Source organism: Toxorhynchites rutilus, chromosome 3 (assembly GCF_029784135.1).
Source record: "Toxorhynchites rutilus septentrionalis strain SRP chromosome 3, ASM2978413v1, whole genome shotgun sequence".
Lineage (NCBI taxonomy): Eukaryota > Metazoa > Arthropoda > Insecta > Diptera > Culicidae > Toxorhynchites > Toxorhynchites rutilus.
The window spans coordinates 162,983,366-163,055,454 of NC_073746.1; positions in this window are offsets into that span (position 1 = coordinate 162,983,366).

Sequence of the window (72,089 nt, forward strand, 5' to 3'; positions counted from 1 at the left end):
GCATCCCAACCTCCCCCCGGTGGCAAAACAATCCTGGTTTGGTGCGAACGACTGGAGGTTCCCAACTGTTCTCGTCGAGAACGGTATTCGGGACAACTTTCGAGCCGGGACGTGCTCGATCGGTCTGCTAGAATATTTCAAGGCCATCATAGCGGAAAAATACCGTCTCCACGAGATCAGATACTCGGACGGCTCAAAAGGACCATCGGGAGTTGGATTTGGGGTGAGCGATAATAAGAATAGTCTGATTTCCAGCAAGAAACTCGCGGACATCTGCCAGGTCTTCTCGTCCGAAGTGGTCGGCATCATCGAGGCAACTACAACTTCATCTTCCAAGCCGTTGTTGGTCGTCTCCGATTCAGCAAGCGCCATTGATGCCATCGGTGCGACCACGTCCAAACATCCATGGGTACAGGCCATCAGGAAGTATATATTGCCCGACACTGTGCTCATGTGGGTCCCCGGACACAACGGCATCGCAGGGAATGAAGCGGCTGACCGGTTTGCCGGAATCGGTCACACAAGACCGTTCTTCATTCGGGATGTGCCGCTTGACGATGTGAAGTTGTGGATCTCCAACTCTTTCCGCACCTTTTGGACCGAAAGGTGGTTCGCAGAGAGGAGGCAGTTCCTCAGAAAAGTCAAGGGCACTATTATCAGGTTTGACGATGTTAAAGGAACGAATCCTGTCCAGACTGAGGACCGGTCACTGCTCGGTCTCACACGGATTCAATAGAGGACCCTCCCATCTACTCTGCGACCTCTACCAAATCCACAACTCCGCGAACACTTCTTGTGTGGTTGCCCGAAATTTGATGATCTGCGAAACCTTCATGGAATCAGCGGGAGTGTAAGAGACATCTTAAGGGACGATCCAGCAAGAGTAGCACCGCTTGTCTGCTACCTAAAAGATGCAGAACTATTTTTTAAGATCTAGCGTCTGAACAATGGATCAGACAAGAAGATCCTTGTTCCTTCCCCTCCACGATGAAGGAGAATAAGAACGCTTCGGCATCTTCAACGGCACGGATTCCTCTCCACTGGCCTGGAGCCATGGGTCGAGGACATCCTTGCCATCTGGTCCAACAATCAAACAGCAAGTTCTTCGTTAAGTTATGTTTCGCAAAAGGATTTTTATGTGTTTAATTTTTACGTCCAATTTTTATGTGATAATTTTATGTGCAATCTGTTCCCAACGAAACCTTGCGGCAATGCCGTCGATAAAGAGGCGAACCAGCCCAGGAGGCTGAAAACCTCTCAAAAAAATCCTATTCGTTCGAAAATCAGAATAAGGGTGATAAACGAGCGACTTAAAAAAATAACAACGTAGTTCTACGTCAACAATGCGGTCGTATCTTGGACATAACCTCCTATAACTTTTTTCTTTCTATTATACCATCGTTCAATCATAAAACTATTGCATAGCATGGAGAAACGATATGGATAAATGGGAAAAAATTTAATGAAACAGTATAAATTACATATTAAAGAAGTTTATTTCAAATTAACAATTCATTTATTGAACAACAAAAGTTAGAAACAAAATTTCAAAAAAGTGTCATTGTCCAAAAATACACGCTCTGTAGGATTCGCCTGGATCATCTATCATCTATCATTGGAAAGGAAATCGCTCGCTTGGTCCATCATCTGTGAGAAATAAATAATAATGTTACAAATTTGTAAATCATATAACTTTGAAATAAATACTCATGTCACATATCCTGTCTGTCATTTGTTGATAGCTGAGTCATCCGAAAAGGGCAACCCTAGCCAATAAGGCTCTCAGAAACTCAGAAAGAAACAAGAGAAAGAAATATTAGTAATATTTTAAACGGAAAAACGAAAAAATAAATAAATAAAATATGAACTGGTAATAATAAATCAAATCCGCAACAGTATATAGAAAGATATAAAAAATAAATGCATGTGGAATAAAACAAAACTACAGAAAATGTAGTACGACAATAACAATAAATAAATAGAATGAAATCATCCAAAGATCAAATGTTCCTTATGGAAAAAATAATAAACTGGTAACAATAAAATAAATCCGCTACAGTATATAGAAAGATATAAAAAAATGAATGCAACAAAAAACGAAACCAATATGTACAATAGAACTCGCAACAACAACAAAAAATCAAACAATAAATATTCAACAACTAATAACTCTGTCATCCGATCCATATATGCTTTAAGGGAAAAGCGACTGCGCCACCTCGCCTACCATAAGGATTATAAATTTAAAACAACATCGCTTTAGAAACTTTACCTCTTTCTCAGCTTTCAGTCGTCGATTTTCCTGCCGCAATTTTATATTTTCCGCTTCCATCCTCCGAAGTTCTCCTATAAGATTCCTGTTCTGGACAATCATATATTCCAACTCCGTTGCATCTACTGGTTCCCAGTAGTACAAATCTTCATCATCATCGACAAAAATTGTTTCACTGGGCACCAGTGGCGGAGGAACTTCATCCTCGATCATCACTTCGTTTTGATGCATCTGGATCCGAATTGGCTGTAAATAAAAGTTTTGTTAACACTGTACACACTCAGAAATATTTTTTCCTACCTTGATATCTTCATTCTGTGGTTTTCCACTACGTCTTTCATAACTTCCTGGTTCGCGGTTGGCCCAAGAACGCGTTGGAACCCTCAAGCTGACTGGAATCCTCGATGTAACGGTACCTCGCTTCATTTTGTGTGGTGATGGGATTATAACTGCTTCTCTCTTGATAATTATAATCCTCAGTGGAGAAAATGTTTGCATCAACACAATGCTTGCTTCGATTGAATCAAAACTTGGAAAATGGCACTAGCCTGCTTTGCACTGTTTTTTTTATCTCGTTATTGTATCTTACATTATGTGAAAAATGACTTTGGTGTGATTTTGAAGTTGATGAAACATAAAATTAATAGTTACTTAATTAGTTTTTAGATACTAAAAATGAGATGTTATTTTTCAACAATCAACAAATAGGATCGGAGTTTAACAATTGTTTCTTGTTACGATCAAGCAAAAGCTATAAATAATTAATTTATTGGATAATCATGGATTTTCTTTTCGGTCGTTCTGTTACCATATCGCATATTTAACATAGTAATCTATTGCTTTGTTTGCAAACTGCGGTAACGAAATATTTTATGTATTTTCCTAGAATTTGAAAAAGTATGTGACTACAAAATGGTCTGTAACGAAAATGAAATCTGACATCCCTACCAACAACCGAAGGAACGAACCGTACAGAATACCAATCCCAAAATACCAATACACCTTCTTGAAACCACATCACTTTTGCAAGTGTCAAAACAGTGCCGAAATTATTGACGTGTAAGTTTCTTATCCCACTAACAATTGGCAGCGAAAACTGTCTGTTTCTATGAAAAAATATTTAATTTCCTCCTGACAGTAGTAAATATTCGCTGATGAACTTTATAAAAAGTGGTTTGCAGTCAGTGCTGGGTTCTCAGGAACCTGGGGCGCTGCAAAGTGGTGCCAAAACTGTATGAAACAACGAAATTTGGGTCAGAAACTCATTCTAAACCTTTTAAATTATTATGCCCCTCTGGAACAGGTAGAACAAGTGAGTGCTTCGACACTACTCGAGGATCGCCGCGATGCTTGCAGAGCGCTCAGGGCTCTTTCGAAAAAAATATCGCGTGGAAGTGGGAGCCCAAGGTATGCACGCTCTTCTCCAAGTCATGGAAATGGATAGAGCCGATCCGGAGATAATTGGGTACTGCTTGGACACCCTCTGTCATATCACTTCTCAGGAACAGTTCGAAGAAGACAACCCGGACAACCCAAGCGTGACGGTCAACATAGGAGAACAATTTACGGAGATGTTCCTCAAGTCGAACGAGAATGTGAGCTTGATTTTGAATTGTCTGGAAGAGTACGATTTTTGGGTTCGCTGGTCGGCTATTAAGTTGTTGACCAGTTTGTTAGCGAACAAAACGAAGGACATACAGGAAATCGTTCTTGTTAGCCCAATGGACGTTTCCAAGTTGATGGATTTGCTGGTTGACAGCCGAGAAGTTATTAGAAATGATGTATTGCTACTGTTGATACAGCTTACCAAAGGAAACGCAAACATCCAAAAAATTGTAGCTTTTGAAAATGCTTTTGATCGATTGTTTGATGTTATCAAGGAGGAAGGATGCGCAGATGGTGGAATTGTCGTGGAGGATTGTTTATTTCTGATGATGAACTTGCTTAAAAACATTCCCAGTAATCAGCAGTTCTTCAAAGAAGGATCCTACATCCAGCGGTTGGCGCCAATGTTTGTTATTTCACAGGTTTCGTCACTAACTTCCGGTCAACTTTTGTGCGGGGGACTGTTCAGCAACCATCCGCTCTCCAATTGGTTCTCGGCTGTTTCTTTAGCGCATGCCCTCATTGTTAGTTAAGCGAGAAGGTAATCATGTTGAGTTCAATGGCCGAGTATTGGCTAACTTCAATTCAACCGTACGATAGTATGATAAGGATTTGCGACATGAATGTAGCCATTGTAATATCGTGTTGGCATTATATTGTAGAACCAATGGTAAACTAGATTAATGTTCTTTTTCGAACAGGCGACTTCATTTTGGTGGGTGATTTGATGCGATCTATCACGCTGTTGCATTACAAGCAAATGGGAGTAGTTGTGAGGAGATCGATTTCAACAAAATTTCTCAAAACTATTGATACAGCAGTAACAATATTGGATGACGATGCGTTCCTTGGGTGGACAACAGCAAGTATCTATTTGTTTGCCTAAAAGATGGGTAAGTAGGATTTCCGTAGCTCTGTTTATCATAAGAACACTTTTTGTATTTTTTTTAAGGACCACAACAACGGGCGACGAACGATAGCAAATGCCAGAGGTTCCTCAATTCATGCCATGGTTCGCTCGTGATGCAAAACATTGGTGAGCGAACGACGCCGACAACGGGCTGTGTGCTATTTGGCACGGTCTGATCACAAATAACACTCGATTATTATGAATTTCTTCGAAAGTTACGGAAAAGTTTGAATCTGTTGGTAAGACTGATTATTCGTATTGGCGTAGTTTCCATACCGAAATGGAAACGGAACGTTGCGAGGGATTTATTGATGGAGGATGGATAGTGGATAGTGGATAGTTTTCTGGATTTAACTCGGGAAATATATACGATGCATTGGGATTGCAGATCGACGGGGATGGAACTAAGAAGGAAGCGGCCGTAGATGATAAAATCAAGATTGTAGAAGACCTAACATGGACACATCAGGATGTCCAGTGTTGGTCATGATTATTGAATGAATGCTATCAGTTGTTGCTATAGTTGCGAAAAATAATTTCATGTTTGTAGGATAATAAAGAAATTCCAGTAAACGTATTGTTTACTACACATTATTTGAACTCGAATAGTCATGAACGACGGATTTCTCAAAATTATCTATGAGTTTTATCAAAACTTTATTATTTTTGGGAAGAAACGTGGAACATTCAGGGCAAGAGCGGGGATGTTGATCGAATCGTGATGCGTGTTTGGATTTGATGCTCTTTGAGTCGGTAGATATCAACCTGATTGCACTGCTGACGCTCCCTTGTATTCACTGTAAGAAGAATATTGAAATATGTTATGAGATACAATTTGAATGAAATATAGTGATCAGGTATACCTATAAGGTTGGATATTTCCTAGCGTTTGTAACTTCTCATCGGACTTGACACTATCAAGTGTCAAATCATATTCTGGAGAAATGTCGACCTTACGAATTAATAAATAGGTTAGTTGATCTTGGAATGCGATCATATTACTTATTCTTATTCGACAGCTTCTTTCGCTCAAGCTGATCCTGCAGCGCGATGCCTTTCTTGAACTCAACCGTGAACTGAAAGACCATTTGTAATGTCGAGGAATACTAGCTGCAGCACGGTAAGATCACGAGGCAGACGTACCGGTCATCGGGTAGGGGTCGAGCCTCCCTCGCAGTGCGTGATGATAAAAAAACATTTTAGTGGTGTCTGGCAGTGATTGAGTAGCCGCTGGGCCGCCGCCATGGTGGACGTCCCCAGCTCCGCACCTACGGTGTGGGGCCATAAAGGCGGTGCGAACTACCGTAATATTCAAGGCAGTTATTCAGGAGCAACGTTACCAGAACATATGGATCCGGCTGGTGAACACGGTGAGCTTATTGTACTGCGCATTACTGGTGTTGGCGATGACGGTAAAGATAAGAATCTCCCCCCGCCCCTTTTCTCATTCGCAAATCTATTGAGAGCTGTGTTAAAGAAATCGAGGGCTTATGCCCTTAAAGTTCGTAATAAAAAAAGCGGAGGCTCTGTCACAGCTGACACAATTATCTGATGGTACAAACGTCAAGGTCACCTACCAAAAACACTTGAACAGCACCAAGTGTGTTGTTAGTTGCGCACAAACAATTAATATGTCGGAGAAGGACATTGTGGACTGCCTCAAAGACCAAAAAGTGGCAGCGACTAGCAGACTCAAACGACGGACCGGTCCAGACGCGATAGAAAACACTCCTGCGTTAATCCTGACAGTTAATGGTACATGTACACCTGAATTAATCTATTTTGGCTATCTGCGAGTAAGAACGAGGCCGTATTACCCGTCGCCCATGCAATGCTTTAATTGCTGGGCATTTGGTCACACAAAAACAAAGTGTAGACAAAACACGCCAACCTGTGGGAATTGTTCCGTAACCCATGTGATTCCAGCGGAAGGAGGCAGTCCTGGATCGAAGAATAAATGACCTGGTGAAAAAAATAGAAGAAAAAGATCTTACCATCGCGAACATGGCCGCTTCAATGGAGTTACAACGCATCGAGGCGTTAAAAAACACGGAGATGATCAAGTCTCTGGTGGATAAAATCGATCAGATGGCCAACACACTAGCGGCCATGGAGTAACGATTGACCCAGAAGGACAAAATCATCACTCTGCAACAGAAGAAGATATCTAGAGCCAGGTCATTATTGCCCCAAACAAAAAGTGCCGAAACATCCGGGGTAACAAAAGACACCCATTCCAGACCTTCCTCCTTGTTCAACACCCCTACATCCTCCCGACCGGCCAAATCCACAAGTATAATACCACAAAACTCCAGCTTGGTCATCTACTCCGACTCCGACATAGAATCCATCGAACTAGATGACACGCTTATGAAAACACAATCTCCGTCTACACCAGTACTTCTTACCAGCTTACCAGCCTGGAGATCGAACTACAAATGCAACACCCTCGAATAAAAGAAAACCCGAATCCCCGCTTATACAACCACCGAAGAACATTCGTCAGAGATCGTCAACAGTAGGCAAGCAACCCGCCTTGCCTCCAGATAACACTCGACCCAATCAGCGATCAGACTCTCAATATCCACCGCCGACTAGTGGTAAGGACCGTCAGCCCAAATAGTGTTTCGTCCAACTCTTACCTCACCTGTCGCCAACCACTACTCCACCAATCAGCTCTCCGGTAAGGGTGGCAACACCTATTCCCCGACGAACTACGTGGGAATTGTACCTGAACTCGGGACGCACAAGGGTGGCAACACCTGTTCCCTGAAGGACCACGTGGGACCAGCACCACAAATTGGGACGCACAAGGGCGGTAACGTCTATTCCCCGAAGGACTGCGTGGGAACTGCTTCAGATCTCGGGACGCACAAGAGTGGAATCAGTGGAATCTCGTTCCACGATCGATTTCACTGGAGTTTCTTCTTCCGACATTGTGCAACTTCCGTTACCCTGTGTCATTACCACCGAAGTATCCATCGCCAAATCACAAAGTAGCGCAGAGGATTGCAGTGACGCCGAACCGTTTTTTTCCGCCGTCGGGTCAAGTGAACAAACGCTGGTTTAGAATTCTACTCCCAGTTCCCGAGCACCGCTGTCTCGTTCGACAATACCACATATCGTTGCCATTGCGATCCTTCCAGCTGCCGACACAACACCATCCACAGTTGATGTCCCAATCCGCCGAAGATCCGCTCGTCTCGCCGCCAGGGCTAAGCCGGCCGCCACAACCACTCCACTTGAAGCTCATGCCAGGCCTGTCTCGCCTATGCCAGCCGAAGCGAGGTCCGATGCCAATATCTATAAGCTCCCCAAATGAACCTCACCATCTTTCCTCGGTTGCTTCCGAGTGGAATGGCTGCCCAACCTGTTATCGTCGGTGGAGTTCCACCGGGAATCATCACATCCAGTACCACTACATATCTGATTCCCCACCACACCGCCCATCACCAGGAAAGTATGTCCACCAACACATCCACCAACCTCGCTCTGCAATGGAACATCAATGGACTGTACAACAACTTGGGAGAACTGGAGACCCTTGACCGAGAGTTATGTCCGTCCATCATCGCACTCCAAGAGATAAATCGAGTTTCCCCAACAAACATACAGAAAATTGTCGGGGTTAAATTCCACTGGCACACTAAGCGGGGCTCCGTTTTGCAACACTCTGTTGCTTTGGGTGTCCGGAGAAACATTCTCCATTTGCGAAAAACAAATATCCACTGACCTGCCAATAATAGCCGTCCAAATCGAGGCCCCGATTCCGGTGACCATCATTTGTATATACCTGCCATGAGGCATAATCCCGGAACTACGACGGAAGCTGCTTGAGGCGTTAGCAAGCTTGGAGGACCCAAAAATCATCTTGGGGGACTTCAATGCTCATCACCGCAACTGGGGAATTCAAACACCAAATGTCAGAGGGAATATCATCGCCTACCTCTTGGAGGTGATGGAGCTCTCGGTCTTAAATGACAGCACTGACACTTTCCGTAGAGGTACGAGCAACACAGCCTTTGATATTTCAGCAGCTAATCTCAACGTGGTGGATAGGTTAGGGTGGAACAAAGCCGACGACATTCATGGCAGTGACCATCACCCGATAACCATCAGCTTCAACGGCCCGCCGCCGCTCGCAACTCGCAGACCAAGATGGATCTTCGAAAGAGCTGACTGGACAGCTTTTCAAACATCTTCCGACTTCTTGATATATAGAGACAACCCAACCACCTTTGCCACTTTCAACAAAATCATTATGGAGGCGGCCGAAGCCTTCATCCCAAGAACGAAAACCACTCCGGGGAAGAAAGCGCTGCATTGATGGTCCGAGGACATCAAAGGGGAGGTCAAGAAGCGGAGAAAGTTTCTGCGTACGGCCAAACGACTACCAGCAGGAGACCCAATGAAGGAAGTTGCCATGAACAGGTATCGAGCGCAACATATCAGAGTACGGCGGTTAATCCGGAAGGTGAAGTTAGACAGTTGGACTGGTTTTCTAGAGTCTATCAACGAAAACCAGTCCTCTGCGGATCTTTGGCGCAAAGTAAACGCACTAAATGGGAAGAGAAGGTCACACAACCCCATTCGTCAAGGTATTACTAGGCTGTGTCTCCAACCTGCAGCGATCCGGTTGATACTTCGAACACGCTCGGTGAATATTTCGCGGGATTGTCCTCGATCTCCGAATATGAGCCCGATTTCATCCGTCGACAGGGTGCGGGTATCACTTCGGTCAGCAACTTTGTGGTCCCTGTGAGTCATCCTAATAATCCTCTAAATCGGAACTTCATCATCGAGGAACTTTCTGTCGCCCTATGTTCCGCAAAAAGTCAACTGGCCCTGACGGTATCGGCTACAAGATGCTGAAACATGGAATACACACGAATTTCCCGAGGGTTGGAGACACAGCCTAGAAATACCTATACCTAAGGTCGGTCAAAGCAGCAACAACGTGAAAGGCTACTGTCCAATTTCCTTAACCTCCTGTTCATCCAAGATCCTGGAAAGAATGACGAATAGACGCCTGGTCACCTTTCTAACGGAAAATAGAAAATTGCACTATCAACAGTTCGCCTTCCGACCAGGTATGGGCACCAACAACAACTTCGCGACCCTCGGAGACGTGATAGCCGAAGCCAACAGGAACCGTCAGCACATGGAGATGGTAGCACTGGATCTGGAAAAGGCATACAACAGAACATGGATCCCGTTAGTGCTGAAAACTCTGGCAGATTGGGGCGTTGACGGGAAATTACTGCACTTCATCAGGAACTTCGCCACACGCCGAACCTTTGAAGTCAAAATTGGTAACATCAGCTCCCGAGCTTTCCAAAAGGAAACAGGAGTACCTCAAGGTTCTGTCCTTGTCGTCACCCTCTTTCTCGTCTCCATGAGTAGCCTGTTCCAGGTCCTGCCTGGGAGAGTCTTCGTGTTTGTCTACACACTCTTTTGATGGCAGTGAGTGACACCCATAGGATTCTACGCATCAGAATACAGGCAGCTACCAATGCCATCGGCCGGTGGGCGGCCGAGAGAGGATTTAGACTTTCAGCGCAGAAGAGCGACCATATGGTGATTTGCAGCGACAGACATCAGGGTCCCAACTCCAGGGTCAAGCTATACAAAAACAACATTCCCCGCCGGAAAACGCTAAAGATCCTTGGAGTGTTTGTTGACCACAAACGTAACTTCCTCCGCCATTTCGAGGAAGTTAAGAACAGCTGTGCCACCCGGTTGAATCTAATGAAAACCATTTTCAAACCGCACCGAAGCAACAACAGAAATATCCGGCTACAGGTGGCCAAAGCCATCATCAGCAGCCGCCTCACCTATGGCCTTGAACTGACGTGTTTGGCTGGAGACAAGCTCCCAAAATCTCTGGCACCGATTTACAACAAAGCACTACTGACTGTCTCCGGTCTCCTGCCATCAACACCAGCTGCCTCTGTCTGCGCTAAAATTGGAGAACCTCCTTTCGATCTAATCACAGACTCGGCGATCGTAGTCAGGACTGCCAGTTTCTTGTCAAAAACTAGCGGTAGAGGGGAGACCCACCTAACCGCCCTTAGCAACACGATCCTGCAGCGTTTGGCGCATCCCAACCTCCCCCCGGTGGCAAAACAATCCTGGTTTGGTGCGAACGACTGGAGGTTCCCAACTGTTCTCGTCGAGAACGGTATTCGGGACAACTTTCGAGCCGGGGCGTGCTCGATCGGTCTGCTAGAATATTTCAAGGCCATCATAGCGGAAAAATACCGTCTCCACGAGATCAGATACTCGGACGGCTCAAAAGGACCATCGGGAGTTGGATTTGGGGTGAGCGATAATAAGAATAGTCTGATTTCCAGCAAGAAACTCGCGGACATCTGCCAGGTCTTCTCGGCCGAAGTGGTCGGCATCATCGAGGCAACTACAACTTCATCTTCCAAGCCGTTGTTGGTCGTCTCCGATTCGGCAAGCGCCATTGATGCCATCGGTGCGACCAGGTCCAAACATCCATGGGTACAGGCCATCAGGAAGTATATATTGCCCGACACTGTGCTCATGTGGGTCCCCGGACACAACGGCATCGCAGGGAATGAAGCGGCCGACCGGTTTGCCGGAATCGGTCACACAAGACCGTTCTTCATTCGGGATGTGCCGCTTGACGATGTGAAGTTGTGGATCTCCAACTCTTTCCGCACCTTTTGGACCGAAAGGTGGTTCGCAGAGAGGAGGCAGTTCCTCAGAAAAGTCAAGGGCACTATTATCAGGTTTGACGATGTTAAAGGAATGAGAGAACAACGAATCCTGTCCAGACTGAGGACCGGTCACTGCTCGGTCTCACACGGATTCAATAGAGGACCCTCCCATCTACTCTGCGACCTCTACCAAATCCACAACTCCGCGAACACTTCTTGTGTGGTTGCCCGAAATTTGATGATCTGCGAAACCTTCATGGAATCAGCGGGAGTGTAAGAGACATCTTAAGGGACGATCCAGCAAGAGTAGCACCGCTTGTCTGCTACCTAAAAGATGCAGAACTATTTTTTAAGATCTAGCGTCTGAACAATGGATCAGACAAGAAGATCCTTGTTCCTTCCCCTCCACGATGAAGGGGAATAAGAACGCTTCGGCATCTTCAACGGCACGGATTCCTCTCCACTGGCCTGGAGCCATGGGTCGAGGACATCCTTGCCATCTGGTCCAACAAGCAAACAGCAAGTTCTTCGTTAAGTTATGTTTCGCAAAAGGATTTTTATGTTCAATTTTTACGTCCAATTTTTATGTGATAATTTTATGTGCAATCTGTTCCCAACGAAACCTTGCGGCAATGCCGTCGATAAAGAGGCGAACCAGCCCAGGAGGCTGAAAACCTCTCAAATAAAGAATAACAAAAAAAATCCTATTCGTTCGAAAATCAGAATAAGGGTGATAAACGAGCGACTTAAAAAAATAACAACGTAGTTCTACGTCAACAATGCGGTCGTATCTTGGACATAACCTCCTATAACTTTTTTCTTTCTATTATACAAGCGTTCAATCATAAAACTATTGCATAGCATGGAGAAACGATATGGATAAATGGGAAAAAATTTAATGAAACAGTATAAATTACATATTAAAGAAGTTTATTTCAAATTAACAATTCATTTATTGAACAACAAAAGTTAGAAACAAAATTTCAAAAAAGTGTCATTGTCCAAAAATACACGCTCTGTAGGATTCGCCTGGATCATCTATCATCTATCATTGGAAAGGAAATCGCTCGCTCGGTCCATCATCTGTGAGAAATAAATAATAATGTTACAAATTTGTAAATCATATAACTTTGAAATAAATACTCATGTCACATATCCTGTCTGTCATATGTTGATAGCTGAGTCATCCGAAAAGGGCATCCCTAGCCAATAAGGCTCTCAGAAACTCAGAAAGAAACAAGAGAAAGAAATATTAGTAATATTTTAAACGAAAAAACGAAAAAATAAATAAATAAAATATGAACTGGTAATAATAAATCAAATCCGCAACAGTATATAGAAAGATATAAAAAATAAATGCATGTGGAATAAAACAAAACTACAGAAAATGTAATACGACAATAACAATAAATAAATAGAATGAATTCATCCAAAGATCAAATGTTCCTTATGGAAAAAATAATAAACTGGTAACAATAAAATAAATCCGCTACAGTATATAGAAAGATATAAAAAAATGAATGCAACAAAAAACGAAACCAATATGTACAATAGAACTCGCAACAACAACAAAAAATCACACAATAAATATTTAACAACTAATAACTCTGTCATCCGATCCATATATGCTTTAAGGGAAAAGCGACTGCGCCACCTCGCCTACCATAAGGATTATAAATTTAAAACAACATCTCTTTAGAAACCTTACCTCTTTCTCAGCTTTCAGTCGTCGATTTTCCTGCCGCAATTTTATATTTTCCGCTTCCATCCTCCGAAGTTCTCCTATAAGATTCCTGTTCTGGACAATCATATATTCCAACTCCGTTGCATCTACTGGTTCCCAGTAGTACAAATCTTCATCATCATCGACAAAAATTGTTTCACTGGGCACCAGTGGCGGAGGAACTTCATCCTCGATCATCACTTCGTTTTGATGCATCTGGATCCGAATTGGCTGTAAATAAAAGTTTTGTTAACACTGTACACACTCAGAAATATTTTTTCCTACCTTGATATCTTCATTCTGTGGTTTTCCACTACGTCTTTCATAACTTCCTGGTTCGCGGTTGGCCCAAGAACGCGTTGGAACCCTCAAGCTGACTGGAATCCTCGATGTAACGGTACCTCGCTTCATTTTGTGTGGTGATGGGATTATAACTGCTTCTCTCTTGATAATTATAATCCTCAGTGGAGAAAATGTTTGCATCAACACAATGCTTGCTTCGATTGAATCAAAACTTGGAAAATGGCACTAGCCTGCTTTGCACTGTTTTTTTTATCTCGTTATTGTATCTTACATTATGTGAAAAATGACTTTGGTGTGATTTTGAAGTTGATGAAACATAAAATTAATAGTTACTTAATTAGTTTTTAGATACTAAAAATGAGATGTTATTTTTCAACAATATAGGATCGGAGTTTAACAATTGTTTCTTGTTACGATCAAGCAAAAGCTATAAATAATTAATTTATTGGATAATCATGGATTTTCTTTTCGGTCGTTCTGTTACCATATCGCATATTTAACATAGTAATCTATTGCTTTGTTTGCAAACTGCGGTAACGAAATATTTTATGTATTTTCCTAGAATTTGAAAAAGTATGTGACTACAAAATGGTCTGTAACGAAAATGAAATCTGACATCCCTACCAACAACCGAAGGAACGAACCGTACAGAATACCAATCCCAAAATACCAATACACCTTCTTGAAACCACATCACTTTTGCAAGTGTCAAAACAGTGCCGAAATTATTGACGTGTAAGTTTCTTATCACATCAACAATTGGCAGCGAAAACTGTCTGTTTCTATGAAAAAATATTTAATTTCCTCCTGACAGTAGTAAATATTCGCTGATGAACTTTATAAAAAGTGGTTTGCAGTCAGTGCTGGGTTCTCAGGAACCTGGGACGCTGCAAAGTGGTGCCAAAACTGTATGAAACAACGAAATTTGGGTCAGAAACTCATTCTAAACCTTTTAAATTATTATGCCCCTCTGGAACAGGTAGAACAAGTGAGTGCTTCGACACTACTCGAGGATCGCCGCGATGCTTGCAGAGCGCTCAGGGCTCTTTCGAAAAAAATATCGCGTGGAAGTGGGAGCCCAAGGTATGCACGCTCTTCTCCAAGTCATGGAAATGGATAGAGCCGATCCGGAGATAATTGGGTACTGCTTGGACACCCTCTGTCATATCACTTCTCAGGAACAGTTCGAAGAAGACAACCCGGACAACCCAAGCGTGACGGTCAACATAGGAGAACAATTTACGGAGATGTTCCTCAAGTCGAACGAGAATGTGAGCTTGATTTTGAATTGTCTGGAAGAGTACGATTTTTGGGTTCGCTGGTCGGCTATTAAGTTGTTGACCAGTTTGTTAGCGAACAAAACGAAGGACATACAGGAAATCGTTCTTGTTAGCCCAATGGACGTTTCCAAGTTGATGGATTTGCTGGTTGACAGCCGAGAAGTTATTAGAAATGATGTATTGCTACTGTTGATACAGCTTACCAAAGGAAACGCAAACATCCAAAAAATTGTAGCTTTTGAAAATGCTTTTGATCGATTGTTTGATGTTATCAAGGAGGAAGGATGCGCAGATGGTGGAATTGTCGTGGAGGATTGTTTATTTCTGATGATGAACTTGCTTAAAAACATTCCCAGTAATCAGCAGTTCTTCAAAGAAGGATCCTACATCCAGCGGTTGGCGCCAATGTTTGTTATTTCACAGGTTTCGTCACTAACTTCCGGTCAACTTTTGTGCGGGGGACTGTTCAGCAACCATCCGCTCTCCAATTGGTTCTCGGCTGTTTCTTTAGCGCATGCCCTCATTGTTAGTTAAGCGAGAAGGTAATCATGTTGAGTTCAATGGCCGAGTATTGGCTAACATCAATTCAACCGTACGATAGTATGATAAGGATTTGCGACATGAATGTAGCCATTGTAATATCGTGTTGGCATTATATTGTAGAACCAATGGTAAACTAGATTAATGTTCTTTTTCGAACAGGCGACTTCATTTTGGTGGGTGATTTGATGCGATCTATCACGCTGTTGCATTACAAGCAAATGGGAGTAGTTGTGAGGAGATCGATTTCAACCAAATTTCTCAAAACTATTGATACAGCAGTAACAATATTGGATGACGATGCGTTCCTTGGGTGGACAACAGCAAGTATCTATTTGTTTGCCTAAAAGATGGGTAAGTAGGATTTCCGTAGCTCTGTTTATCATAAGAACACTTTTTGTATTTTTTTTAAGGACCACAACAACGGGCGACGAACGATAGCAAATGCCAGAGGTTCCTCAATTCATGCCATGGTTCGCTCGTGATGCAAAACATTGGTGAGCGAACGACGCCGACAACGGGCTGTGTGCTATTTGGCACGGTCTGATCACAAATAACACTCGATTATTATGAATTTCTTCGAAAGTTACGGGAAAGTTTGATACAATCAAATCTGTTGGTAAGACTGATTATTCGTATTGGCGTAGTTTCCATACCGAAATGGAAACGGAACGTTGCGAGGGATTTATTGATGGAGGATGGATAGTGGATAGTGGATAGTTTTCTGGATTCAACTCGGGAAATATATACGATGCATTGGGATTGCAGATCGACGGGGATGGAACTAAGAAGGAAGCGGCCGTAGATGATAAAATCAAGATTGTAGAAGACCTAACATGGACACATCAGGATGTCCAGTGTTGGTCATGATTATTGAATGAATGCTATCAGTTGTTGCTATAGTTGCGAAAAATAATTTCATGTTTGTAGGATAATAAAGAAATTCCAGTAAACGTATTGTTTACTACACATTATTTGAACTCGAATAGTCATGAACGACGGATTTCTCAAAATTATCTATGAGTTTTATCAAAACTTTATTATTTTTGGGAAGAAACGTGGAACATTCAGGGCAAGAGCGGGGATGTTGATCGAATCGTGATTCGTGTTTGGATTTGATGCTCTTAGAGTCGGTAGATATCAACCTGATTGCACTGCTGACGCTCCCTTGTATTCACTGTAAGAAGAATATTGAAATATGTTATGAGATACAATTTGAATGAAATATAGTGATCAGGTATACCTATAAGGTTGGATATTTCCTAGCGTTTGTAACTTCTCATCGGACTTGACACTATCAAGTGTCAAATCATATTCTGGAGAAATGTCGACCTTACGAATTAATAAATAGGTTAGTTGATCTTGGAATGCGATCATATTACTTATTCTTATTCGACAGCTTCTTTCGCTCAAGCTGATCCTGCAGCGCGATGCCTTTCTTGAACTCAACCGTGAACTGAAAGACCATTTGTAATGTCGAGGAATACTAGCTGCAGCACGGTAAGATCACGAGGCAGACGTACCGGTCATCGGGTAGGGGTCGAGCCTCCCTCGCAGTGCGTGATGATAAAAAACATTTTAGTGGTGTCTGGCAGTGATTGAGTAGCCGCTGGGCCGCCGCTATGGTGGACGTCCCCGGCTCCGCACCTACGGTGTGGGGCCATAAAGGCGGTGCGAACTACCGTAATATTCAAGGCAGTTATTCAGGAGCAACGTTACCAGAACATATGGATCCGGCTGGTGAACACGGTGAGCTTATTGTACTGCGCATTACTGGTGTTGGCGATGACGGTAAAGATAAGAATCTCCCCCGCCCCTTTTCTCATTCGCAAATCTATTGAGAGCTGTGTTAAAGAAATCGAGGGCTTATGCCCTTAAAGTTCGTAATAAAAAAAGCGGAGGCTCTGTCACAGCTGACACAATTATCTGATGGTACAAACGTCAAGGTCACCTACCAAAAACACTTGAACAGCACCAAGTGTGTTGTTAGTTGCGCACAAACAATTAATATGTCGGAGGAGGACATTGTGGACTGCCTCAAAGACCAAAAAGTGACAGCGACTAGAAGACTCAAACGACGGACCGGTCCAGACGCGATAGAAAACACTCCTGCGTTAATCCTGACAGTTAATGGTACATGTACACCTGAATTAATCTATTTTGGCTATCTGCGAGTAAGAACGAGGCCGTATTACCCGTCGCCCATGCAATGCTTTAATTGCTGGGCATTTGGTCACACAAAAACAAAGTGTAGACAAAACACGCCAACCTGTGGGAATTGTTCCGTAACCCATGTGATTCCAGCGGAAGGAGGCAGTCCTGGATCGAAGAATAAATGACCTGGTGAAAAAAATAGAAGAAAAAGATCTTACCATCGCGAACATGGCCGCTTCAATGGAGTTACAACGCATCGAGGCGTTAAAAAACACGGAGATGATCAAGTCTCTGGTGGATAAAATCGATCAGATGGCCAACACACTAGCGGCCATGGAGTAACGATTGACCCAGAAGGACAAAATCATCACTCTGCAACAGAAGAAGATATCTAGAGCCAGGTCATTATTGCCCCAAACAAAAAGTGCCGAAACATCCGGGGTAACAAAAGACACCCATTCCAGACCTTCCTCCTTGTTCAACACCCCTACATCCTCCCGACCGGCCAAATCCACAAGTATAATACCACAAAACTCCAGCTTGGTCATCTACTCCGACTCCGACATAGAATCCATCGAACTAGATGACACGCTTATGAAAACACAATCTCCGTCTACACCAGTACTTCTTACCAGCTTACCAGCCTGGAGATCGAACTACAAATGCAACACCCTCGAATAAAAGAAAACCCGAATCCCCGCTTATACAACCACCGAAGAACATTCGTCAGAGATCGTCAACAGTAGGCAAGCAACCCGCCTTGCCTCCAGATAACACTCGACCCAATCAGCGATCAGACTCTCAATACCCACCGCCGACTAGTGGTAAGGACCGTCAGCCCAAATAGTGTTTCGTCCAACTCTTACCTCACCTGTCGCCAACCACTACTCCACCAATCAGCTCTCCGGTAAGGGTGGCAACACCTATTCCCCGACGAACTACGTGGGAATTGTACCTGAACTCGGGACGCACAAGGGTGGCAACACCTGTTCCCTGAAGGACCACGTGGGACCAGCACCACAAATTGGGACGCACAAGGGCGGTAACGTCTATTCCCCGAAGGACTGCGTGGGAACTGCTTCAGATCTCGGGACGCACAAGAGTGGAATCAGTGGAATCTCGTTCCACGATCGATTTCACTGGAGTTTCTTCTTCCGACATTGTGCAACTTCCGTTACCCTGTGTCATTACCACCGAAGTATCCATCGCCAAATCACAAAGTAGCGCAGAGGATTGCAGTGACGCCGAACCGTTTTTTTCCGCCGTCGGGTCAAGTGAACGAACGCTGGTTTAGAATTCTACTCCCAGTTCCCGAGCACCGCTGTCTCGTTCGACAATACCACATATCGTTGCCATTGCGATTCTTCCAGCTGCCGACACAACACCATCCACAGTTGATGTCCCAATCCGCCGAAGATCCGCTCGTCTCGCCGCCAGGGCTAAGCCGGCCGCCACAACCACTCCACTTGAAGCTCATGCCATGCCTGTCTCGCCTATGCCAGCCGAAGCGAGGTCCGATGCCAATATCTATGATGCATGGAGACGTAGCCGAGGAGATCCCACGCAAGCTATGGCCGGGAGTTTAAGCTCCCCAAATGAACCTCACCATCTTTCCTCGGCTGCTTCCGAGTGGAATGGCTGCCCAACCTGTTATCGTCGGTGGAGTTCCACCGGGAATCATCACATCCAGTACCACTACATATCTGATTCCCCATCACACCGCCCATCACCAGGAAAGTATGTCCACCAACACATCCACCAACCTCGCTCTGCAATGGAACATCAATGGACTGTACAACAACTTGGGAGAACTGGAGACCCTTGACCGAGAGTTATGTCCGTCCATCATCGCACTCCAAGAGATAAATCGAGTTTCCCCAACAAACATACAGAAAATTGTCGGGGTTAAATTCCACTGGCACACTAAGCGGGGCTCCGTTTTGCAACACTCTGTTGCTTTGGGTGTCCGGAGAAACATTCTCCATTTGCGAAAAACAAATATCCACTGACCTGCCAATAATAGCCGTCCAAATCGAGGCCCCGATTCCGGTGACCATCATTTGTATATACCTGCCATGAGGCATAATCCCGGAACTACGACGGAAGCTGCTTGAGGCGTTAGCAAGCTTGGAGGACCCAAAAATCATCTTGGGGGACTTCAATGCTCATCACCGCAACTGGGGAATTCAAACACCAAATGTCAGAGGGAATATCATCGCCTACCTCTTGGAGGTGATGGAGCTCTCGGTCTTAAATGACGGCACTGACACTTTCCGTAGAGGTACGAGCAACACAGCCTTTGATATTTCAGCAGCTAATCTCAACTTGGTGGATAGGTTAGGGTGGAACAAAGCCGACGACATTCATGGCAGTGACCATCACCCGATAACCATCAGCTTCAACGGCCCGCCGCCGCTCGCAACTCGCAGACCAAGATGGATCTTCGAAAGAGCTGACTGGACATCTTCCGACTTCTTGATATATAGAGACAACCCAACCACCTTTGCCACTTTCAACAAAATCATTATGGAGGCGGCCGAAGCCTTCATCCCAAGAACGAAAACCACTCCGGGGAAGAAAGCGCTGCATTGATGGTCTGCGTACGGCCAAACGACTACCAGCAGGAGACCCAATGAAGGAAGTTGCCATGAACAGGTATCGAGCGCAACATATCAGAGTACGGCGGTTAATCCGGAAGGTGAAGTTAGACAGTTGGACTGGTTTTCTAGAGTCTATCAACGAAAACCAGTCCTCTGCGGATCTTTGGCGCAAAGTAAACGCACTAAATGGGAAGAGAAGGTCACACAACCCCATTCGTCAAGGTATTACTAGGCTGTGTCTCCAACCTGCAGCGATCCGGTTGATACTTCGAACACGCTCGGTGAATATTTCGCGGGATTGTCCTCGATCTCCGAATATGAGCCCGATTTCATCCGTCGACAGGGAGCGGGTATCACTTCGGTCAGCAACTTTGTGGTCCCTGTGAGTCATCCTAATAATCCTCTAAATCGGAACTTCATCATCGAGGAACTTTCTGTCGCCCTATGTTCCGCAAAAAGTCAACTGGCCCTGACGGTATCGGCTACAAGATGCTGAAACATGGAATACACACGAATTTCCCGAGGGTTGGAGACACAGCCTAGAAATACCTATACCTAAGGTCGGTCAAAGCAGCAACAACGTGAAAGGCTACTGTCCAATTTCCTTAACCTCCTGTTCATCCAAGATCCTGGAAAGAATGGCGAATAGGCGCCTGGTCACCTTTCTAACGGAAAATAGAAAATTGCACTATCAACAGTTCGCCTTCCGACCAGGTATGGGCACCAACAACAACTTCGCGACCCTCGGAGACGTGATAGCCGAAGCCAACAGGAACCGTCAGCACATGTAGAGAACCTTTGAGGTCAAAATTGGTAACATCAGCTCCCGAGCTTTCCAAAAGGAAACAGGAGTACCTCAAGGTTCTGTCCTTGTCGTCACCCTCTTTCTCGTCGCCATGAGTAGCCTGTTCCAGGTCCTGCCTGGGAGAGTCTTCGTGTTTGTCTACGCGGACGACACTCTTTTGATGGCAGTGAGTGACACCCATAGGATTCCAAGCATCAGAATACAGGCAGCTACCAATGCCATCGGCCGGTGGGCGGCCGAGAGAGGATTTAGACTTAGAGCGACCATATGGTGATTTGCAGCGACAGACATCAGGGTCCCAACTCCAGGGTCAAGCTATACAAAAACAACATTCCCCGCCGGAAAACGCTAAAGATCCTTGGAGTGTTTGTTGACCACAAACGTAACTTCCTCCGCCATTTCGAGGAAGTTAAGAACAGCTGTGCCACCCGGTTGAATCTATTGAAAACCATTTTCAAACCGCACCGAAGCAACAACAGAAATATCCGGCTACAGGTGGCCAAAGCCATCATCAGCAGCCGCCTCACTTATGGCCTTGAACTGACGTGTTTGGCTGGAGACAAGCTCCCAAAATCTCTGGCACCGATTTACAACAAAGCACTACTGACTGTCTCCGGTCTCCTGCCAACACCAGCTGCCTCTGTCTGCGCTAAAATTGGAGAACCTCCTTTCGATCTAATCACAGACTCGGCGATCGTAGTCAGGACTGCCAGTTTCTTGTCAAAAACTAGCGGTAGAGGGGAGACCCACCTAACCGCCCTTAGCAACACGATCCTGCAGCGTTTGGCGCATCCCAACCTCCCCCCGGTGGCAAAACAATCCTGGTTTGGTGCGAACGACTGGAGGTTCCCAACTGTTCTCGTCGAGAACGGTATTCGGGACAACTTTCGAGCCGGGACGTGCTCGATCGGTCTGCTAGAATATTTCAAGGCCATCATAGCGGAAAAATACCGTCTCCACGAGATCAGATACTCGGACGGCTCAAAAGGACCATCGGGAGTTGGATTTGGGGTGAGCGATAATAAGAATAGTCTGATTTCCAGCAAGAAACTCGCGGACATCTGCCAGGTCTTCTCGTCCGAAGTGGTCGGCATCATCGAGGCAACTACAACTTCATCTTCCAAGCCGTTGTTGGTCGTCTCCGATTCGGCAAGCGCCATTGATGCCATCGGTGCGACCAGGTCCAAACATCCATGGGTACAGGACACAACGGCATCGCAGGGAATGAAGCGGCCGACCGGTTTGCCGGAATCGGTCACACAAGACCGTTCTTCATTCGGGATGTGCCGCTTGACGATGTGAAGTTGTGAATCTCCAACTCTTTCCGCACCTTTTGGACCGAAAGGTGGTTCGCAGAGAGGAGGCAGTTCCTCAGAAAAGTCAAGGGCACTATTATCAGGTTTGACGATGTTAAAGGAATGAGAGAACAACGAATCCTGTCCAGACTGAGGACCGGTCACTGCTCGGTCTCACACGGATTCAATAGAGAACCCTCCCATCTACTCTGCGACCTCTACCAAATCCACAACTCCGCGAACACTTCTTGTGTGGTTGCTCGAAATTTGATGATCTGCGAAACCTTCATGGAATCAGCGGGAGTGTAAGAGACATCTTAAGGGACGATCCAGCAAGAGTAGCACCGCTTGTCTGCTACCTAAAAGATGCAGAACTATTTTTTAAGATCTAGCGTCTGAACAATGGATCAGACAAGAAGATCCTTGTTCCTTCCCCTCCACGATGAAGGGGAATAAGAACGCTTCGGCATCTTCAACGGCACGGATTCCTCTCCACTGGCCTGGAGCCATGGGTCGAGGACATCCTTGCCATCTGGTCCAACAATCAAACAGCAAGTTCTTCGTTAAGTTATGTTTCGCAAAAGGATTTTTGTGTTTAATTTTTACGTCCAATTTTTATGTGATAATTTTATGTGCAATCTGTTCCCAACGAAACCTTGCGGCAATGCCGTCGATAAAGAGGCGAACCAGCCCAGGAGGCTGAAAACCTCTCAAATAAAGAATAACAAAAAAATCCTATTCGTTCGAAAATCAGAATAAGGGTGATAAACGAGCGACTTAAAAAAATAACAACGTAGTTCTACGTCAACAATGCGGTCGTATCTTGGACATAACCTCCTATAACTTTTTTCTTTCTATTATACAAGCGTTCAATCATAAAACTATTGCATAGCATGGAGAAACGATATGGATAAATGGGAAAAAATTTAATGAAACAGTATAAATTACATATTAAAGAAGTTTATTTCAAATTAACAATTCATTTATTGAACAACAAAAGTTAGAAACAAAATTTCAAAAAAGTGTCATTGTCCAAAAATACACGCTCTGTAGGATTCGCCTGGATCATCTATCATCTATCATTGGAAAGGAAATCGCTCGCTTGGTCCATCATCTGTGAGAAATAAATAATAATGTTACAAATTTGTAAATCATATAACTTTGAAATAAATACTCATGTCACATATCCTGTCTGTCATTTGTTGATAGCTGAGTCATCCGAAAAGGGCAACCCTAGCCAATAAGGCTCTCAGAAACTCAGAAAGAAACAAGAGAAAGAAATATTAGTAATATTTTAAACGAAAAAACGAAAAAATAAATAAATAAAATATGAACTGGTAATAATAAATCAAATCCGCAACAGTATATAGAAAGATATAAAAAATAAATGCATGTGGAATAAAACAAAACTACAGAAAATGTAATACGACAATAACAATAAATAAATAGAATGAAATCATCCAAAGATCAAATGTTCCTTATGGAAAAAATAATAAACTGGTAACAATAAAATAAATCCGCTACAGTATATAGAAAGATATAAAAAAATGAATGCAACAAAAAACGAAACCAATATGTACAATAGAACTCGCAACAACAACAAAAAATCAAACAATAAATATTTAACAACTAATAACTCTGTCATCCGATCCATATATGCTTTAAGGGAAAAGCGACTGCGCCACCTCGCCTACCATAAGGATTATAAATTTAAAACAACATCGCTTTAGAAACTTTACCTCTTTCTCAGCTTTCAGTCGTCGATTTTCCTGCCGCAATTTTATATTTTCCGCTTCCATCCTCCGAAGTTCTCCTATAAGATTCCTGTTCTGGACAATCATATATTCCAACTCCGTTGCATCTACTGGTTCCCAGTAGTACAAATCTTCATCATCATCGACAAAAATTGTTTCACTGGGCACCAGTGGCGGAGGAACTTCATCCTCGATCATCACTTCGTTTTGATGCATCTGGATCCGAATTGGCTGTAAATAAAAATTTTGTTAACACTGTACACACTCAGAAATATTTTTTCCTACCTTGATATCTTCATTCTGTGGTTTTCCACTACGTCTTTCATAACTTCCTGGTTCGCGGTTGGCCCAAGAACGCGTTGGAACCCTCAAGCTGACTGGAATCCTCGATGTAACGGTACCTCGCTTCATTTTGTGTGGTGATGGGATTATAACTGCTTCTCTCTTGATAATTATAATCCTCAGTGGAGAAAATGTTTGCATCAACACAATGCTTGCTTCGATTGAATCAAAACTTGGAAAATGGCACTAGCCTGCTTTGCACTGTTTTTTTTATCTCGTTATTGTATCTTACATTATGTGAAAAATGACTTTGGTGTGATTTTGAAGTTGATGAAACATAAAATTAATAGTTACTTAATTAGTTTTTAGATACTAAAAATGAGATGTTATTTTTCAACAATCAACAAATAGGATCGGAGTTTAACAATTGTTTCTTGTTACGATCAAGCAAAAGCTATAAATAATTAATTTATTGGATAATCATGGATTTTCTTTTCGGTCGTTCTGTTACCATATCGCATATTTAACATAGTAATCTATTGCTTTGTTTGCAAACTGCGGTAACGAAATATTTTATGTATTTTCCTAGAATTTGAAAAAGTATGTGACTACAAAATGGTCTGTAACGAAAATGAAATCTGACATCCCTACCAACAACCGAAGGAACGAACCGTACAGAATACCAATCCCAAAATACCAATACACCTTCTTGAAACCACATCACTTTTGCAAGTGTCAAAACAGTGCCGAAATTATTGACGTGTAAGTTTCTTATCACATCAACAATTGGCAGCGAAAACTGTCTGTTTCTATGAAAAAATATTTAATTTCCTCCTGACAGTAGTAAATATTCGCTGATGAACTTTATAAAAAGTGGTTTGCAGTCAGTGCTGGGTTCTCAGGAACCTGGGACGCTGCAAAGTGGTGCCAAAACTGTATGAAACAACGAAATTTGGGTCAGAAACTCATTCTAAACCTTTTAAATTATTATGCCCCTCTGGAACAGGTAGAACAAGTGAGTGCTTCGACACTACTCGAGGATCGCCGCGATGCTTGCAGAGCGCTCAGGGCTCTTTCGAAAAAAATATCGCGTGGAAGTGGGAGCCCAAGGTATGCACGCTCTTCTCCAAGTCATGGAAATGGATAGAGCCGATCCGGAGATAATTGGGTACTGCTTGGACACCCTCTGTCATATCACTTCTCAGGAACAGTTCGAAGAAGACAACCCGGACAACCCAAGCGTGACGGTCAACATAGGAGAACAATTTACGGAGATGTTCCTCAAGTCGAACGAGAATGTGAGCTTGATTTTGAATTGTCTGGAAGAGTACGATTTTTGGGTTCGCTGGTCGGCTATTAAGTTGTTGACCAGTTTGTTAGCGAACAAAACGAAGGACATACAGGAAATCGTTCTTGTTAGCCCAATGGACGTTTCCAAGTTGATGGATTTGCTGGTTGACAGCCGAGAAGTTATTAGAAATGATGTATTGCTACTGTTGATACAGCTTACCAAAGGAAACGCAAACATCCAAAAAATTGTAGCTTTTGAAAATGCTTTTGATCGATTGTTTGATGTTATCAAGGAGGAAGGATGCGCAGATGGTGGAATTGTCGTGGAGGATTGTTTATTTCTGATGATGAACTTGCTTAAAAACATTCCCAGTAATCAGCAGTTCTTCAAAGAAGGATCCTACATCCAGCGGTTGGCGCCAATGTTTGTTATTTCACAGGTTTCGTCACTAACTTCCGGTCAACTTTTGTGCGGGGGACTGTTCAGCAACCATCCGCTCTCCAATTGGTTCTCGGCTGTTTCTTTAGCGCATGCCCTCATTGTTAGTTAAGCGAGAAGGTAATCATGTTGAGTTCAATGGCCGAGTATTGGCTAACTTCAATTCAACCGTACGATAGTATGATAAGGATTTGCGACATGAATGTAGCCATTGTAATATCGTGTTGGCATTATATTGTAGAACCAATGGTAAACTAGATTAATGTTCTTTTTCGAACAGGCGACTTCATTTTGGTGGGTGATTTGATGCGATCTATCACGCTGTTGCATTACAAGCAAATGGGAGTAGTTGTGAGGAGATCGATTTCAACCAAATTTCTCAAAACTATTGATACAGCAGTAACAATATTGGATGACGATGCGTTCCTTGGGTGGACAACAGCAAGTATCTATTTGTTTGCCTAAAAGATGGGTAAGTAGGATTTCCGTAGCTCTGTTTATCATAAGAACACTTTTTGTATTTTTTTTAAGGACCACAACAACGGGCGACGAACGATAGCAAATGCCAGAGGTTCCTCAATTCATGCCATGGTTCGCTCGTGATGCAAAACATTGGTGAGCGAACGACGCCGACAACGGGCTGTGTGCTATTTGGCACGGTCTGATCACAAATAACACTCGATTATTATGAATTTCTTCGAAAGTTACGGGAAAGTTTGATACAATCAAATCTGTTGGTAAGACTGATTATTCGTATTGGCGTAGTTTCCATACCGAAATGGAAACGGAACGTTGCGAGGGATTTATTGATGGAGGATGGATAGTGGATAGTGGATAGTTTTCTGGATTCAACTCGGGAAATATATACGATGCATTGGGATTGCAGATCGACGGGGATGGAACTAAGAAGGAAGCGGCCGTAGATGATAAAATCAAGATTGTAGAAGACCTAACATGGACACATCAGGATGTCCAGTGTTGGTCATGATTATTGAATGAATGCTATCAGTTGTTGCTATAGTTGCGAAAAATAATTTCATGTTTGTAGGATAATAAAGAAATTCCAGTAAACGTATTGTTTACTACACATTATTTGAACTCGAATAGTCATGAACGACGGATTTCTCAAAATTATCTATGAGTTTTATCAAAACTTTATTATTTTTGGGAAGAAACGTGGAACATTCAGGGCAAGAGCGGGGATGTTGATCGAATCGTGATTCGTGTTTGGATTTGATGCTCTTAGAGTCGGTAGATATCAACCTGATTGCACTGCTGACGCTCCCTTGTATTCACTGTAAGAAGAATATTGAAATATGTTATGAGATACAATTTGAATGAAATATAGTGATCAGGTATACCTATAAGGTTGGATATTTCCTAGCGTTTGTAACTTCTCATCGGACTTGACACTATCAAGTGTCAAATCATATTCTGGAGAAATGTCGACGTTACGAATTAATAAATAGGTTAGTTGATCTTGGAATGCGATCATATTACTTATTCTTATTCGACAGCTTCTTTCGCTCAAGCTGATCCTGCAGCGCGATGCCTTTCTTGAACTCAACCGTGAACTGAAAGACCATTTGTAATGTCGAGGAATACTAGCTGCAGCACGGTAAGATCACGAGGCAGACGTACCGGTCATCGGGTAGGGGTCGAGCCTCCCTCGCAGTGCGTGATGATAAAAAACATTTTAGTGGTGTCTGGCAGTGATTGAGTAGCCGCTGGGCCGCCGCTATGGTGGACGTCCCCGGCTCCGCACCTACGGTGTGGGGCCATAAAGGCGGTGCGAACTACCGTAATATTCAAGGCAGTTATTCAGGAGCAACGTTACCAGAACATATGGATCCGGCTGGTGAACACGGTGAGCTTATTGTACTGCGCATTACTGGTGTTGGCGATGACGGTAAAGATAAGAATCTCCCCCGCCCCTTTTCTCATTCGCAAATCTATTGAGAGCTGTGTTAAAGAAATCGAGGGCTTATGCCCTTAAAGTTCGTAATAAAAAAAGCGGAGGCTCTGTCACAGCTGACACAATTATCTGATGGTACAAACGTCAAGGTCACCTACCAAAAACACTTGAACAGCACCAAGTGTGTTGTTAGTTGCGCACAAACAATTAATATGTCGGAGGAGGACATTGTGGACTGCCTCAAAGACCAAAAAGTGACAGCGACTAGAAGACTCAAACGACGGACCGGTCCAGACGCGATAGAAAACACTCCTGCGTTAATCCTGACAGTTAATGGTACATGTACACCTGAATTAATCTATTTTGGCTATCTGCGAGTAAGAACGAGGCCGTATTACCCGTCGCCCATGCAATGCTTTAATTGCTGGGCATTTGGTCACACAAAAACAAAGTGTAGACAAAACACGCCAACCTGTGGGAATTGTTCCGTAACCCATGTGATTCCAGCGGAAGGAGGCAGTCCTGGATCGAAGAATAAATGACCTGGTGAAAAAAATAGAAGAAAAAGATCTTACCATCGCGAACATGGCCGCTTCAATGGAGTTACAACGCATCGAGGCGTTAAAAAACACGGAGATGATCAAGTCTCTGGTGGATAAAATCGATCAGATGGCCAACACACTAGCGGCCATGGAGTAACGATTGACCCAGAAGGACAAAATCATCACTCTGCAACAGAAGAAGATATCTAGAGCCAGGTCATTATTGCCCCAAACAAAAAGTGCCGAAACATCCGGGGTAACAAAAGACACCCATTCCAGACCTTCCTCCTTGTTCAACACCCCTACATCCTCCCGACCGGCCAAATCCACAAGTATAATACCACAAAACTCCAGCTTGGTCATCTACTCCGACTCCGACATAGAATCCATCGAACTAGATGACACGCTTATGAAAACACAATCTCCGTCTACACCAGTACTTCTTACCAGCTTACCAGCCTGGAGATCGAACTACAAATGCAACACCCTCGAATAAAAGAAAACCCGAATCCCCGCTTATACAACCACCGAAGAACATTCGTCAGAGATCGTCAACAGTAGGCAAGCAACCCGCCTTGCCTCCAGATAACACTCGACCCAATCAGCGATCAGACTCTCAATACCCACCGCCGACTAGTGGTAAGGACCGTCAGCCCAAATAGTGTTTCGTCCAACTCTTACCTCACCTGTCGCCAACCACTACTCCACCAATCAGCTCTCCGGTAAGGGTGGCAACACCTATTCCCCGACGAACTACGTGGGAATTGTACCTGAACTCGGGACGCACAAGGGTGGCAACACCTGTTCCCTGAAGGACCACGTGGGACCAGCACCACAAATTGGGACGCACAAGGGCGGTAACGTCTATTCCCCGAAGGACTGCGTGGGAACTGCTTCAGATCTCGGGACGCACAAGAGTGGAATCAGTGGAATCTCGTTCCACGATCGATTTCACTGGAGTTTCTTCTTCCGACATTGTGCAACTTCCGTTACCCTGTGTCATTACCACCGAAGTATCCATCGCCAAATCACAAAGTAGCGCAGAGGATTGCAGTGACGCCGAACCGTTTTTTTCCGCCGTCGGGTCAAGTGAACGAACGCTGGTTTAGAATTCTACTCCCAGTTCCCGAGCACCGCTGTCTCGTTCGACAATACCACATATCGTTGCCATTGCGATTCTTCCAGCTGCCGACACAACACCATCCACAGTTGATGTCCCAATCCGCCGAAGATCCGCTCGTCTCGCCGCCAGGGCTAAGCCGGCCGCCACAACCACTCCACTTGAAGCTCATGCCATGCCTGTCTCGCCTATGCCAGCCGAAGCGAGGTCCGATGCCAATATCTATGATGCATGGAGACGTAGCCGAGGAGATCCCACGCAAGCTATGGCCGGGAGTTTAAGCTCCCCAAATGAACCTCACCATCTTTCCTCGGCTGCTTCCGAGTGGAATGGCTGCCCAACCTGTTATCGTCGGTGGAGTTCCACCGGGAATCATCACATCCAGTACCACTACATATCTGATTCCCCATCACACCGCCCATCACCAGGAAAGTATGTCCACCAACACATCCACCAACCTCGCTCTGCAATGGAACATCAATGGACTGTACAACAACTTGGGAGAACTGGAGACCCTTGACCGAGAGTTATGTCCGTCCATCATCGCACTCCAAGAGATAAATCGAGTTTCCCCAACAAACATACAGAAAATTGTCGGGGTTAAATTCCACTGGCACACTAAGCGGGGCTCCGTTTTGCAACACTCTGTTGCTTTGGGTGTCCGGAGAAACATTCTCCATTTGCGAAAAACAAATATCCACTGACCTGCCAATAATAGCCGTCCAAATCGAGGCCCCGATTCCGGTGACCATCATTTGTATATACCTGCCATGAGGCATAATCCCGGAACTACGACGGAAGCTGCTTGAGGCGTTAGCAAGCTTGGAGGACCCAAAAATCATCTTGGGGGACTTCAATGCTCATCACCGCAACTGGGGAATTCAAACACCAAATGTCAGAGGGAATATCATCGCCTACCTCTTGGAGGTGATGGAGCTCTCGGTCTTAAATGACGGCACTGACACTTTCCGTAGAGGTACGAGCAACACAGCCTTTGATATTTCAGCAGCTAATCTCAACTTGGTGGATAGGTTAGGGTGGAACAAAGCCGACGACATTCATGGCAGTGACCATCACCCGATAACCATCAGCTTCAACGGCCCGCCGCCGCTCGCAACTCGCAGACCAAGATGGATCTTCGAAAGAGCTGACTGGACATCTTCCGACTTCTTGATATATAGAGACAACCCAACCACCTTTGCCACTTTCAACAAAATCATTATGGAGGCGGCCGAAGCCTTCATCCCAAGAACGAAAACCACTCCGGGGAAGAAAGCGCTGCATTGATGGTCTGCGTACGGCAAAACGACTACCAGCAGGAGACCCAATGAAGGAAGTTGCCATGAACAGGTATCGAGCGCAACATATCAGAGTACGGCGGTTAATCCGGAAGGTGAAGTTAGACAGTTGGACTGGTTTTCTAGAGTCTATCAACGAAAACCAGTCCTCTGCGGATCTTTGGCGCAAAGTAAACGCACTAAATGGGAAGAGAAGGTCACACAACCCCATTCGTCAAGGTATTACTAGGCTGTGTCTCCAACCTGCAGCGATCCGGTTGATACTTCGAACACGCTCGGTGAATATTTCGCGGGATTGTCCTCGATCTCCGAATATGAGCCCGATTTCATCCGTCGACAGGGAGCGGGTATCACTTCGGTCAGCAACTTTGTGGTCCCTGTGAGTCATCCTAATAATCCTCTAAATCGGAACTTCATCATCGAGGAACTTTCTGTCGCCCTATGTTCCGCAAAAAGTCAACTGGCCCTGACGGTATCGGCTACAAGATGCTGAAACATGGAATACACACGAATTTCCCGAGGGTTGGAGACACAGCCTAGAAATACCTATACCTAAGGTCGGTCAAAGCAGCAACAACGTGAAAGGCTACTGTCCAATTTCCTTAACCTCCTGTTCATCCAAGATCCTGGAAAGAATGGCGAATAGGCGCCTGGTCACCTTTCTAACGGAAAATAGAAAATTGCACTATCAACAGTTCGCCTTCCGACCAGGTATGGGCACCAACAACAACTTCGCGACCCTCGGAGACGTGATAGCCGAAGCCAACAGGAACCGTCAGCACATGTAGAGAACCTTTGAGGTCAAAATTGGTAACATCAGCTCCCGAGCTTTCCAAAAGGAAACAGGAGTACCTCAAGGTTCTGTCCTTGTCGTCACCCTCTTTCTCGTCGCCATGAGTAGCCTGTTCCAGGTCCTGCCTGGGAGAGTCTTCGTGTTTGTCTACGCGGACGACACTCTTTTGATGGCAGTGAGTGACACCCATAGGATTCCAAGCATCAGAATACAGGCAGCTACCAATGCCATCGGCCGGTGGGCGGCCGAGAGAGGATTTAGACTTAGAGCGACCATATGGTGATTTGCAGCGACAGACATCAGGGTCCCAACTCCAGGGTCAAGCTATACAAAAACAACATTCCCCGCCGGAAAACGCTAAAGATCCTTGGAGTGTTTGTTGACCACAAACGTAACTTCCTCCGCCATTTCGAGGAAGTTAAGAACAGCTGTGCCACCCGGTTGAATCTATTGAAAACCATTTTCAAACCGCACCGAAGCAACAACAGAAATATCCGGCTACAGGTGGCCAAAGCCATCATCAGCAGCCGCCTCACTTATGGCCTTGAACTGACGTGTTTGGCTGGAGACAAGCTCCCAAAATCTCTGGCACCGATTTACAACAAAGCACTACTGACTGTCTCCGGTCTCCTGCCAACACCAGCTGCCTCTGTCTGCGCTAAAATTGGAGAACCTCCTTTCGATCTAATCACAGACTCGGCGATCGTAGTCAGGACTGCCAGTTTCTTGTCAAAAACTAGCGGTAGAGGGGAGACCCACCTAACCGCCCTTAGCAACACGATCCTGCAGCGTTTGGCGCATCCCAACCTCCCCCCGGTGGCAAAACAATCCTGGTTTGGTGCGAACGACTGGAGGTTCCCAACTGTTCTCGTCGAGAACGGTATTCGGGACAACTTTCGAGCCGGGACGTGCTCGATCGGTCTGCTAGAATATTTCAAGGCCATCATAGCGGAAAAATACCGTCTCCACGAGATCAGATACTCGGACGGCTCAAAAGGACCATCGGGAGTTGGATTTGGGGTGAGCGATAATAAGAATAGTCTGATTTCCAGCAAGAAACTCGCGGACATCTGCCAGGTCTTCTCGTCCGAAGTGGTCGGCATCATCGAGGCAACTACAACTTCATCTTCCAAGCCGTTGTTGGTCGTCTCCGATTCGGCAAGCGCCATTGATGCCATCGGTGCGACCAGGTCCAAACATCCATGGGTACAGGACACAACGGCATCGCAGGGAATGAAGCGGCCGACCGGTTTGCCGGAATCGGTCACACAAGACCGTTCTTCATTCGGGATGTGCCGCTTGACGATGTGAAGTTGTGAATCTCCAACTCTTTCCGCACCTTTTGGACCGAAAGGTGGTTCGCAGAGAGGAGGCAGTTCCTCAGAAAAGTCAAGGGCACTATTATCAGGTTTGACGATGTTAAAGGAATGAGAGAACAACGAATCCTGTCCAGACTGAGGACCGGTCACTGCTCGGTCTCACACGGATTCAATAGAGAACCCTTCCATCTACTCTGCGACCTCTACCAAATCCACAACTCCGCGAACACTTCTTGTGTGGTTGCTCGAAATTTGATGATCTGCGAAACCTTCATGGAATCAGCGGGAGTGTAAGAGACATCTTAAGGGACGATCCAGCAAGAGTAGCACCGCTTGTCTGCTACCTAAAAGATGCAGAACTATTTTTTAAGATCTAGCGTCTGAACAATGGATCAGACAAGAAGATCCTTGTTCCTTCCCCTCCACGATGAAGGGGAATAAGAACGCTTCGGCATCTTCAACGGCACGGATTCCTCTCCACTGGCCTGGAGCCATGGGTCGAGGACATCCTTGCCATCTGGTCCAACAAGCAAACAGCAAGTTCTTCGTTAAGTTATGTTTCGCAAAAGGATTTTTATGTGTTTAATTTTTACGTCCAATTTTTATGTGATAATTTTATGTGCAATCTGTTCCCAACGAAACCTTGCGGCAATGCCGTCGATAAAGAGGCGAACCAGCCCAGGAGGCTGAAAACCTCTCAAATAAAGAATAACAAAAAAATCCTATTCGTTCGAAAATCAGAATAAGGGTGATAAACGAGCGACTTAAAAAAATAACAACGTAGTTCTACGTCAACAATGCGGTCGTATCTTGGACATAACCTCCTATAACTTTTTTCTTTCTATTATACAAGCGTTCAATCATAAAACTATTGCATAGCATGGAGAAACGATATGGATAAATGGGAAAAAATTTAATGAAACAGTATAAATTACATATTAAAGAAGTTTATTTCAAATTAACAATTCATTTATTTAACAACAAAAGTTAGAAACAAAATTTCAAAAAAGTGTCATTGTCCAAAAATACACGCTCTGTAGGATTCGCCTGGATCATCTATCATTGGAAAGGAAATCGCTCGCTTGGTCCATCATCTGTGAGAAATAAATAATAATGTTACAAATTTGTAAATCATATAACTTTGAAATAAATACTCATGTCACATATCCTGTCTGTCATTTGTTGATAGCTGAGTCATCCGAAAAGGGCAACCCTAGCCAATAAGGCTCTCAGAAACTCAGAAAGAAACAAGAGAAAGAAATATTAGTAATATTTTAAACGAAAAAACGAAAAAATAAATAAATAAAATATGAACTGGTAATAATAAATCAAATCCGCAACAGTATATAGAAAGATATAAAAAATAAATGCATGTGGAATAAAACAAAACTACAGAAAATGTAGTACGACAATAACAATAAATAAATAGAATGAAATCATCCAAAGATCAAATGTTCCTTATGGAAAAAATAATAAACTGGTAACAATAAAATAAATCCGCTACAGTATATAGAAAGATATAAAAAAATGAATGCAACAAAAAACGAAACCAATATGTACAATAGAACTCGCAACAACAACAAAAAATCAAACAATAAATATTTAACAACTAATAACTCTGTCATCCGATCCATATATGCTTTAAGGGAAAAGCGACTGCGCCACCTCGCCTACCATAAGGATTATAAATTTAAAACAACATCGCTTTAGAAACTTTACCTCTTTCTCAGCTTTCAGTCGTCGATTTTCCTGCCGCAATTTTATATTTTCCGCTTCCATCCTCCGAAGTTCTCCTATAAGATTCCTGTTCTGGACAATCATATATTCCAACTCCGTTGCATCTACTGGTTCCCAGTAGTACAAATCTTCATCATCATCGACAAAAATTGTTTCACTGGGCACCAGTGGCGGAGGAACTTCATCCTCGATCATCACTTCGTTTTGATGCATCTGGATCCGAATTGGCTGTAAATAAAAGTTTTGTTAACACTGTACACACTCAGAAATATTTTTTCCTACCTTGATATCTTCATTCTGTGGTTTTCCACTACGTCTTTCATAACTTCCTGGTTCGCGGTTGGCCCAAGAACGCGTTGGAACCCTCAAGCTGACTGGAATCCTCGATGTAACGGTACCTCGCTTCATTTTGTGTGGTGATGGGATTATAACTGCTTCTCTCTTGATAATTATAATCCTCAGTGGAGAAAATGTTTGCATCAACACAATGCTTGCTTCGATTGAATCAAAACTTGGAAAATGGCACTAGCCTGCTTTGCACTGTTTTTTTTTATCTCGTTATTGTATCTTACATTATGTGAAAAATGACTTTGGTGTGATTTTGAAGTTGATGAAACATAAAATTAATAGTTACTGATTCTTAATTAGTTTTTAGATACTAAAAATGAAATGTTATTTTTCAACAATATAGGATCGGAGTTTAACAATTGTTTCTTGTTACGATCAAGCAAAAGCTATAAATAATTAATTTATTGGATAATCATGGATTTTCTTTTCGGTCGTTCTGTTACCATATCGCATATTTAACATAGTAATCTATTGCTTTGTTTGCAAACTGCGGTAACGAAATATTTTATGTATTTTCCTAGAATTTGAAAAAGTATGTGACTACAAAATGGTCTGTAACGAAAATGAAATCTGACATCCCTACCAACAACCGAAGGAACGAACCGTACAGAATACCAATCCCAAAATACCAATACACCTTCTTGAAACCACATCACTTTTGCAAGTGTCAAAACAGTGCCGAAATTATTGACGTGTAAGTTTCTTATCCCACTAACAATTGGCAGCGAAAACTGTCTGTTTCTATGAAAAAATATTTAATTTCCTCCTGACAGTAGTAAATATTCGCTGATGAACTTTATAAAAAGTGGTTTGCAGTCAGTGCTGGGTTCTCAGGAACCTGGGGCGCTGCAAAGTGGTGCCAAAACTGTATGAAACAACGAAATTTGGGTCAGAAACTCATTCTAAACCTTTTAAATTATTATGCCCCTCTGGAACAGGTAGAACAAGTGAGTGCTTCGACACTACTCGAGGATCGCCGCGATGCTTGCAGAGCGCTCAGGGCTCTTTCGAAAAAAATATCGCGTGGAAGTGGGAGCCCAAGGTATGCATGCTCTTCTCCAAGTCATGGAAATGGATAGAGCCGATCCGGAGATAATTGGGTACTGCTTGGACACCCTCTGTCATATCACTTCTCAGGAACAGTTCGAAGAAGACAACCCGGACAACCCAAGCGTGACGGTCAACATAGGAGAACAATTTACGGAGATGTTCCTCAAGTCGAACGAGAATGTGAGCTTGATTTTGAATTGTCTGGAAGAGTACGATTTTTGGGTTCGCTGGTCGGCTATTAAGTTGTTGACCAGTTTGTTAGCGAACAAAACGAAGGACATACAGGAAATCGTTCTTGTTAGCCCAATGGACGTTTCCAAGTTGATGGATTTGCTGGTTGACAGCCGAGAAGTTATTAGAAATGATGTATTGCTACTGTTGATACAGCTTACCAAAGGAAACGCAAACATCCAAAAAATTGTAGCTTTTGAAAATGCTTTTGATCGATTGTTTGATGTTATCAAGGAGGAAGGATGCGCAGATGGTGGAATTGTCGTGGAGGATTGTTTATTTCTGATGATGAACTTGCTTAAAAACATTCCCAGTAATCAGCAGTTCTTCAAAGAAGGATCCTACATCCAGCGGTTGGCGCCAATGTTTGTTATTTCACAGGTTTCGTCACTAACTTCCGGTCAACTTTTGTGCGGGGGACTGTTCAGCAACCATCCGCTCTCCAATTGGTTCTCGGCTGTTTCTTTAGCGCATGCCCTCATTGTTAGTTAAGCGAGAAGGTAATCATGTTGAGTTCAATGGCCGAGTATTGGCTAACTTCAATTCAACCGTACGATAGTATGATAAGGATTTGCGACATGAATGTAGCCATTGTAATATCGTGTTGGCATTATATTGTAGAACCAATGGTAAACTAGATTAATGTTCTTTTTCGAACAGGCGACTTCATTTTGGTGGGTGATTTGATGCGATCTATCACGCTGTTGCATTACAAGCAAATGGGAGTAGTTGTGAGGAGATCGATTTCAACCAAATTTCTCAAAACTATTGATACAGCAGTAACAATATTGGATGACGATGCGTTCCTTGGGTGGACAACAGCAAGTATCTATTTGTTTGCCTAAAAGATGGGTAAGTAGGATTTCCGTAGCTCTGTTTATCATAAGAACACTTTTTGTATTTTTTTTAAGGACCACAACAACGGGCGACGAACGATAGCAAATGCCAGAGGTTCCTCAATTCATGCCATGGTTCGCTCGTGATGCAAAACATTGGTGAGCGAACGACGCCGACAACGGGCTGTGTGCTATTTGGCACGGTCTGATCACAAATAACACTCGATTATTATGAATTTCTTCGAAAGTTACGGGAAAGTTTGATACAATCAAATCTGTTGGTAAGACTGATTATTCGTATTGGCGTAGTTTCCATACCGAAATGGAAACGGAACGTTGCGAGGGATTTATTGATGGAGGATGGATAGTGGATAGTGGATAGTTTTCTGGATTTAACTCGGGAAATATATACGATGCATTGGGATTGCAGATCGACGGGGATGGAACTAAGAAGGAAGCGGCCGTAGATGATAAAATCAATATTGTAGAAGACCTAACATGGACACATCAGGATGTCCAGTGTTGGTCATGATTATTGAATGAATACTATCAATTGTTGCTATAGTTGCGAAAAATAATTTCATGTTTGTAGGATAATAAAGAAATTCCAGTAAACGTATTGTTTACTACACATTATTTGAATTCGAATAGTCATGAACGACGGATTTCTCAAAATTATCTATGAGTTTTATCAAAACTTTATTATTTTTGGGAAGAAACGTGGAACATTCAGGGCAAGAGCGGGGATGTTGATCGAATCGTGATGCGTGTTTGGATTTGATGCTCTTTGAGTCGGTAGATATCAACCTGATTGCACTGCTGACGCTCCCTTGTATTCACTGTAAGAAGAATATTGAAATATGTTATGAGATACAATTTGAATGAAATATAGTGATCAGGTATACCTATAAGGTTGGATATTTCCTAGCGTTTGTAACTTCTCATCGGACTTGACACTATCAAGTGTCAAATCATATTCTGGAGAAATGTCGACCTTACGAATTAATAAATAGGTTAGTTGATATTGGAATGCGATCATATTACTTATTCTTATTCGACAGCTTCTTTCGCTCAAGCTGATCCTGCAGCGCGATGCCTTTCTTGAACTCAACCGTGAACTGAAAGACCATTTGTAATGTCGAGGAATACTAGCTGCAGCACGGTAAGATCACGAGGCAGACGTACCGGTCATCGGGTAGGGGTCGAGCCTCCCTCGCAGTGCGTGATGATAAAAAAACATTTTAGTGGTGTCTGGCAGTGATTGAGTAGCCGCTGGGCCGCCGCCATGGTGGACGTCCCCGGCTCCGCACCTACGGTGTGGGGCCATAAAGGCGGTGCGAACTACCGTAATATTCAAGGCAGTTATTCAGGAGCAACGTTACCAGAACATATGGATCCGGCTGGTGAACACGGTGAGCTTATTGTACTGCGCATTACTGGTGTTGGCGATGACGGTAAAATAAGAATCTCCCCCCGCCCCTTTTCTCATTCGCGAATCTATTGAGAGCTGTGTTAAAGAAATCGAGGGCTTATGCCCTTAAAGTTCGTAATAAAAAAAGCGGAGGCTCTGTCACAGCTGACACAATTATCTGATGGTACAAACGTCAAGGTCACCTACCAAAAACACTTGAACAGCACCAAGTGTGTTGTTAGTTGCGCACAAACAATTAATATGTCGGAGGAGGACATTGTGGACTGCCTCAAAGACCAAAAAGTGGCAGCGACTAGCAGACTCAAACGACGGACCGGTCCAGACGCGATAGAAAACACTCCTGCGTTAATCCTGACAGTTAATGGTACATGTACACCTGAATTAATCTATTTTGGCTATCTGCGAGTAAGAACGAGGCCGTATTACCCGTCGCCCATGCAATGCTTTAATTGCTGGGCATTTGGTCACACAAAAACAAAGTGTAGACAAAACACGCCAACCTGTGGGAATTGTTCCGTAACCCATGTGATTCCAGCGGAAGGAGGCAGTCCTGGATCGAAGAATAAATGACCTGGTGAAAAAAATAGAAGAAAAAGATCTTACCATCGCGAACATGGCCGCTTCAATGGAGTTACAACGCATCGAGGCGTTAAAAAACACGGAGATGATCAAGTCTCTGGTGGATAAAATCGATCAGATGGCCAACACACTAGCGGCCATGGAGTAACGATTGACCCAGAAGGACAAAATCATCACTCTGCAACAGAAGAAGATATCTAGAGCCAGGTCATTATTGCCCCAAACAAAAAGTGCCGAAACATCCGGGTTAACAAAAGACACCCATTCCATACCTTCCTCCTTGTTCAACACCCCTACATCCTCCCGACCGGCCAAATCCACAAGTATAATACCACAAAACTCCAGCTTGGTCATCTACTCCGACTCCGACATAGAATCCATCGAACTAGATGACACGCTTATGAAAACACAATCTCCGTCTACACCAGTACTTCTTACCAGCTTACCAGCCTGGAGATCGAACTACAAATGCAACACCCTCGAATAAAAGAAAACCCGAATCCCCGCTTATACAACCACCGAAGAACATTCGTCAGAGATCGTCAACAGTAGGCAAGCAACCCGCCTTGCCTCCAGATAACACTCGACCCAATCAGCGATCAGACTCTCAATACCCACCGCCGACTAGTGGTAAGGACCGTCAGCCCAAATAGTGTTTCGTCCAACTCTTACCTCACCTGTCGCCAACCACTACTCCACCAATCAGCTCTCCGGTAAGGGTGGCAACACCTATTCCCCGACGAACTACGTGGGAATTGTACCTGAACTCGGGACGCACAAGGGTGGCAACACCTGTTCCCTGAAGGACCACGTGGGACCAGCACCACAAATTGGGACGCACAAGGGCGGTAACGTCTATTCCCCGAAGGACTGCGTGGGAACTGCTTCAGATCTCGGGACGCACAAGAGTGGAATCAGTGGAATCTCGTTCCACGATCGATTTCACTGGAGTTTCTTCTTCCGACATTGTGCAACTTCCGTTACCCTGTGTCATTACCACCGAAGTATCCATCGCCAAATCACAAAGTAGCGCAGAGGATTGCAGTGACGCCGAACCGTTTTTTTCCGCCGTCGGGTCAAGTGAACGAACGCTGGTTTAGAATTCTACTCCCAGGTCCCGAGCACCGCTGTCTCGTTCGACAATACCACATATCGTTGCCATTGCGATCCTTCCAGCTGCCGACACAACACCATCCACAGTTGATGTCCCAATCCGCCGAAGATCCGCTCGTCTCGCCGCCAGCGCTAAGCCGGCCGCCACAACCACTCCACTTGAAGCTCATGCCAGGCCTGTCTCGCCTATGCCAGCCGAAGCGAGGTCCGATGCCAATATCTATGATGCATGGAGACGTAGCCGAGGAGATCCCACGCAAGCTATGGCCGGGAGTTTAAGCTCCCCAAATGAACCTCACCATCTTTCCTCGGTTGCTTCCGAGTGGAATGGCTGCCCAACCTGTTATCGTCGGTGGAGTTCCACCGGGAATCATCACATCCAGTACCACTACATATCTGATTCCCCACCACACCGCCCATCACCAGGAAAGTATGTCCACCAACACATCCACCAACCTCGCTCTGCAATGGAACATCAATGGACTGTACAACAACTTGGGAGAACTGGAGACCCTTGACCGAGAGTTATGTCCGTCCATCATCGCACTCCAAGAGATAAATCGAGTTTCCCCAACAAACATACAGAAAATTGTCGGGGTTAAATTCCACTGGCACACTAAGCGGGGCTCCGTTTTGCAACACTCTGTTGCTTTGGGTGTCCGGAGAAACATTCTCCATTTGCGAAAAACAAATATCCACTGACCTGCCAATAATAGCCGTCCAAATCGAGGCCCCGATTCCGGTGATCATCATTTGTATATACCTGCCATGAGGCATAATCCCGGAACTACGACGGAAGCTGCTTGAGGCGTTAGCAAGCTTGGAGGACCCAAAAATCATCTTGGGGGACTTCAATGCTCATCACCGCAACTGGGGAATTCAAACACCAAATGTCAGAGGGAATATCATCGCCTACCTCTTGGAGGTGATGGAGCTCTCGGTCTTAAATGACAGCACTGACACTTTCCGTAGAGGTACGAGCAACACAGCCTTTGATATTTCAGCAGCTAATCTCAACTTGGTGGATAGGTTAGGGTGGAACAAAGCCGACGACATTCATGGCAGTGACCATCACCCGATAACCATCAGCTTCAACGGCCCGCCGCCGCTCGCAACTCGCAGACCAAGATGGATCTTCGAAAGAGCTGACTGGACAGCTTTTCAAACATCTTCCGACTTCTTGATATATAGAGACAACCCAGCCACCTTTGCCACTTTCAACAAAATCATTATGGAGGCGGCCGAAGCCTTCATCCCAAGAACGAAAACCACTCCGGGGAAGAAAGCGCTGCATTGATGGTCCGAGGACATCAAAGGGGAGGTCAAGAAGCGGAGAAAGTTTCTGCGTACGGCCAAACGACTACCAGCAGGAGACCCAATGAAGGAAGTTGCCATGAACAGGTATCGAGCGCAACATATCAGAGTACGGCGGTTAATCCGGAAGGTGAAGTTAGACAGTTGGACTGGTTTTCTAGAGTCTATCAACGAAAACCAGTCCTCTGCGGATCTTTGGCGCAAAGTAAACGCACTAAATGGGAAGAGAAGGTCACACAACCCCATTCGTCAAGGTATTACTAGGCTGTGTCTCCAACCTGCAGCGATCCGGTTGATACTTCGAACACGCTCGGTGAATATTTCGCGGGATTGTCCTCGATCTCCGAATATGAGCCCGATTTCATCCGTCGACAGGGTGCGGGTATCACTTCGGTCAGCAACTTTGTGGTCCCTGTGAGTCATCCTAATAATCCTCTAAATCGGAACTTCATCATCGAGGAACTTTCTGTCGCCCTATGTTCCGCAAAAAGTCAACTGGCCCTGACGGTATCGGCTACAAGATGCTGAAACATGGAATACACACGAATTTCCCGAGGGTTGGAGACACAGCCTAGAAATACCTATACCTAAGGTCGGTCAAAGCAGCAACAACGTGAAAGGCTACTGTCCAATTTCCTTAACCTCCTGTTCATCCAAGATCCTGGAAAGAATGACGAATAGACGCCTGGTCACCTTTCTAACGGAAAATAGAAAATTGCACTATCAACAGTTCGCCTTCCGACCAGGTATGGGCACCAACAACAACTTCGCGACCCTCGGAGACGTGATAGCCGAAGCCAACAGGAACCGTCAGCACATGGAGATGGTAGCACTGGATCTGGAAAAGGCATACAACAGAACATGGATCCCGTTAGTGCTGAAAACTCTGGCAGATTGGGGCGTTGACGGGAAATTACTGCACTTCATCAGGAACTTCGCCACACGCCGAACCTTTGAAGTCAAAATTGGTAACATCAGCTCCCGAGCTTTCCAAAAGGAAACAGGAGTACCTCAAGGTTCTGTCCTTGTCGTCACCCTCTTTCTCGTCTCCATGAGTAGCCTGTTCCAGGTCCTGCCTGGGAGAGTCTTCGTGTTTGTCTACACACTCTTTTGATGGCAGTGAGTGACACCCATAGGATTCCACGCATCAGAATACAGGCAGCTACCAATGCCATCGGCCGGTGGGCGGCCGAGAGAGGATTTAGACTTAGAGCGACCATATGGTGATTTGCAGCGACAGACATCAGGGTCCCAACTCCAGGGTCAAGCTATACAAAAACAACATTCCCCGCCGGAAAACGCTAAAGATCCTTGGAGTGTTTGTTGACCACAAACGTAACTTCCTCCGCCATTTCGAGGAAGTTAAGAACAGCTGTGCCACCCGGTTGAATCTAATGAAAACCATTTTCAAACCGCACCGAAGCAACAACAGAAATATCCGGCTACAGGTGGCCAAAGCCATCATCAGCAGCCGCCTCACCTATGGCCTTGAACTGACGTGTTTGGCTGGAGACAAGCTCCCAAAATCTCTGGCACCGATTTACAACAAAGCACTACTGACTGTCTCCGGTCTCCTGCCATCAACACCAGCTGCCTCTGTCTGCGCTAAAATTGGAGAACCTCCTTTCGATCTAATCACAGACTCGGCGATCGTAGTCAGGACTGCCAGTTTCTTGTCAAAAACTAGCGGTAGAGGGGAGACCCACCTAACCGCCCTTAGCAACACGATCCTGCAGCGTTTGGCGCATCCCAACCTCCCCCCGGTGGCAAAACAATCCTGGTTTGGTGCGAACGACTGGAGGTTCCCAACTGTTCTCGTCGAGAACGGTATTCGGGACAACTTTCGAGCCGGGGCGTGCTCGATCGGTCTGCTAGAATATTTCAAGGCCATCATAGCGGAAAAATACCGTCTCCACGAGATCAGATACTCGGACGGCTCAAAAGGACCATCGGGAGTTGGATTTGGGGTGAGCGATAATAAGAATAGTCTGATTTCCAGCAAGAAACTCGCGGACATCTGCCAGGTCTTCTCGGCCGAAGTGGTCGGCATCATCGAGGCAACTACAACTTCATCTTCCAAGCCGTTGTTGGTCGTCTCCGATTCGGCAAGCGCCATTGATGCCATCGGTGCGACCAGGTCCAAACATCCATGGGTACAGGCCATCAGGAAGTATATATTGCCCGACATGTGGGTCCCCGGACACAACGGCATCGCAGGGAATGAAGCGGCCGACCGGTTTGCCGGAATCGGTCACACAAGACCGTTCTTCATTCGGGATGTGCCGCTTGACGATGTGAAGTTGTGGATCTCCAACTCTTTCCGCACCTTTTGGACCGAAAGGTGGTTCGCAGAGAGGAGGCAGTTCCTCAGAAAAGTCAAGGGCACTATTATCAGGTTTGACGATGTTAAAGGAATGAGAGAACAACGAATCCTGTCCAGACTGAGGACCGGTCACTGCTCGGTCTCACACGGATTCAATAGAGAACCCTCCCATCTACTCTGCGACCTCTACCAAATCCACAACTCCGCGAACACTTCTTGTGTGGTTGCCCGAAATTTGATGATCTGCGAAACCTTCATGGAATCAGCGGGAGTGTAAGAGACATCTTAAGGGACGATCCAGCAAGAGTAGCACCGCTTGTCTGCTACCTAAAAGATGCAGAACTATTTTTTAAGATCTAGCGTCTGAACAATGGATCAGACAAGAAGATCCTTGTTCCTTCCCCTCCACGATGAAGGGGAATAAGAACGCTTCGGCATCTTCAACGGCACGGATTCCTCTCCACTGGCCTGGAGCCATGGGTCGAGGACATCCTTGCCATCTGGTCCAACAATCAAACAGCAAGTTCTTCGTTAAGTTATGTTTCGCAAAAGGATTTTTATGTGTTTAAGTTTTACGTCCAATTTTTATGTGATAATTTTATGTGCAATCTGTTCCCAACGAAACCTTGCGGCAATGCCGTCGATAAAGAGGCGAACCAGCCCAGGAGGCTGAAAACCTCTCAAATAAAGAATAACAAAAAAAATCCTATTCGTTCGAAAATCAGAATAAGGGTGATAAACGAGCGACTTAAAAAAATAACAACGTAGTTCTACGTCAACAATGCGGTCGTATCTTGGACATAACCTCCTATAACTTTTTTCTTTCTATTATACAAGCGTTCAATCATAAAACTATTGCATAGCATGGAGAAACGATATGGATAAATGGGAAAAAATTTAATGAAACAGTATAAATTACATATTAAAGAAGTTTATTTCAAATTAACAATTCATTTATTGAACAACAAAAGTTAGAAACAAAATTTCAAAAAAGTGTCATTGTCCAAAAATACACGCTCTGTAGGATTCGCCTGGATCATCTATCATCTATCATTGGAAAGGAAATCGCTCGCTCGGTCCATCATCTGTGAGAAATAAATAATAATGTTACAAATTTGTAAATCATATAACTTTGAAATAAATACTCATGTCACATATCCTGTCTGTCATATGTTGATAGCTGAGTCATCCGAAAAGGGCAACCCTAGCCAATAAGGCTCTCAGAAACTCAGAAAGAAACAAGAGAAAGAAATATTAGTAATATTTTAAACGAAAAAAACGAAAAAATAAATAAATAAAATATGAACTGGTAATAATAAATCAAATCCGCAACAGTATATAGAAAGATATAAAAAATAAATGCATGTGGAATAAAACAAAACTACAGAAAATGTAATACGACAATAACAATAAATAAATAGAATGAAATCATCCAAAGATCAAATGTTCCTTATGGAAAAAATAATAAACTGGTAACAATAAAATAAATCCGCTACAGTATATAGAAAGATATAAAAAAATGAATGCAACAAAAAACGAAACCAATATGTACAATAGAACTCGCAACAACAACAAAAAATCACACAATAAATATTTAACAACTAATAACTCTGTCATCCGATCCATATATGCTTTAAGGGAAAAGCGACTGCGCCACCTCGCCTACCATAAGGATTATAAATTTAAAACAACATCTCTTTAGAAACCTTACCTCTTTCTCAGCTTTCAGTCGTCGATTTTCCTGCCGCAATTTTATATTTTCCGCTTCCATCCTCCGAAGTTCTCCTATAAGATTCCTGTTCTGGACAATCATATATTCCAACTCCGTTGCATCTACTGGTTCCCAGTAGTACAAATCTTCATCATCATCGACAAAAATTGTTTCACTGGGCACCAGTGGCGGAGGAACTTCATCCTCGATCATCACTTCGTTTTGATGCATCTGGATCCGAATTGGCTGTAAATAAAAGTTTTGTTAACACTGTACACACTCAGAAATATTTTTTCCTACCTTGATATCTTCATTCTGTGGTTTTCCACTACGTCTTTCATAACTTCCTGGTTCGCGGTTGGCCCAAGAACGCGTTGGAACCCTCAAGCTGACTGGAATCCTCGATGTAACGGTACCTCGCTTCATTTTGTGTGGTGATGGGATTATAACTGCTTCTCTCTTGATAATTATAATCCTCAGTGGAGAAAATGTTTGCATCAACACAATGCTTGCTTCGATTGAATCAAAACTTGGAAAATGGCACTAGCCTGCTTTGCACTGTTTTTTTTATCTCGTTATTGTATCTTACATTATGTGAAAAATGACTTTGGTGTGATTTTGAAGTTTTTTTTTTTTTTTTTTTCCAATTCGTTTATTTGTAAGGCTCAATCGCATAAGCTTTGCGGAGCCGCTAACTCAAGTTTTGTTTATACAAAAATTTCATCTTAAATCTATGTTTAGTAGGTTTCGACCGATTACTCGCGGTTTACTCGAGGTTAGAGGGGCAACAATTTTTGTGGGACGGGTCAGGTTAGGGATATGGATATGAGGTATCATTGTCTCAACCGAGGGTTGCCGCACGCACTGTAGCATTGTGCATAATGACCAGGGATAGCATCTGGTGTTCGACTAGCTGTCGAGGGTGGGCGACGGTGAGATGAGGGGACAATACAAACAAATTAATAACGAAAAAGAAAAAAAACACAAAAGCATTAAATTCTTATACTAGACCGTTTCACAAACATATAGATCAACTGCATATAGCAGATGTCGCGAGTTCCCAACACGTCTCTAACAGGAACATAGGGTTGTCTTCCTTGGACCTCAAGGGCATTCAAAAGGTACTCTCTGGCTGCGTAATTATCCGTACATTGCCAAACTGCGTGATCGATGTCATCGTAACCGTTTCCACACCGACAGACATTGTTTTGAACAAGATTTATTCTGTGGAGGTGCACATCTAGCGAGTAGTGGTTGGACATAAGTCTACTCATTACACGAATGAAGTCACGACTTACGTCCAAACCTTTGAACCACGCTCTCGAAGAAACCTTTGGAATAATTGAATATAACCACCGCCCAAGACTTCCAGTGTCCCAATCGGTTTGCCAACTCAAGAGGGAACTCTGACGCAGTAATTGGAAAAATTCATCGTATGAAATCTGTCTATCAAACAATTCGCCTTCCTGGGCACCCACCTTTGCTAGAGTGTCCGCCTTCTCATTGCCAGGAATTGAGCAATGAGAGGGGACCCATACAAAGGTTATCTTATAAGATCTTTCGATCAGTGCACTCATCTGCAGCCTCACTTTTGTGAGGAAATAAGATGGGTGCCTACTAGTTCTCATCGACTGGAGAGCCTCAAGCGAACTGAGACTATCCGAGAAAATGAAGTAATGGTCTGCAGGCTTGTTGGAGATCATCCCCAATGCGAAGTCGATTGCTGCCAGCTCAGCAACATAAACGGAACAAGGTTCCTGCAGTTTACGGAAGGCGCTCGAATTTTCATTGAAAACACCGAAGCCAGTGGATCCATTGAGGCGAGACCCATCGGTGAAGTATCTTTTCATGCAATTGACTTTTGAGTACTTTCGGTTAAAAATACGGGGAATGTAAGTTGATCGAAGCTGATCTGAGATTCCAAGTATTGCTTGTTTCATCGACAGATCGTATTCAATTGAGGAACTGCTGATGGTGAAGTGAGCACGGTCTGGAGTAAACGATGGAAGACAAATATCTGACGAAATATAGTGGTGGTAAATTCTCATAAACCGAGATTGTATATTTAGATGAAGAATTTTTTCAAAGTTTTCAATCAAAAGTGTGTTCGTGACTCCGCATTTCACCAGTATTCTGAGAGAAAGTTCCCAGAATCGGTTCTGTAGAGGAGTTACTCCTGCCAGAACCTCGAGACTCATGTTATGCGTTGAGTGCATACAGCCAAGAGCTATACGCAGACAATGATATTGAATTCGTTCCAGTTTTAGAAGGTGACTTTTAGCTGCTGAGAGAAAGCAAAAAGAGCCATACTCCAGAATGGATAGAATAGTTGTTTTATAAAGTGTTATGAGATCTCCCGGATTAGCTCCCCACCACGTGCCGCAAATCGAGCGGAGGAAGTTGACCCTCTTTTGACATTTTTGCTTCAAATACGTAATGTGGGTATTCCAAGTGCATTTTGAATCAAACCAGACACCAAGGTACTTGAAAGTCAATGATTGGGTAATGCTTCTGCCCAAAAGCTTAAGTTGCAATTGGGCTGGGAACCGCTTTCGAGTAAACACTACCAGTTCGGTTTTCTGCGGCGAGAATTCGATCCCTAAGTTCCTTGCCCATGAAGACAAGTTATCTAAGGAATTTTGCAATGGTCTTTGCAAATTTTCGGCATGGAGACCTCTGACGGAAACCACACCATCATCTGCAAGCTGTCTAAGCGTGCATTGTTCTGCCAAACAACTGTCAATATCTTTCACATAAAAATTATAAAGAAGGGGGCTCAGACATGAGCCTTGGGGTAGACCCATATAACTATTTCTGGAAGTTGTCAGTTGTCCAAGGGTGAAGTTCATTCGCTTTTCTGACAACAAATTGTACAAAAAGTTATTCAAAATTCCAGGAAGTCCACATCTGTCCAGATTGTTTGACAGAATTTCTATGGTAACCGAATCAAAAGCTCCCTTAATATCCAAGAATACTGAAGCCAATTGCTCCTTGTGCGCAAAGGCCAGTTGAATATCTGTAGAAAGCAACGCTAGACAATCGTTTGTTCCTTTGCTCTTGCGAAACCCAAATTGTGTACTTGATAGCAAATTATTTGTCTCGATCCATTGATCGAGTCTTCGAAGGATCATTTTCTCCAACAATTTTCTAATGCACGAGAGCATAGCAATCGGACGGTATGAGTTATGGTCAGACGCTGGTTTGCCAGGCTTTTGAATTGCTATTACTTTGACCTGTCTCCATTCGGGTGGCACAATGTTGTTTTCTAGTAGGGTATTGAATAAGTCTAGCAAGCGTCTTTTCGCGATATCGGGAAGATTTTTTAGAAGAACGAATTTAATCATATCGCTTCCGGGTGAAGAGTTGTTCGATGAAAGAAGAGCCATAGAAAATTCCAGCATTGAGAATGGTCCGTCCAGAGGTCCACTGCTCGGAGACGTTTCTCGAAGAGTATGTTGGGCTGGAACTGAGTCTGGACAGACCTTTTTCGCGAAATCGAATATCCATCGGTTGGAGTATTCTTCACTCTCGTTGGTAGATGAGCGGTTACGCATGTTGCGAGCTACCCTCCACAAGGTACGTATTGAGGTTTTACGAGAAAGACCTTCAATGAAATTGCGCCAGTAACCGCGTTTTTTTGCTTTAATTAATTGTTTCAGCTGTATTTCAAGCTTTGAATATTCCTCGAAGTGTGTGGATGTTCCATGTCTACGAAAAGCTTTGAAAGCATCAGATTTTTTCAAATACAATTTTGTGCATTCATCGTCCCAGCCAGGAGTGGCTGGTTTTCTTTTAAACGGAGCACTTGGAACTTTTCTTTTTTGTGCTTCCAGTGAGCTTTTATACATCAAATCGACAAAGAATCGATATTCTTCCAATGGTGGAAGTATATCTATTGATTCGACACCGATTGTTACCGCCGTTGCAAATTTTTGCCAGTCGATGTTCCTTGTTAGATCAAATGGAACTCGAGATGGTTCAGTGGATTGCGGGCTACACTTGATTGATATACTGATTGGCAAGTGATCGCTACCATGGGGATCATTGATGACCTTCCACTGGCAATCCAATGATAACGAGCTTGAGCAAAAAGAAAGGTCGAGACGACTTTCTCGAGCCGGAGGTTTTGGAATTCGTGTCGCTTCACCAGTGTTCAAGATAGTCAAGTTGAAATCGTCACATAAATCGTAAAAAATAGCCGCTCTGGCGTCATCATAAGGATCACCCCACCCAGTACCATGAGAGTTCATATCACCCAGAATTAGAACTGGGGATGAGAGAATCGAGACTAGATTCCAAAGATGACTACGGCTAATGTTAGTATTTGGAGGAACGTATACTGAAGCTATGCAAAGTTCTTTACTCTTTGCAGTTATTTGACACGCGACAATTTCGACGTCTGATAGAGCTGGGAGAGGAATTTTATAGAAAGAGTAGCACTTTTTGATCCCCAAAAGTACTCCTCCATAAGAATCATTTCTATCCAGGCGAATAATGTTAAAATCGTGGAAGTTGAGTTCAGTGTCAGAAGAAAGCCATGTTTCAGAGAGGGCAAATATATCACAATCATAATTTTGAAGTAAAAATTTGAACGAATCTAGTTTTGGCACTAGACTACGGCAGTTCCATTGTAGCACATTGATCATATCTTCTACTACGCTAGGAGAATTATCCATCGAATGATATGATTGATGCAAGGAGGGGCCATGAAGCAGTCAATTGCTTAAGATAAGACTTTAAAGATGGAAGCAAGGCAGAAATAAAGCTTCTGAGGGGGTCTTGAATTTTTAACGTGTTTAGTATGAAGTCCACAATGTCCGAAAAACCTATCAATCCTCGATTAGACGCGAATTTTCTACGAGAAGTTCGAGGAGCAGCGTTTTTATTTCTCTCTTCTCTGGGTAATGAAGTAAAATCCTTGCTGCAACCAGGAACTGGCTGAGAAGGAGCCTTCGGATTCGTTTTTTTATTACTATTACCCTTGGAATTAGACAATCTTCCGAGGGTCACTTTAGGTTTCTTACGGTGCACCGTTGGTGAAGAGAGCTTTCTTTTTGATGATTCATCCTTTATTGAAGATTCTGGTGCAGCCGTAATATGACCCTCATCAGAATCAGAGTCCGATTCTTGAGATGACAAAACCGAAAATTGGTTGTCATCTTGAGCGGCTGATGCGGTCTTTAGCATTTCAGCATAAGTCCGCTTGGAGCGTCCAGCGATAGAACGCTTCACTTTATCGGAGTGCTGTTTGTACCTCGGGCACTCCTGTAGAGGGTGAGGATTCTCGCCACAGTGGATACATTTTTCCACTGTTTGTGTGCAAGAATCCTCACTATGTTTCTCGCCACATTTACCGCAACGAAATTTGTTGCCGCAGTGGCTAAACGAGTGTCCCAACTTTTTACAGTTGGTACAATTATAAACCCGTGGTACAAACAGGCGCACTGGGAAAAAAATATTTTCTACTTTCACATAGTTTGGGAGAACAGAACCTGCGAAAGTAATCCGAAAAGAGTGCGAGGGCTTATAAACTTTTTTGTTTTCTTCCAAAGATGCTGAATGCAGGTTTCTAACATCCAGGATCTTTACAAGATCACCTATCATCGAGTTTTTGAAAGAACCCGAAGCTTTTTTCAATTCATCGACACTCAGACTCGCGTCGGTTACTACGCCTTCTATCTCCACCTCTCGAGAAGGGATGTAGATGTGATATTCCCTGTTAAAAGCTTCGTGGTCAACAATCTTGTTGGCCACATCAAAAGTCAGTGCTTCTACACGCAGTTTATCCGGTCTCTCTTTATGTATCGAGACGCCCTTATAATTACGCAGCAAATCTCTTGAAATATCAAGAGTTCTCAACGGTTTTCCCTTGGGCCGAAAGAAAACAACCCATGGTCCCTTTGAGGTCGATTGATAATAGCGCGTCCGCGCAACAATGGCATCGGTAGATGTCATAACGGTTGCGCAAACGGTGCGCAACCGTCTATGAAAAAAAAACACACACACACACACGCACGCGCGCTCAAAAACTCAACTTAAAACTAACTTAGACTAATAATTAACTTAAATTTAAGAAAAATATATAAATATATATATATCTCAAAAAAAAAAAATTCTTCCAAAAAAAAAACAAAATACTAATTTGCGGTGTCCGAACAACCTTGAACACCCCTATTCGAAGCTATACAACGCCGCACGCTACGAGGTAAACACAATAGCGTGACGGCAAAAGTTGTTGTTGATTATACTTCTCTATGATGAAATCGATGCCGCTGGAACCAATTCACAGATCGCCGGTCCGGCGTTGCCGGAGAGGTGCTGCTTCCTCGCTGTTCCGGGTATTAACGGCACTTATCTTGCCACGAACGGTCAAAGAAAAAAAACCAAAGGCACTTTGGCGGAGGGGAAAAAAAACTTCACCAGCTTCGATTTGTAGCAGAGACGCGAACAATAAGCGTCCGGCTCTTTCAACTATCGATTGAGGAATGATTTTGAAGTTGATGAAACATAAAATTAATAGTTACTGATTCTTAATTAGTTTTTAGATACTAAAAATGAAATGTTATTTTTCAACAATATAGGATCGGAGTTTAACAATTGTTTCTTGTTACGATCAAGCAAAAGCTATAAATAAATAATTTATTGGATAATCATGGATTTTCTTTTCGGTCGTTCTGTTACCATATCGCATATTTAACATAGTAATCTATTGCTTTGTTTGCAAACTGCGGTAACGAAATATTTTATGTATTTTCCTAGCATTTGAAAAAGTATGTGACTACAAAATGGTCTGTAACGAAAATGAAATCTGACATCCCTACCAACAACCGAAGGAACGAACCGTACAGAATACCAATCCCAAAATACCAATACACCTTCTTGAAACCACATCACTTTTGCAAGTGTCAAAACAGTGCCGAAATTATTGACGTGTAAGTTTCTTATCACATCAACAATTGGCAGCGAAAACTGTCTGTTTCTATGAAAAAATATTTAATTTCCTCCTGACAGTAGTAAATATTCGCTGATGAACTTTATAAAAAGTGGTTTGCAGTCAGTGCTGGGTTCTCAGGAACCTGGGACGCTGCAAAGTGGTGCCAAAACTGTATGAAACAACGAAATTTGGGTCAGAAACTCATTCTAAACCTTTTAAATTATTATGCCCCTCTGGAACAGGTAGAACAAGTGAGTGCTTCGACACTACTCGAGGATCGCCGCGATGCTTGCAGAGCGCTCAGGGCTCTTTCGAAAAAAATATCGCGTGGAAGTGGGAGCCCAAGGTATGCACGCTCTTCTCCAAGTCATGGAAATGGATAGAGCCGATCCGGAGATAATTGGGTACTGCTTGGACACCCTCTGTCATATCACTTCTCAGGAACAGTTCGAAGAAGACAACCCGGACAACCCAAGCGTGACGGTCAACATAGGAGAACAATTTACGGAGATGTTCCTCAAGTCGAACGAGAATGTGAGCTTGATTTTGAATTCTCTGGAAGAGTACGATTTTTGGGTTCGCTGGTCGGCTATTAAGTTGTTGACCAGTTTGTTAGCGAACAAAACGAAGGACATACAGGAAATCGTTCTTGTTAGTCCAATGGACGTTTCCAAGTTGATGGATTTGCTGGTTGACAGCCGAGAAGTTATTAGAAATGATGTATTGCTACTGTTGATACAGCTTACCAAAGGAAACGCAAACATCCAAAAAATTGTAGCTTTTGAAAATGCTTTTGATCGATTGTTTGATGTTATCAAGGAGGAAGGATGCGCAGATGGTGGAATTGTCGTGGAGGATTGTTTATTTCTGATGATGAACTTGCTTAAAAACATTCCCAGTAATCAGCAGTTCTTCAAAGAAGGATCCTACATCCAGCGGTTGGCGCCAATGTTTGTTATTTCACAGGTTTCGTCACTAACTTCCGGTCAACTTTTGTGCGGGGGACTGTTCAGCAACCATCCGCTCTCCAATTGGTTCTCGGCTGTTTCTTTAGCGCATGCCCTCATTGTTAGTTAAGCGAGAAGGTAATCATGTTGAGTTCAATGGCCGAGTATTGGCTAACATCAATTCAACCGTACGATAGTATGATAAGGATTTGCGACATGAATGTAGCCATTGTAATATCGTGTTGGCATTATATTGTAGAACCAATGGTAAACTAGATTAATGTTCTTTTTCGAACAGGCGACTTCATTTTGGTGGGTGATTTGATGCGATCTATCACGCTGTTGCATTACAAGCAAATGGGAGTAGTTGTGAGGAGATCGATTTCAACCAAATTTCTCAAAACTATTGATACAGCAGTAACAATATTGGATGACGATGCGTTCCTTGGGTGGACAACAGCAAGTATCTATTTGTTTGCCTAAAAGATGGGTAAGTAGGATTTCCGTAGCTCTGTTTATCATAAGAACACTTTTTGTATTTTTTTTAAGGACCACAACAACGGGCGACGAACGATAGCAAATGCCAGAGGTTCCTCAATTCATGCCATGGTTCGCTCGTGATGCAAAACATTGGTGAGCGAACGACGCCGACAACGGGCTGTGTGCTATTTGGCACGGTCTGATCACAAATAACACTCGATTATTATGAATTTCTTCGAAAGTTACGGGAAAGTTTGATACAATCAAATCTGTTGGTAAGACTGATTATTCGTATTGGCGTAGTTTCCATACCGAAATGGAAACGGAACGTTGCGAGGGATTTATTGATGGAGGATGGATAGTGGATAGTGGATAGTTTTCTGGATTTAACTCGGGAAATATATACGATGCATTGGGATTGCAGATCGACGGGGATGGAACTAAGAAGGAAGCGGCCGTAGATGATAAAATCAAGATTGTAGAAGACCTAACATGGACACATCAGGATGTCCAGTGTTGGTCATGATTATTGAATGAATGCTATCAGTTGTTGCTATAGTTGCGAAAAATAATTTCATGTTTGTAGGATAATATAGAAATTCCAGTAAACGTATTGTTTACTACACATTATTTGAACTCGAATAGTCATGAACGACGGATTTCTCAAAATTATCTATGAGTTTTATCAAAACTTTATTATTTTTGGGAAGAAACGTGGAACATTCAGGGCAAGAGCGGGGATGTTGATCGAATCGTGATTCGTGTTTGGATTTGATGCTCTTTGAGTCGGTAGATATCAACCTGATTGCACTGCTGACGCTCCCTTGTATTCACTGTAAGAAGAATATTGAAATATGTTATGAGATACAATTTGAATGAAATATAGTGATCAGGTATACCTATAAGGTTGGATATTTCCTAGCGTTTGTAACTTCTCATCGGACTTGACACTATCAAGTGTCAAATCATATTCTGGAGAAATGTCGACCTTACGAATTAATAAATAGGTTAGTTGATCTTGGAATGCGATCATATTACTTATTCTTATTCGACAGCTTCTTTCGCTCAAGCTGATCCTGCAGCGCGATGCCTTTCTTGAACTCAACCGTGAACTGAAAGACCATTTGTAATGTCGAGGAATACTAGCTGCAGCACGGTAAGATCACGAGGCAGACGTACCGGTCATCGGGTAGGGGTCGAGCCTCCCTCGCAGTGCGTGATGATAAAAAAACATTTTAGTGGTGTCTGGCAGTGATTGAGTAGCCGCTGGGCCGCCGCCATGGTGGACGTCCCCGGCTCCGCACCTACGGTGTGGGGCCATAAAGGCGGTGCGAACTACCGTAATATTCAAGGCAGTTATTCAGGAGCAACGTTACCAGAACATATGGATCCGGCTGGTGAACACGGTGAGCTTATTGTACTGCGCATTACTGGTGTTGGCGATGACGGTAAAGATAAGAATCTCCCCCGCCCCTTTTCTCATTCGCAAATCTATTGAGAGCTGTGTTAAAGAAATCGAGGGCTTATGCCCTTAAAGTTCGTAATAAAAAAAGCGGAGGCTCTGTCACAGCTGACACAATTATCTGATGGTACAAACGTCAAGGTCACCTACCAAAAACACTTGAACAGCACCAAGTGTGTTGTTAGTTGCGCACAAACAATTAATATGTCGGAGGAGGACATTGTGGACTGCCTCAAAGACCAAAAAGTGACAGCGACTAGAAGACTCAAACGACGGACCGGTCCAGACGCGATAGAAAACACTCCTGCGTTAATCCTGACAGTTAATGGTACATGTACACCTGAATTAATCTATTTTGGCTATCTGCGAGTAAGAACGAGGCCGTATTACCCGTCGCCCATGCAATGCTTTAATTGCTGGGCATTTGGTCACACAAAAACAAAGTGTAGACAAAACACGCCAACCTGTGGGAATTGTTCCGTAACCCATGTGATTCCAGCGGAAGGAGGCAGTCCTGGATCGAAGAATAAATGACCTGGTGAAAAAAATAGAAGAAAAAGATCTTACCATCGCGAACATGGCCGCTTCAATGGAGTTACAACGCATCGAGGCGTTAAAAAACAAGGAGATGATCAAGTCTCTGGTGGATAAAATCGATCAGATGGCCAACACACTAGCGGCCATGGAGTAACGATTGACCCAGAAGGACAAAATCATCACTCTGCAACAGAAGAAGATATCTAGAGCCAGGTCATTATTGCCCCAAACAAAAAGTGCCGAAACATCCGGGTTAACAAAAGACACCCATTCCAGACCTTCCTCCTTGTTCAACACCCCTACATCCTCCCGACCGGCCAAATCCACAAGTATAATACCACAAAACTCCAGCTTGGTCATCTACTCCGACTCCGACATAGAATCCATCGAACTAGATGACACGCTTATGAAAACACAATCTCCGTCTACACCAGTACTTCTTACCAGCTTACCAGCCTGGAGATCGAACTACAAATGCAACACCCTCGAATAAAAGAAAACCCGAATCCCCGCTTATACAACCACCGAAGAACATTCGTCAGAGATCGTCAACAGTAGGCAAGCAACCCGCCTTGCCTCCAGATAACACTCGACCCAATCAGCGATCAGACTCTCAATACCCACCGCCGACTAGTGGTAAGGACCGTCAGCCCAAATAGTGTTTCGTCCAACTCTTACCTCACCTGTCGCCAACCACTACTCCACCAATCAGCTCTCCGGTAAGTGTGGCAACACCTATTCCCCGACGAACTACGTGGGAATTGTACCTGAACTCGGGACGCACAAGGGTGGCAACACCTGTTCCCTGAAGGACCACGTGGGACCAGCACCACAAATTGGGACGCACAAGGGCGGTAACGTCTATTCCCCGAAGGACTGCGTGGGAACTGCTTCAGATCTCGGGACGCACAAGAGTGGAATCAGTGGAATCTCGTTCCACGATCGATTTCACTGGAGTTTCTTCTTCCGACATTGTGCAACTTCCGTTACCCTGTGTCATTACCACCGAAGTATCCATCGCCAAATCACAAAGTAGCGCAGAGGATTGCAGTGACGCCGAACCGTTTTTTTCCGCCGTCGGGTCAAGTGAACGAACGCTGGTTTAGAATTCTACTCCCAGTTCCCGAGCACCGCTGTCTCGTTCGACAATACCACATATCGTTGCCATTGCGATCCTTCCAGCTGCCGACACAACACCATCCACAGTTGATGTCCCAATCCGCCGAAGATCCGCTCGTCTCGCCGCCAGGGCTAAGCCGGCCGCCACAACCACTCCACTTGAAGCTCATGCCATGCCTGTCTCGCCTATGCCAGCCGAAGCGAGGTCCGATGCCAATATCTATGATGCATGGAGACGTAGCCGAGGAGATCCCACTATGGCCGGGAGTTTAAGCTCCCCAAATGAACCTCACCATCTTTCCTCGGCTGCTTCCGAGTGGAATGGCTGCCCAACCTGTTATCGTCGGTGGAGTTCCACCGGGAATCATCACATCCAGTACCACTACATATCTGATTCCCCATCACACCGCCCATCACCAGGAAAGTATGTCCACCAACACATCCACCAACCTCGCTCTGCAATGGAACATCAATGGACTGTACAACAACTTGGGAGAACTGGAGACCCTTGACCGAGAGTTATGTCCGTCCATCATCGCACTCCAAGATATAAATCGAGTTTCCCCAACAAACATACAGAAAATTGTCGGGGTTAAATTCCACTGGCACACTAAGCGGGGCTCCGTTTTGCAACACTCTGTTGCTTTGGGTGTCCGGAGAAACATTCTCCATTTGCGAAAAACAAATATCCACTGACCTGCCAATAATAGCCGTCCAAATCGAGGCCCCGATTCCGGTGACCATCATTTGTATATACCTGCCATGAGGCATAATCCCGGAACTACGACGGAAGCTGCTTGAGGCGTTAGCAAGCTTGGAGGACCCAAAAATCATCTTGCTCATCACCGCAACTGGGGAATTCAAACACCAAATGTCAGAGGGAATATCATCGCCTACCTCTTGGAGGTGATGGAGCTCTCGGTCTTAAATGACGGCACTGACACTTTCCGTAGAGGTACGAGCAACACAGCCTTTGATATTTCAGCAGCTAATCTCAACTTGGTGGATAGGTTAGGGTGGAACAAAGCCGACGACATTCATGGCAGTGACCATCACCCGATAACCATCAGCTTCAACGGCCCGCCGCCGCTCGCAACTCGCAGACCAAGATGGATCTTCGAAAGAGCTGACTGGACAGCTTTTCAAACATCTTCCGACTTCTTGATATATAGAGACAACCCAACCACCTTTGCCACTTTCAACAAAATCATTATGGAGGCGGCCGAAGCCTTCATCCCAAGAACGAAAACCACTCCGGGGAAGAAAGCGCTGCATTGATGGTCCGAGGACATCAAAGGGGAGGTCAAGAAGCGGAGAAAGTTTCTGCGTACGGCCAAACGACTACCAGCAGGAGACCCAATGAAGGAAGTTGCCATGAACAGGTATCGAGCGCAACATATCAGAGTACGGCGGTTAATCCGGAAGGTGAAGTTAGACAGTTGGACTGGTTTTCTAGAGTCTATCAACGAAAACCAGTCCTCTGCGGATCTTTGGCGCAAAGTAAACGCACTAAATGGGAAGAGAAGGTCACACAACCCCATTCGTCAAGGTATTACTAGGCTGTGTCTCCAACCTGCAGCGATCCGGTTGATACTTCGAACACGCTCGGTGAATATTTCGCGGGATTGTCCTCGATCTCCGAATATGAGCCCGATTTCATCCGTCGACAGGGTGCGGGTATCACTTCGGTCAGCAACTTTGTGGTCCCTGTGAGTCATCCTAATAATCCTCTAAATCGGAACTTCATCATCGAGGAACTTTCTGTCGCCCTATGTTCCGCAAAAAGTCAACTGGCCCTGACGGTATCGGCTACAAGATGCTGAAACATGGAATACACACGAATTTCCCGAGGGTTGGAGACACAGCCTAGAAATACCTATACCTAAGGTCGGTCAAAGCAGCAACAACGTGAAAGGCTACTGTCCAATTTCCTTAACCTCCTGTTCATCCAAGATCCTGGAAAGAATGGCGAATAGGCGCCTGGTCACCTTTCTAACGGAAAATAGAAAATTGCACTTTCAACAGTTCGCCTTCCGACCAGGTATGGGCACCAACGTGATAGCCGAAGCCAACAGGAACCGTCAGCACATGTAGAGAACCTTTGAGGTCAAAATTGGTAACATCAGCTCCCGAGCTTTCCAAAAGGAAACAGGAGTACCTCAAGGTTCTGTCCTTGTCGTCACCCTCTTTCTCGTCGCCATGAGTAGCCTGTTCCAGGTCCTGCCTGGGAGAGTCTTCGTGTTTGTCTACGCGGACGACACTCTTTTGATGGCAGTGAGTGACACCCATAGGATTCCAAGCATCAGAATACAGGCAGCTACCAATGCCATCGGCCGGTGGGCGGCCGAGAGAGGATTTAGACTTAGAGCGACCATATGGTGATTTGCAGCGACAGACATCAGGGTCCCAACTCCAGGGTCAAGCTATACAAAAACAACATTCCCCGCCGGAAAACGCTAAAGATCCTTGGAGTGTTTGTTGACCACAAACGTAACTTCCTCCGCCATTTCGAGGAAGTTAAGAACAGCTGTGCCACCCGGTTGAATCTATTGAAAACCATTTTCAAACCGCACCGAAGCAACAACAGAAATATCCGGCTACAGGTGGCCAAAGCCATCATCAGCAGCCGCCTCACTTATGGCCTTGAACTGACGTGTTTGGCTGGAGACAAGCTCCCAAAATCTCTGGCACCGATTTACAACAAAGCACTACTGACTGTCTCCGGTCTCCTGCCAACACCAGCTGCCTCTGTCTGCGCTAAAATTGGAGAACCTCCTTTCGATCTAATCACAGACTCGGCGATCGTAGTCAGGACTGCCAGTTTCTTGTCAAAAACTAGCGGTAGAGGGGAGACCCACCTAACCGCCCTTAGCAACACGATCCTGCAGCGTTTGGCGCATCCCAACCTCCCCCCGGTGGCAAAACAATCCTGGTTTGGTGCGAACGACTGGAGGTTCCCAACTGTTCTCGTCGAGAACGGTATTCGGGACAACTTTCGAGCCGGGACGTGCTCGATCGGTCTGCTAGAATATTTCAAGGCCATCATAGCGGAAAAATACCGTCTCCACGAGATCAGATACTCGGACGGCTCAAAAGGACCATCGGGAGTTGGATTTGGGGTGAGCGATAATAAGAATAGTCTGATTTCCAGCAAGAAACTCGCGGACATCTGCCAGGTCTTCTCGTCCGAAGTGGTCGGCATCATCGAGGCAACTACAACTTCATCTTCCAAGCCGTTGTTGGTCGTCTCCGATTCGGCAAGCGCCATTGATGCCATCGGTGCGACCACGTCCAAACATCCATGGGTACAGGCCATCAGGAAGTATATATTGCCCGACACTGTGCTCATGTGGGTCCCCGGACACAACGGCATCGCAGGGAATGAAGCGGCTGACCGGTTTGCCGGAATCGGTCACACAAGACCGTTCTTCATTCGGGATGTGCCGCTTGACGATGTGAAGTTGTGGATCTCCAACTCTTTCCGCACCTTTTGGACCGAAAGGTGGTTCGCAGAGAGGAGGCAGTTCCTCAGAAAAGTCAAGGGCACTATTATCAGGTTTGACGATGTTAAAGGAATGAGAGAACAACGAATCCTGTCCAGACTGAGGACCGGTCACTGCTCGGTCTCACACGGATTCAATAGAGGACCCTCCCATCTACTCTGCGACCTCTACCAAATCCACAACTCCGCGAACACTTCTTGTGTGGTTGCCCGAAATTTGATGATCTGCGAAACCTTCATGGAATCAGCGGGAGTGTAAGAGACATCTTAAGGGACGATCCAGCAAGAGTAGCACCGCTTGTCTGCTACCTAAAAGATGCAGAACTATTTTTTAAGATCTAGCGTCTGAACAATGGATCAGACAAGAAGATCCTTGTTCCTTCCCCTCCACGATGAAGGGGAATAAGAACGCTTCGGCATCTTCAACGGCACGGATTCCTCTCCACTGGCCTGGAGCCATGGGTCGAGGACATCCTTGCCATCTGGTCCAACAAGCAAACAGCAAGTTCTTCGTTAAGTTATGTTTCGCAAAAGGATTTTTATTTGTTTAATTTTTACGTCCAATTTTTATGTGATAATTTTATGTGCAATCTGTTCCCAACGAAACCTTGCGCCAATGCCGTCGATAAAGAGGCGAACCAGCCCAGGAGGCTGAAAACCTCTCAAAAAAATCCTATTCGTTCGAAAATCAGAATAAGGGTGATAAACGAGCGACTTAAAAAAATAACAACGTAGTTCTACGTCAACAATGCGGTCGTATCTTGGACATAACCTCCTATAACTTTTTTCTTTCTATTATACAAGCGTTCAATCATAAAACTATTGCATAGCATGGAGAAACGATATGGATAAATGGGAAAAAATTTAATGAAACAGTATAAATTACATATTAAAGAAGTTTATTTCAAATTAACAATTCATTTATTGAACAACAAAAGTTAGAAACAAAATTTCAAAAAAGTGTCATTGTCCAAAAATACACGCTCTGTAGGATTCGCCTGGATCATCTATCATCTATCATTGGAAAGGAAATCGCTCGCTTGGTCCATCATCTGTGAGAAATAAATAATAATGTTACAAATTTGTAAATCATATAACTTTGAAATAAATACTCATGTCACATATCCTGTCTGTCATTTGTTGATAGCTGAGTCATCCGAAAAGGGCAACCCTAGCCAATAAGGCTCTCAGAAACTCAGAAAGAAACAAGAGAAAGAAATATTAGTAATATTTTAAACGAAAAAACGAAAAAATAAATAAATAAAATATGAACTGGTAATAATAAATCAAATCCGCAACAGTATATAGAAAGATATAAAAAATAAATGCATGTGGAATAAAACAAAACTACAGAAAATGTAATACGACAATAACAATAAATAAATAGAATGAAATCATCCAAAGATCAAATGTTCCTTATGGAAAAAATAATAAACTGGTAACAATAAAATAAATCCGCTACAGTATATAGAAAGATATAAAAAAATGAATGCAACAAAAAACGAAACCAATATGTACAATAGAACTCGCAACAACAACAAAAAATCAAACAATAAATATTTAACAACTAATAACTCTGTCATCCGATCCATATATGCTTTAAGGGAAAAGCGACTGCGCCACCTCGCCTACCATAAGGATTATAAATTTAAAACAACATCGCTTTAGAAACTTTACCTCTTTCTCAGCTTTCAGTCGTCGATTTTCCTGCCGCAATTTTATATTTTCCGCTTCCATCCTCCGAAGTTCTCCTATAAGATTCCTGTTCTGGACAATCATATATTCCAACTCCGTTGCATCTACTGGTTCCCAGTAGTACAAATCTTCATCATCATCGACAAAAATTGTTTCACTGGGCACCAGTGGCGGAGGAACTTCATCCTCGATCATCACTTCGTTTTGATGCATCTGGATCCGAATTGGCTGTAAATAAAAATTTTGTTAACACTGTACACACTCAGAAATATTTTTTCCTACCTTGATATCTTCATTCTGTGGTTTTCCACTACGTCTTTCATAACTTCCTGGTTCGCGGTTGGCCCAAGAACGCGTTGGAACCCTCAAGCTGACTGGAATCCTCGATGTAACGGTACCTCGCTTCATTTTGTGTGGTGATGGGATTATAACTGCTTCTCTCTTGATAATTATAATCCTCAGTGGAGAAAATGTTTGCATCAACACAATGCTTGCTTCGATTGAATCAAAACTTGGAAAATGGCACTAGCCTGCTTTGCACTGTTTTTTTTATCTCGTTATTGTATCTTACATTATGTGAAAAATGACTTTGGTGTGATTTTGAAGTTGATGAAACATAAAATTAATAGTTACTTAATTAGTTTTTAGATACTAAAAATGAGATGTTATTTTTCAACAATCAACAAATAGGATCGGAGTTTAACAATTGTTTCTTGTTACGATCAAGCAAAAGCTATAAATAATTAATTTATTGGATAATCATGGATTTTCTTTTCGGTCGTTCTGTTACCATATCGCATATTTAACATAGTAATCTATTGCTTTGTTTGCAAACTGCGGTAACGAAATATTTTATGTATTTTCCTAGAATTTGAAAAAGTATGTGACTACAAAATGGTCTGTAACGAAAATGAAATCTGACATCCCTACCAACAACCGAAGGAACGAACCGTACAGAATACCAATCCCAAAATACCAATACACCTTCTTGAAACCACATCACTTTTGCAAGTGTCAAAACAGTGCCGAAATTATTGACGTGTAAGTTTCTTATCCCACTAACAATTGGCAGCGAAAACTGTCTGTTTCTATGAAAAAATATTTAATTTCCTCCTGACAGTAGTAAATATTCGCTGATGAACTTTATAAAAAGTGGTTTGCAGTCAGTGCTGGGTTCTCAGGAACCTGGGGCGCTGCAAAGTGGTGCCAAAACTGTATGAAACAACGAAATTTGGGTCAGAAACTCATTCTAAACCTTTTAAATTATTATGCCCCTCTGGAACAGGTAGAACAAGTGAGTGCTTCGACACTACTCGAGGATCGCCGCGATGCTTGCAGAGCGCTCAGGGCTCTTTCGAAAAAAATATCGCGTGGAAGTGGGAGCCCAAGGTATGCATGCTCTTCTCCAAGTCATGGAAATGGATAGAGCCGATCCGGAGATAATTGGGTACTGCTTGGACACCCTCTGTCATATCACTTCTCAGGAACAGTTCGAAGAAGACAACCCGGACAACCCAAGCGTGACGGTCAACATAGGAGAACAATTTACGGAGATGTTCCTCAAGTCGAACGAGAATGTGAGCTTGATTTTGAATTGTCTGGAAGAGTACGATTTTTGGGTTCGCTGGTCGGCTATTAAGTTGTTGACCAGTTTGTTAGCGAACAAAACGAAGGACATACAGGAAATCGTTCTTGTTAGCCCAATGGACGTTTCCAAGTTGATGGATTTGCTGGTTGACAGCCGAGAAGTTATTAGAAATGATGTATTGCTACTGTTGATACAGCTTACCAAAGGAAACGCAAACATCCAAAAAATTGTAGCTTTTGAAAATGCTTTTGATCGATTGTTTGATGTTATCAAGGAGGAAGGATGCGCAGATGGTGGAATTGTCGTGGAGGATTGTTTATTTCTGATGATGAACTTGCTTAAAAACATTCCCAGTAATCAGCAGTTCTTCAAAGAAGGATCCTACATCCAGCGGTTGGCGCCAATGTTTGTTATTTCACAGGTTTCGTCACTAACTTCCGGTCAACTTTTGTGCGTGGGACTGTTCAGCAACCATCCGCTCTCCAATTGGTTCTCGGCTGTTTCTTTAGCGCATGCCCTCATTGTTAGTTAAGCGAGAAGGTAATCATGTTGAGTTCAATGGCCGAGTATTGGCTAACTTCAATTCAACCGTACGATAGTATGATAAGGATTTGCGACATGAATGTAGCCATTGTAATATCGTGTTGGCATTATATTGTAGAACCAATGGTAAACTAGATTAATGTTCTTTTTCGAACAGGCGACTTCATTTTGGTGGGTGATTTGATGCGATCTATCACGCTGTTGCATTACAAGCAAATGGGAGTAGTTGTGAGGAGATCGATTTCAACCAAATTTCTCAAAACTATTGATACAGCAGTAACAATATTGGATGACGATGCGTTCCTTGGGTGGACAACAGCAAGTATCTATTTGTTTGCCTAAAAGATGGGTAAGTAGGATTTCCGTAGCTCTGTTTATCATAAGAACACTTTTTGTATTTTTTTTAAGGACCACAACAACGGGCGACGAACGATAGCAAATGCCAGAGGTTCCTCAATTCATGCCATGGTTCGCTCGTGATGCAAAACATTGGTGAGCGAACGACGCCGACAACGGGCTGTGTGCTATTTGGCACGGTCTGATCACAAATAACACTCGATTATTATGAATTTCTTCGAAAGTTACGGGAAAGTTTGATACAATCAAATCTGTTGGTAAGACTGATTATTCGTATTGGCGTAGTTTCCATACCGAAATGGAAACGGAACGTTGCGAGGGATTTATTGATGGAGGATGGATAGTGGATAGTGGATAGTTTTCTGGATTCAACTCGGGAAATATATACGATGCATTGGGATTGCAGATCGACGGGGATGGAACTAAGAAGGAAGCGGCCGTAGATGATAAAATCAAGATTGTAGAAGACCTAACATGGACACATCAGGATGTCCAGTGTTGGTCATGATTATTGAATGAATACTATCAGTTGTTGCTATAGTTGCGAAAAATAATTTCATGTTTGTAGGATAATAAAGAAATTCCAGTAAACGTATTGTTTACTACACATTATTTGAACTCGAATAGTCATGAACGACGGATTTCTCAAAATTATCTATGAGTTTTATCAAAACTTTATTATTTTTGGGAAGAAACGTGGAACATTCAGGGCAAGAGCGGGGATGTTGATCGAATCGTGATTCGTGTTTGGATTTGATGCTCTTAGAGTCGGTAGATATCAACCTGATTGCACTGCTGACGCTCCCTTGTATTCACTGTAAGAAGAATATTGAAATATGTTATGAGATACAATTTGAATGAAATATAGTGATCAGGTATACCTATAAGGTTGGATATTTCCTAGCGTTTGTAACTTCTCATCGGACTTGACACTATCAAGTGTCAAATCATATTCTGGAGAAATGTCGACCTTACGAATTAATAAATAGGTTAGTTGATCTTGGAATGCGATCATATTACTTATTCTTATTCGACAGCTTCTTTCGCTCAAGCTGATCCTGCAGCGCGATGCCTTTCTTGAACTCAACCGTGAACTGAAAGACCATTTGTAATGTCGAGGAATACTAGCTGCAGCACGGTAAGATCACGAGGCAGACGTACCGGTCATCGGGTAGGGGTCGAGCCTCCCTCGCAGTGCGTGATGATAAAAAACATTTTAGTGGTGTCTGGCAGTGATTGAGTAGCCGCTGGGCCGCCGCTATGGTGGACGTCCCCGGCTCCGCACCTACGGTGTGGGGCCATAAAGGCGGTGCGAACTACCGTAATATTCAAGGCAGTTATTCAGGAGCAACGTTACCAGAACATATGGATCCGGCTGGTGAACACGGTGAGCTTATTGTACTGCGCATTACTGGTGTTGGCGATGACGGTAAAGATAAGAATCTCCCCCGCCCCTTTTCTCATTCGCAAATCTATTGAGAGCTGTGTTAAAGAAATCGAGGGCTTATGCCCTTAAAGTTCGTAATAAAAAAAGCGGAGGCTCTGTCACAGCTGACACAATTATCTGATGGTACAAACGTCAAGGTCACCTACCAAAAACACTTGAACAGCACCAAGTGTGTTGTTAGTTGCGCACAAACAATTAATATGTCGGAGGAGGACATTGTGGACTGCCTCAAAGACCAAAAAGTGACAGCGACTAGAAGACTCAAACGACGGACCGGTCCAGACGCGATAGAAAACACTCCTGCGTTAATCCTGACAGTTAATGGTACATGTACACCTGAATTAATCTATTTTGGCTATCTGCGAGTAAGAACGAGGCCGTATTACCCGTCGCCCATGCAATGCTTTAATTGCTGGGCATTTGGTCACACAAAAACAAAGTGTAGACAAAACACGCCAACCTGTGGGAATTGTTCCGTAACCCATGTGATTCCAGCGGAAGGAGGCAGTCCTGGATCGAAGAATAAATGACCTGGTGAAAAAAATAGAAGAAAAAGATCTTACCATCGCGAACATGGCCGCTTCAATGGAGTTACAACGCATCGAGGCGTTAAAAAACACGGAGATGATCAAGTCTCTGGTGGATAAAATCGATCAGATGGCCAACACACTAGCGGCCATGGAGTAACGATTGACCCAGAAGGACAAAATCATCACTCTGCAACAGAAGAAGATATCTAGAGCCAGGTCATTATTGCCCCAAACAAAAAGTGCCGAAACATCCGGGGTAACAAAAGACACCCATTCCAGACCTTCCTCCTTGTTCAACACCCCTACATCCTCCCGACCGGCCAAATCCACAAGTATAATACCACAAAACTCCAGCTTGGTCATCTACTCCGACTCCGACATAGAATCCATCGAACTAGATGACACGCTTATGAAAACACAATCTCCGTCTACACCAGTACTTCTTACCAGCTTACCAGCCTGGAGATCGAACTACAAATGCAACACCCTCGAATAAAAGAAAACCCGAATCCCCGCTTATACAACCACCGAAGAACATTCGTCAGAGATCGTCAACAGTAGGCAAGCAACCCGCCTTGCCTCCAGATAACACTCGACCCAATCAGCGATCAGACTCTCAATACCCACCGCCGACTAGTGGTAAGGACCGTCAGCCCAAATAGTGTTTCGTCCAACTCTTACCTCACCTGTCGCCAACCACTACTCCACCAATCAGCTCTCCGGTAAGGGTGGCAACACCTATTCCCCGACGAACTACGTGGGAATTGTACCTGAACTCGGGACGCACAAGGGTGGCAACACCTGTTCCCTGAAGGACCACGTGGGACCAGCACCACAAATTGGGACGCACAAGGGCGGTAACGTCTATTCCCCGAAGGACTGCGTGGGAACTGCTTCAGATCTCGGGACGCACAAGAGTGGAATCAGTGGAATCTCGTTCCACGATCGATTTCACTGGAGTTTCTTCTTCCGACATTGTGCAACTTCCGTTACCCTGTGTCATTACCACCGAAGTATCCATCGCCAAATCACAAAGTAGCGCAGAGGATTGCAGTGACGCCGAACCGTTTTTTTCCGCCGTCGGGTCAAGTGAACGAACGCTGGTTTAGAATTCTACTCCCAGTTCCCGAGCACCGCTGTCTCGTTCGACAATACCACATATCGTTGCCATTGCGATTCTTCCAGCTGCCGACACAACACCATCCACAGTTGATGTCCCAATCCGCCGAAGATCCGCTCGTCTCGCCGCCAGGGCTAAGCCGGCCGCCACAACCACTCCACTTGAAGCTCATGCCATGCCTGTCTCGCCTATGCCAGCCGAAGCGAGGTCCGATGCCAATATCTATGATGCATGGAGACGTAGCCGAGGAGATCCCACGCAAGCTATGGCCGGGAGTTTAAGCTCCCCAAATGAACCTCACCATCTTTCCTCGGCTGCTTCCGAGTGGAATGGCTGCCCAACCTGTTATCGTCGGTGGAGTTCCACCGGGAATCATCACATCCAGTACCACTACATATCTGATTCCCCATCACACCGCCCATCACCAGGAAAGTATGTCCACCAACACATCCACCAACCTCGCTCTGCAATGGAACATCAATGGACTGTACAACAACTTGGGAGAACTGGAGACCCTTGACCGAGAGTTATGTCCGTCCATCATCGCACTCCAAGAGATAAATCGAGTTTCCCCAACAAACATACAGAAAATTGTCGGGGTTAAATTCCACTGGCACACTAAGCGGGGCTCCGTTTTGCAACACTCTGTTGCTTTGGGTGTCCGGAGAAACATTCTCCATTTGCGAAAAACAAATATCCACTGACCTGCCAATAATAGCCGTCCAAATCGAGGCCCCGATTCCGGTGACCATCATTTGTATATACCTGCCATGAGGCATAATCCCGGAACTACGACGGAAGCTGCTTGAGGCGTTAGCAAGCTTGGAGGACCCAAAAATCATCTTGGGGGACTTCAATGCTCATCACCGCAACTGGGGAATTCAAACACCAAATGTCAGAGGGAATATCATCGCCTACCTCTTGGAGGTGATGGAGCTCTCGGTCTTAAATGACGGCACTGACACTTTCCGTAGAGGTACGAGCAACACAGCCTTTGATATTTCAGCAGCTAATCTCAACTTGGTGGATAGGTTAGGGTGGAACAAAGCCGACGACATTCATGGCAGTGACCATCACCCGATAACCATCAGCTTCAACGGCCCGCCGCCGCTCGCAACTCGCAGACCAAGATGGATCTTCGAAAGAGCTGACTGGACATCTTCCGACTTCTTGATATATAGAGACAACCCAACCACCTTTGCCACTTTCAACAAAATCATTATGGAGGCGGCCGAAGCCTTCATCCCAAGAACGAAAACCACTCCGGGGAAGAAAGCGCTGCATTGATGGTCTGCGTACGGCCAAACGACTACCAGCAGGAGACCCAATGAAGGAAGTTGCCATGAACAGGTATCGAGCGCAACATATCAGAGTACGGCGGTTAATCCGGAAGGTGAAGTTAGACAGTTGGACTGGTTTTCTAGAGTCTATCAACGAAAACCAGTCCTCTGCGGATCTTTGGCGCAAAGTAAACGCACTAAATGGGAAGAGAAGGTCACACAACCCCATTCGTCAAGGTATTACTAGGCTGTGTCTCCAACCTGCAGCGATCCGGTTGATACTTCGAACACGCTCGGTGAATATTTCGCGGGATTGTCCTCGATCTCCGAATATGAGCCCGATTTCATCCGTCGACAGGGAGCGGGTATCACTTCGGTCAGCAACTTTGTGGTCCCTGTGAGTCATCCTAATAATCCTCTAAATCGGAACTTCATCATCGAGGAACTTTCTGTCGCCCTATGTTCCGCAAAAAGTCAACTGGCCCTGACGGTATCGGCTACAAGATGCTGAAACATGGAATACACACGAATTTCCCGAGGGTTGGAGACACAGCCTAGAAATACCTATACCTAAGGTCGGTCAAAGCAGCAACAACGTGAAAGGCTACTGTCCAATTTCCTTAACCTCCTGTTCATCCAAGATCCTGGAAAGAATGGCGAATAGGCGCCTGGTCACCTTTCTAACGGAAAATAGAAAATTGCACTATCAACAGTTCGCCTTCCGACCAGGTATGGGCACCAACAACAACTTCGCGACCCTCGGAGACGTGATAGCCGAAGCCAACAGGAACCGTCAGCACATGTAGAGAACCTTTGAGGTCAAAATTGGTAACATCAGCTCCCGAGCTTTCCAAAAGGAAACAGGAGTACCTCAAGGTTCTGTCCTTGTCGTCACCCTCTTTCTCGTCGCCATGAGTAGCCTGTTCCAGGTCCTGCCTGGGAGAGTCTTCGTGTTTGTCTACGCGGACGACACTCTTTTGATGGCAGTGAGTGACACCCATAGGATTCCAAGCATCAGAATACAGGCAGCTACCAATGCCATCGGCCGGTGGGCGGCCGAGAGAGGATTTAGACTTAGAGCGACCATATGGTGATTTGCAGCGACAGACATCAGGGTCCCAACTCCAGGGTCAAGCTATACAAAAACAACATTCCCCGCCGGAAAACGCTAAAGATCCTTGGAGTGTTTGTTGACCACAAACGTAACTTCCTCCGCCATTTCGAGGAAGTTAAGAACAGCTGTGCCACCCGGTTGAATCTATTGAAAACCATTTTCAAACCGCACCGAAGCAACAACAGAAATATCCGGCTACAGGTGGCCAAAGCCATCATCAGCAGCCGCCTCACTTATGGCCTTGAACTGACGTGTTTGGCTGGAGACAAGCTCCCAAAATCTCTGGCACCGATTTACAACAAAGCACTACTGACTGTCTCCGGTCTCCTGCCAACACCAGCTGCCTCTGTCTGCGCTAAAATTGGAGAACCTCCTTTCGATCTAATCACAGACTCGGCGATCGTAGTCAGGACTGCCAGTTTCTTGTCAAAAACTAGCGGTAGAGGGGAGACCCACCTAACCGCCCTTAGCAACACGATCCTGCAGCGTTTGGCGCATCCCAACCTCCCCCCGGTGGCAAAACAATCCTGGTTTGGTGCGAACGACTGGAGGTTCCCAACTGTTCTCGTCGAGAACGGTATTCGGGACAACTTTCGAGCCGGGACGTGCTCGATCGGTCTGCTAGAATATTTCAAGGCCATCATAGCGGAAAAATACCGTCTCCACGAGATCAGATACTCGGACGGCTCAAAAGGACCATCGGGAGTTGGATTTGGGGTGAGCGATAATAAGAATAGTCTGATTTCCAGCAAGAAACTCGCGGACATCTGCCAGGTCTTCTCGTCCGAAGTGGTCGGCATCATCGAGGCAACTACAACTTCATCTTCCAAGCCGTTGTTGGTCGTCTCCGATTCGGCAAGCGCCATTGATGCCATCGGTGCGACCAGGTCCAAACATCCATGGGTACAGGACACAACGGCATCGCAGGGAATGAAGCGGCCGACCGGTTTGCCGGAATCGGTCACACAAGACCGTTCTTCATTCGGGATGTGCCGCTTGACGATGTGAAGTTGTGAATCTCCAACTCTTTCCGCACCTTTTGGACCGAAAGGTGGTTCGCAGAGAGGAGGCAGTTCCTCAGAAAAGTCAAGGGCACTATTATCAGGTTTGACGATGTTAAAGGAATGAGAGAACAACGAATCCTGTCCAGACTGAGGACCGGTCACTGCTCGGTCTCACACGGATTCAATAGAGAACCCTCCCATCTACTCTGCGACCTCTACCAAATCCACAACTCCGCGAACACTTCTTGTGTGGTTGCTCGAAATTTGATGATCTGCGAAACCTTCATGGAATCAGCGGGAGTGTAAGAGACATCTTAAGGGACGATCCAGCAAGAGTAGCACCGCTTGTCTGCTACCTAAAAGATGCAGAACTATTTTTTAAGATCTAGCGTCTGAACAATGGATCAGACAAGAAGATCCTTGTTCCTTCCCCTCCACGATGAAGGGGAATAAGAACGCTTCGGCATCTTCAACGGCACGGATTCCTCTCCACTGGCCTGGAGCCATGGGTCGAGGACATCCTTGCCATCTGGTCCAACAAGCAAACAGCAAGTTCTTCGTTAAGTTATGTTTCGCAAAAGGATTTTTATGTGTTTAATTTTTACGTCCAATTTTTATGTGATAATTTTATGTGCAATCTGTTCCCAACGAAACCTTGCGGCAATGCCGTCGATAAAGAGGCGAACCAGCCCAGGAGGCTGAAAACCTCTCAAATAAAGAATAACAAAAAAATCCTATTCGTTCGAAAATCAGAATAAGGGTGATAAACGAGCGACTTAAAAAAATAACAACGTAGTTCTACGTCAACAATGCGGTCGTATCTTGGACATA